The 72,089-nt window shown below is 39.8% G+C and overlaps 2 protein-coding genes across 2 annotated transcripts; both read right to left on the bottom strand.

The window, feature by feature from the left end:
* Positions 1–44,556: 44,556 nt before the first annotated feature.
* LOC129720020 (ras guanine nucleotide exchange factor R-like) lies at positions 44,557–46,897 on the bottom strand. The gene is made up of 2 exons (XM_055671429.1): positions 45,954–46,897; positions 44,557–45,911 (listed from the first exon to the last, which is right to left on the bottom strand). Exons 1-2 carry the CDS (start codon positions 46,895–46,897, stop codon positions 44,774–44,776), a joined length of 2,082 nt encoding a protein of 693 aa, XP_055527404.1. The 3' UTR covers positions 44,557–44,773.
* A 13,970-nt stretch (positions 46,898–60,867) lies between these two features.
* LOC129720019 (uncharacterized protein K02A2.6-like) lies at positions 60,868–61,746 on the bottom strand. Its single transcript, XM_055671428.1, has one exon. It carries the CDS (start codon positions 61,744–61,746, stop codon positions 60,868–60,870), a length of 879 nt encoding a protein of 292 aa, XP_055527403.1.
* Positions 61,747–72,089: the final 10,343 nt, after the last annotated feature.

Raw genomic sequence — 72,089 nt, 5'->3', positions numbered from 1 at the left:
CAGCTGCTAAATTTGGCTCTATTTACTTGGTTAGTTCTCGAGATGTGCAAAAATTTATATTTCATTTGTATGGAACCCCTCCCTTCCAGAAGAGGGAGGGGCGTCTAACTATTATGAACATATTCGCTACCCCTCAAAACATCCTCATACCAAATTTGGTTCGATTTGCTTGGTTATTTGTTGAGATGTGCAGAAATTTGTGTTTCATTTGTATGGGAAAATCACGAATCATCAATATCTCAGTAACTGCACAACCGATTTTAACAAAGCTGATGTCAAATGAACGGGCTAACTTCAGAACTCTTAACTTATTAATTTCATAATGGTTAAACATATGGTTCAAAAGTTATGTAAAAACCTAAATTAATCCACCTAGCGGTCAGACCCAGCCTTTCTCATCCAAACTTGGATTTGTAAAAATAGATCTACATGAACGCTTCAATCCAATACATGTATATTCACTCTTTAGGTTCTAAAATATTGATGTTGTAATCTAAACATATAAAATTGTAGTCCGGTCTGTCTGTCTGTTTGATCCATATAGGCTCGAAAACTACCGAGCCGATCGACGTGAAAATTTGTATGTAGGGGTTTTTGGTGCCGATAAAGGTTCCTATGGTAGTTTAAGACTCTTTAGGTTCTAAAATATTGATGTTGTAATCTAAAGATATAAAATGTAGTCCGGTCTGTCTGTCTGTTTGATCCATATAGGCTCGAAAACTACCGAGCCGATCGACGTGAATTTGTATGTAGGGGTTTTTGGGGCCGATAAAGGTTCCTATGATAGTTTAAGACCCCTCCCACTTCTGGAAGGGAGGGGTCCCATACAAATGAAACATAAATTTCTGCACAAATCAAGAACAAACCAAGCAAATGAAACCGAATTTGGCATGTGGATGTTTTAAGGGGTAGCGAATATGTTCATAATAGTTAGACGCCCCTCCCTCTTCTGGAAGGGAGGGGTTCCATACAAATGAAATATAAATTTTTGCACATTTCTCGAGAGCTAACCAACTAAATGGAACCATATTTGGCAGGTGAATGTTTTTAGAGGTAACAGTTATGTTCCATAATCGACCTCAGACAACATTTTGGATTGTTATATGGCAAATTCCGGTTTCAAAAAAACAGCCAAAAATGACCAAATCCACCCAATATGAGTGTTTCTTCTACAAGTATGACGATCAAAATTCAGAAATTGTCTCCAAATGTCGCGGCAAACGACCAAATACCACCCAGTAACATTTCAGATCGATCGGTGAAACGCCCGATTTGTCCCCGATTTTAAAAGTTTCCATACGAGTTTATATGAGAAAATCCACTTCTCTATACTTATTCTATAAAGATGTCAAGTTGACTCTTAAAAAAATATCAATACATGATATTTGTAGGAAATTTTCCTGGGAAAAACTCTTCTGAAGACCTTAAGGCGCTACGATGCTTGTAGAAACAGCTATTCACCCCGAACTGATTGAATGTCTGACGGACGGCTCACCATTGAAATATTCCAGCAACACTGCTACAGCATGCTGCTATTGCAAACTTGCTTAAGTTTGAGAAATAATTTCGCGTGGAATAAATTTTCAAAGTGTTATTTTTAGCCTAAAAGATAAATTTTAGCGATATCATTCCTTATCACTTGGTTGAATTTGCAACAGCAGCATGCTGCAGCAGTATTGCTAGTGAAATTCAATGATGAGCCGTTCGTCAGATATTTGATCAGTCTGGGGAGAATATCTTTTTTCACAAGCAAGGTAGCGCCTTGCGGTCTTTAGAAGAGTTTTTCCCAGGAAAATGTCCTATAAATATCATGTATTGATATATTTTTAGGAGCCAACTGGACATCTCTATAGAAAAAGTTTTGAAAAAGTAGATTTTCCCATATAAAATCGTATGGAAGCTTTAAAAATCGGGCGCAAATCGATCGTTTCAACGATCGATCTGAAAAGTTACATAGTTGTTATAGGACCTGTCAGAGCGGTACCATGCTCTGGAAGGTGGGACTCGGGGGCTTGCTAACTTTCTTGCGGCATGACACCACATGTCCTGACACGTCAGGAAAGGGAACGGGTGCCGCTCAAGCCAAGCCGTCAGGAGAATAAATGTTCTGTTCGGGCATTTGCGGATTTAAATTAACTCTCTTATCCTAAAAAGGACGATTTTGGCCCGCAAGTCCGTCCACAGCAAACACTTTCTCGTCAGTGGATTGTACTCAACAGCTACTTCCAGGCGTCCTCAGAGGATGTTGAAAAAAACACTAGCACACTTGTATTTAACTTTCCATTTAATAGCTTTTCCTCTTGATATTGACCGATTAAAGAATGAAATAAAATTGAACTGACGTGCAACTGCGTGCACCGCTTTTATAGCGTCGCGCAAACGCTTCTTCTTCTTTTTCTTCCTTGCTCTCGCTGCTCGTTTCATTCGCGATGGGTTTTGTTCTTGATGGTTCGATTCTCGATGATTCGAGATACAAGGCGGAGTTACCGATGCTTGCTGGCTGCTGCTGATGTTGTTATTTTTCGCGTTCGGGCGCGAACATTCTCCCCCGGGCTGAGAAGCATTCTCAGAACCTTGCTTCAACAGCTGCCTGTTGTCCTGGATGGGCAGCACTGCGATCCTCGTTGTTGGACGTTTATATATTGTGTCACCAACCAGAACGTCGATCGTACGAACTAGTTCGTCAGATCCGGGATAGGTTCGCACAATCTTCCCCAATTTCCAGCTCATTGGTGGCAAGTTTTGGTCTTCCAGAAGCACAATCATTCCAGGCTGAACATTGCGCTTCCGTATCTGGTCCTTGGTTCGTTGTTGTAAAGTTTGCAGGTAATTGTTCCTCCACTTTCTCCAAAACTCGTCCCGAAGTCGTTGCAGAAACTCCCAACGATTAAGTCGATTGACGTTGGTGTTTTCATAACTCGGCCGTTATTGGACGCCCGATCAAAAAATGGCCAGGGGAGAGCACCATGGGATCACCGGGATCGGGTGAGGTAGAGTAGAGCGGTCGAGAGTTTAAAATAGCCTCAATCTGTGTAGGGACTGTCGCATATTCCTCAAATGTCAAGCGAGCATCCTTCAGCGTGCGTTTCAAGTGATATTTTGCGCTTTTAACGGCCGCCTCCCACAGACCACCAATGTGTGGTGCCTCAGGTGGAATAAAGGACCAGATGATTTCCTTTGGCTGACAAAAACCTTCTATTTGATCAAACGCAGTTTGAGACCGGAACAGTTTAAACAGCTCATTCAGTTCCGCCTTGGCGCCTCAAAAATTTGATCCATTATCAGAGTGCATTTCTCGTGGTACACCCCTACGACTCGTGAACCGTTTCAATGCGCCAATGAACGCGGAGGTGGTCATGTCTGACACTAATTCCAAGTGCACAGCTCGGGTAACCATACACACAAATACAGCAATGTATGCCTTCTCTACAACCGGTCTTCGTTGGCCTTGCTTCACATAAACAGGACCCGCGTAATCCACACTAGTCACTTCGAAAGTATGAGCGGGTGTCACGCGGAATAATGGCAAATTTCCCATTTGCTGACTTTCCTTCACTGGGTTCACACGAAAGCAAGTAACACAGCTCCTGGTAATTTTCCTGACAGCTGATTTGCCATTTATCGGCCAGAACCATCCTCGAAGAATCGCTAGTAAACTAGATGGCCCAACATGCAGGTTCTCCTGATGCTATGCTCGCATCAAAAGGTCGACAATCGAATGACTTGGCAAAATATACGGATGTTTGGCCATGGTTGATATAGGTGAATTGTCCAGCCTTCCACCTACTTTTAGCAGTCCGTCCTGGTACACGGGATGCAGAAATGCAAGTCTCTTGCATGGCTGCTTATTCTTTATGCGGTTTATCTCGTCAGCCAAACGTTCATGTTGAATCACCTTGACGATCACAATCAACGATTCGCGTAATTTGGGTACAGTCAAGTGGCGTTTCAGTTAACGGAGCTCAGGGTCCTTGATTCTGCAATTAGAGATAAAACACAGGACATATGCGATCATCCTCTGCAGTTTCCGAAATGAGCTGAACTTAGAGAATACAGGAAGATTATCAGCGTTATAGGTGACAGCAGACACATAGGCGGTCAAATTCAGCTCGGATAAATCTTCATCGGGTAGTCGAACAGGTGGTTGAGTTTTAAAATAGATTAATCGCAAGAAAGGCGGACCCTTCCACCACAACTCGTTAGAAATCAGAGAGCTTGGAAGCGATCCTCTCGACACAATATCGGCGGGGTTTTCCTTGGTGGAAATATACTTCCAGGTGAAGTCCTTGGTTTTAGTGATGATCTCAGCAACTCGGTTTCGAACAAACACTTGAAGAGATGTCAGTGGCTTGCATAGCCAAAAGTACGATCTGGCTGTCAGACCAGAGGACAACGTCATCGAATTTCAGCTTCAAAGACTGCATCACCTTAACCACCAGTCGAGATAGCAGGCGAGCCGCCAACAATTCTTTCCGGGGAATACTCAATTCTGCTATTGGAGCGACCTTCGACTTACTTGTTAAAAGTCGCAGTTCGGCACGACTATCAGCAAAAATATTCCGCACGTATAGTACCGCTCCATACGCAGAAATCGATGCGTCTGAAAATCCATGAATCTCCTTGGCAACTATGTTTCGAAAAATAACAAGTCGAGGGATCGTCATCTAACTCAACTGTGGCAGTGCATCACGAAGCATCAACCAGGAAACTAGTAATTCTCCGTCAAGATTCTCGTCCCAGGAAAGGCCAGCAGTCCACAGTTTCTGCATTAGTATTTTCGCCACTACTAGGACGGGAGAGGCCAAGCCCAATGGATCAAAAAGCCTTCCAATCTCCGAAAATACCTTTCGCTTTGTGAACGTTTCATGTACCTCGGCAGGGGTCTTCGTGATGAAAAAGAATTCATCGGAATGCGGACTCCAGGTGAGCCCTAAGGTTTTGATCACTTCACTTTTAGTTGTACCATCCAGTTGCACCAATTTCTCTCGATTCTCTTCCGGAATTTGGGTTAACACTTCTGGACGATTTGAGCTCCACTTGTGAACAGGAAATCCACCAAACTGGAGTAATTCTTGTAGTTGGTGCTGAGCTTCTATGGCCTCTTCCACTCTCTCGGCTCCGGAAAGGATGTCATCGACATAACAATCTTCGAGAATGATTCTAGACGCAAACGGAAATCGGTCATCCTCATCGTAGCACAATTGATGAAGGCATCTGGTGGCGAGGAATGGGGCCGAAGCTGTCCCGTACGTAACTGTTAGCAGCTCCAGAACACGAAGACATTCAGTGGGGTTCTTCCGCCAGAAAATTCGTTGAAATGGTGTGTGACACAAAGCAACTCGTATCTACCGATACATTTTAGCTATATCAGCGGTAAATACAACGGCGTGTATGCGAAAACGAAGAAGAATGGTGAACAAATCACTCTGGACAACACCTCCGACGTGAAGTACCTCGTTTAGGGACTTGGCAGATGAGCTTGGCTTGGCAGAGGCATTGTACACGACCCTAATCGGCGTCGTTGAACTGGTTGGTCGTAGTACGGAGTGATGTGGAATGTAGTAACGTCCCTGGTTAGGATCATCGTCAGCTTCATTGATTTCGCGGCAATGACCCAATGCCTCGTACTCATCAATAAATTCAGATTATAACTTTTTTAAAGTGGGATCTCTCTTGAATCGCCGCTCGAGTATCAGGAAACGACGAAGAGCAACGGATCGGTTGTCCTGAAGCATAGAAACGTCCTCTAGGAATGGAAGCATTACCATGTACCTTCCAGTTGACGTCCGACTGTGGGTGGAACGAAAGATCTCCTCGCATACATCTGTTTCGGTTTCCTTCTTAACGGATGGCGAAATATCTTCAACTTCCCAGAAACGATTAATCGTTTCAGTAAGAGTATCAAACGAGGCAGGATAAGCCACTACTGCGTTGGCGACTTCGGTGTTTATTTCGCCCGAAACAACCCAACCCAGGTGGGTCTCGTGCAGGTCAGGAAGTCCATTAGCTAGATGAATTTGACCAGACTTCAACAATGAGAAGAACTTCGAAGCACCGATTAACATGTCGATTTTTTCAGGTACATGGAAGGTAGGATCTGCCAATTGCACTCCGGCAGGAATTGGCCACGACGAAATATCAACCTTTTTGGCAGGGATTATACTGGTCACTTTCGGTACTATAAGGCATTCCAAGTCGGTGGAGAAATTGGAACACCTCGACTGGATACTCACGTTCAGCTTCTCCCTTGCATAAATCCTGGCACCTCCTATACCGGTAATGGGCACGTTCACCGGTTCACGAGAAATCATCAAACGGTTGGCGAGGGCTTCGGACACAAAGAAACTTGGAACCACTGTCCAACATTGCCCGACAAGCAATTAGTTGACCGTTGGTATTTTCAAGGTTCACAACAGCAGTCAAAAGCATCACGGTCTTTGCACCTTTCGAATGATTGCAGGAACACGAGGAATTGGCGCTCGTTGATGATTGAACCTTGGAAACTGCATTGGTTTCAGCGACGACGCTGGTCGATTCTTTATCTAGAGGGACTTCAGTCTCAGATGGTTTTGCGAATGACATACCGTGAATTAGGGTGTGGTGGCGTTTATGGCATTGCGAACAGTTGAAACAAATTTTTAACTGTTTCACTTTTGTTATGCCGAACGCAAGACCCGCAACGCCCGAACGGCACAGGCATTTTAGCAAAACCGGGACACTCGTGATGGCGATGGGCTTCGCCACAGGTCTTGCATTGAATGTCGCAATTAGCGGACGTGGCAGTGTGAGCCTTCTGACTTGCAAGTTTGATTGATTTGGGTTGAGGTTCTTTCGTCGGGGCAGGGTGGCGTGAGTTGTTGAAACGCTCCAAAATTTGGCACTCACCCTTTAAAAACTTTATTGTTTCCTCATACTGTGGTACCTCACCATGGGCTTGGTTCCGTTCCCACAGCTGCAGGGTGTGGTCATCCAATCGGGATGTTAGTAGCTATGTAATGATGACATTAGACAGTTTATCCACTGCCAAGCCCTGATACTGCAATGCTGCGACATGCCGCTCACATGTCTTCGTCAACTCCAACAGTTCCTTGAAGTTACCTTTGGACATCGGTTTCCGTTGGATCAATCCATCGACGATCACTCGTTTGTTTTCGAATTGCTCTCGTAGTTGGTTCCAGACTTGGAAGAAGTTGTTATCTTGTATCATCTTCGCATTAATGAGGCCAGCTGCATCACTCACCAGTGCTTTGTCGAGGTAATGCAGCTTAACGGCGTCAGAGTCACCACTTTTTACGACCAAGTCGTCAAACATGGCCTTAAATTTCGACCAATTTTCAACGTGGCCATCGAAGGATGGTATCGGTGCTCTCAAAGGATGGTTCTGCACGACCACTGGTGTTGTTCCACTGGGTCCAGCGACCGCAGGAGGAACCTTGGTAAATTGCTCCGACAGGCGCTCGAGCCGGTCTAGCGTTTCCGTGTGAAGAACATCAAACTCATTCAACTTTTCGTCTTGCTCTTCCATTTTGTCCGATGGAATGTTGGCTATCACTTCACGGTGGGCTTCGGTGTACTCCGTGTAATGCATCTCTAGCTTCTTGGCGTACACTTTCAGCAACGTAGCACTTATTAGCGACGGATCATCTTCCGCTCTCTCGAGGTTATTGTTTATTTTTGTTACTCTGCCCTTAATCTGCCCACGCTGATGGAACAGCATTTGCAGTGCATCGGCATCAGCCGCGTTGTTTTTCTTGGGCGTGTGGATCACCATCGTGACGGTTTTACACTTTTTTTCACTTTTTAACTTCAATGTCTTTAGTTCTTACTAACTTGTATACGGTTTGCTCAAATTCACTTATATTTTTCCCTGCTAGTTTTCTTCCGACATCCTCCGAAAACTGCTCCCGGAATCGCACAACGTGGCTCCAATCCGGTTCGAAGGACCAATGTCAGAGCGGTACCATGCTCTGGAAGGTGGGACTCGGGGGGCTTGCTAACTTTCTTGCGGCATGACACAACATGTCCTGACACGTCAGGAAAGGGAACGGGTGCCGCTCAAGCCAAGCCGTCAGGAGAATAAATGTTCTGTTCGGGCATTTGAGGATTTAAATTACCTCTCTTATCCTAAAAAGGACGATTTTGGCCCGCAACTCCGTCCACAGCAAACACTTTCTCGTCAGTGGATTGTACTCAACAGCTACTTCCAGGCGTCCTCAGAGGATGTTGAAAAAAACACTGGCACACTTGTATTTAACTTTCCATTTAATGCTCTTCCTCTTGATATTGACCGATTAAAGAATGAAATAAAATTGATCTGACGTGCAACTGCGTGCACCGCTTTTTTAGCGTCGCGCAAACGCTTCTTCTTCTTTTTCTTCCTTGCTCTCGCTGCTCGTTTCATTCGCGATGGGTTTTGTTCTTGATGGTTCGATTCTCGATGATACGAGATACAAGGCGGAGTTTACGATGCTTGCTGGCTGCTGCTGATGTTGTTATTTTTCGCGTTCGGGCGCGAACAGGACCCATAAGAAACACGAAAAGTGCATGGGAGTGAAAAAATAACATCGCTTTTTTCCCATATAACCGTTTCGTAGTCTAATGAGTATCTCTGGAACCAGAATGATGCAATGAGCTAACAATCGACCTCAGGTACCATTTTGAATTGCTAAATGGCAACTTCTAGAAAACAGTCGAAAATGACTGATTAATACTCAATATGGATATTTCCGTAATCGAGATGATGCATAGAAACCAAACATTGACCCTGGACACAATTTTGAATTTAAATACGACCACTTTTAGTTTCTGGAAACCAAAAATAACCAAATATCTCTCAATATGCGTATTTTCGGTATAGATTGATGCCAGAGAATCTGCTGAAAATGACCGAATACCACCCAAAATGAGTATAATCAGAATTAGGACGATGTACAGAAGCCAAAAGTCCAGGATGTTGTCATTTCGATAAAACCAATCATTTCAAACGATTTGTTATTTGAATTTGATCATATTCTATGGCCGATTCGTCGTGCATTTGCAGACTTTAAACACATCGCAAGGAATCAATGAATTTGGAACGTTCAAATAGTAAGATACCACATTTAAATTATGTTGAGGGCACATATAACGATCAAAGCAGGTATAGTTTTAAATAGTATTTGAATTTCTCTTCTTTTCATAACTTTTGAGCCACATATCAAATTGTTATGAAGTTTGTTATTTGTAAGTTTGCGAGATGACTCGTTCGTATGACACTAGTTATGTTCAAATAAGTCATGTCATCTTTGAGATAATAGACTTTCGTATTTTTGATAACAATTTAATACATAACGGCGGCTCAAGTTCGATTATAATCAAATGAAATGGGAACGTATGGGGCTGTCATACTTTGAAACCACGTGTTCAATCATAATTCATCAGTTAACCCTTAACTAGCCCGCTCATCTAATAATAACATTGATCAAATCGGTTGTGTAGTTTCTGAGATAATGAAGTTTCGTGATTTTCACATTTCGGTACATTACAGACGAAGTTACAGTCCGATTACAGTAAAATTCAAAAGGGTGTTATGGGGCAGCTAGACTTTTCATTTTACACTAATTTTGTGGAAATCGGGTCAGCCATCTCTAGAAAAGTGAGTGAGTTCAGGTAGTCTTCGGAATATGTTCCTCTTCATAGATGGATTTCACATTTTTAAACATAACAGGCAAAGTAATAGTCCGATTGCAAAACAAATCAATATGGTCTTATGAGGCAACTAGACCTTTCATTTGACACTGATTTTTTGAAAACCGGTTCAGCCATCTCTGAGAAACTTGAGTGAGATTATACAGTCTTCAGAATACGTTTCTTTTCATAACTTTTGAACCACAAGCTCAATCTTCATGAAATTCAAAAGTTAGAGGTATTTCCGGGTGCCCGTTCGTTTGAAATTAATTTTGTTTGAATCGGTTGTGTAGTTTTTGAGATAATGATGTTTCATGATTTTTACATTTTGATACATAACCTCTAAACTAAAAATCCGATTACAATAAAATTTAATAGAGTTTTATGGGACAACAAGACCTTTCATTTGCAATTAATTTCATGAAAATCGGTCCAGCCATCTCTGAGAAAAGTGAGTGAGAATGAAAATCTGCACATACATACACACATACAGAAAATGCTCAGCTCGTCGAGCTGAGTCGAGTGATATATGCCATTCGGCCCTTTGGAGCACTTTTATACTTTCGGTTTTGCAAGTGATTGCTATACCTTTCTAGGAGAAAGGCAAAAATGTTTTCCAGAGGCTCACTCACTCACTCACAAATCGACTGGACCGATTTTTACAAAACTAGTCTCGAATGTAAGGCCTAGTTGTCCCATGGGTTGCTATTGAATTTCATAGTAATCGGTTTGTAACTTTGTCCGTTATTTATAAAAATGTCTAATTATGTTATAAGAGCAAAGCATATATCAAAAACCTAAAATAATCCACCTAGCGCTCAGACCCAGCCTTTCTCATTCAAACTTTTATTTGTAAAAAAAGATTCACATGAACGCTTCAATCCAATAAATGTATATTCACTCTTTAGGTTCTAAAATATTGATGTTGTAATCTATACATATAAAAATGCAGTCCGGTCTATCTGATGCATACATGTAGGCTCGAAAACTACCGAACCGATCGACGTAAAAATTTGTATGTAGGGGTTTTTGGTGCCAATGAAGGGTCCTATGATAGTTTGAGACCCCTCCCTCTTCTGGAAGGGAGCGGATCCATACAAATGAAACACAAATTTCGCACAGGTCAAGAACCAATCAAGAAAACACAACGAAATTCGGTATGTGAATGTGAGGTAACAAATATGTCCATAATGGTTTGATGCCCCTACCTCATCTGGAAGCACAATTTCTGCACAAATTTCTGCACATCTTGCGAACTAATCAACTAAATGGAACCATATTTGGCAGGTGAATGTTTTGCGTGGTAACAAATCCATAATCGACCTCAGGCAACATTTTGGATTGTAAGATGGCAACTTTCGGTTTCTGGAAAACAGCCAAAAATGGCCGATTTCCACCCAATATAATAATAACCGGATCTAGAATGATACACAGGAGCTAAAATCGACCACAGATACCTTTGAATTCTAAGATGGCGACTTCCGGTTTCTGAAAAACAGTTGTAAATGGCCAAATACCACCCAATATAAGTGTCCCTTAACCAGTATGACGTTCAAAATCCAGAAATTGTCTCCAAATGCCATTATGAAATCCAAAATGGACTCCCGGTTTCGGAAAAACAGCGGCAAACGACCAAAGACCGCCCAATACGGGTATTTCCGGAACGGTAATGATGCACTGGAGCCACAAATCGACTTTAGACAGCATTTTAAATTGTAAGATGGCAATATCCGGTTTCTGGAAAACAGCCTGAAATAGACAATTCCCATTAAATATGAGTATCTCCGGAACCAGAAAGAAGCACAGAAGCTAAAAATTGATCACAGACACAATCTTGAATTTTAAGATGGTGACTTCCGGTGTCTGGCAAACAGCCGGAAATGAGTAAATACCATTCAATATGAATGTTTTCGGTACCAGAATTACGCCCAGATGACAAAAATTGACCAAATACCACCCAATATGGGTTTTTTCGATGTCAGATTGATGCCAGAATATCTGCTGAGAATGACCGTATACCACCCAATATGAATAAATTCAGTATTAAGGCGATGTACAGAAGCCAAAAGTTAAAGATGTTGTCATTTCGATAAAACCAAACATTTCAAACGATTTGTTACTTGACTTTGATCATATCCTATGGCCGATTCGTCGTGCATTTGCAGACTTTAAACACATCGCAAGGAATCGGTGAATTTGGAACGTTCAAATAGTACGATACCATATTAAAATTATGTTGAGGCCACATATATCGATCAAAGCAGGTATAGTTTTAAATTGTCTTTGAATTTCTTTTCTTTCCAACAACTTTGAGGCACATATCAAATTGTTATGAAGTATGTTATTTGTAAGTTTGAGAGATGACTCATTCGTATAACATTATTTATGTTCAAATAAGTCATGTAATCTTTGAGATAATAGACTCTCGTTGTTTTTAAAAAATTTAATACATAACGGTTGCTTAAGTTCGATTATAATCAAATGAAATGGGAACGTATAGAGCAGCCAAACTTTGGAACCACGTGTTCAATCATAATTCATCATTTAACCATTAACTAGCCCGCTAATCAGATAATTTATATTGATCAAATCGGTTCTGTAGTTTCTGAGATAATGAAGTTTCGTGATTTTCATATTTCGGTACATTACAGACGAAATTACTGTCCGATTACAGTAAAATTCAAAAGGGTGTTATGAGACAGCTAGACCTTTTGTTTGACACTAATTTTGTGCAAATCGGTTCAGCCATCACTAAGAAATATGAGTGAGTTCAAGTAGTCTTCGGAATATGTTCCTTTTCATAGCTGGATTTCACATTTTTAAACATAACAGGCAAAGTAATAGTCCGATTGCAGAACAAATCATTAGGGTCTCATGGGGCAACTAGACATTCCATTTGACACTGATTTTCTGAAAATCGGTCCAGCCATCTCTGAGAAACATGAGTGAGATGAAGTGGTCTTCAAAACACGTTTCTTTTCATAACTTTTGAACCACAAGTTTAATCTTAATGAAATTCAAAAGTTAAGGGTATTTCAAATAGCCCGTTCATTTGAAATCAATTTTGTTCAAATCGGTTGTGTAGTTTTCGAGATAATGATGTTTCATGATTTTTAGATGTTGATACATAACCTCTAAACTAAAAATCCGTTTTTTTCTTCTAATGTATGCCTGAAGGGCACTGGGTACTGAAATGCCTCTGCGACATTCTTGCTGATTGTCTTTTGTGGCGGGCCCCGATTGCTGTGCACAGGTTACGGATTGCTCGTACTCATTGATGGAGTAGAGCTGTTTTATTGTAAACCTGTACCCCAATTAGGTACAACATAGTTGATGAAACTAATCACCTGCTTGGGATTAGAACTCTACACTTGGTATGGAGTTAAAAGGTAACTTCCTAAGAAGTTGTACCTAGAGGAAGCAAGAGCTTCGCAAGAGCAAAGCGAATGCTCTGAACTCTCTGGTTCAGATTTGCAGAATCGGCAGGTGTCGTTCAACACTACACCGATTTTCTTTAAATGATAAAAAGCGGGCCAGTGTCCGGTAAGGAGTCCCGTAATTATCCGTAGGTCACTACGATTTAGACTAAGTAGCTTTCTGTCGGTTCCAGGGTTCGGATAGATAAACTGTTTAGCTTGTCTACAACCCTGTACCTGATGCCATTGGGATGCTATTTCTGGCCTTTCCCAAGTTAGTAGTTCGCTTTTGATAGCGGAATTGGACGTACCCAGAAACGGCGCGGGGCCAATAAACCGCTGAGCTGATTCCTGTCTTGCTAGGTAGTCAGCTTGTTCATTACCCTCGACTCCGCAATGTCCGGGCACCCAAAACAGAAAAACTGAGTTCTGCCGGGAGAGTTCCCGTAGAGTTTCAATGCATACCCAAACAAGTTTGGAAGCGCATTTGACGGACTTAAGTGCTAGTAGTGCTGCTTGATTGTCCGAGAATATACCGATTTTCGCATGTCTGTAGTTGCGTTTCAGACATATTTTTGCGCAGATATATATGGCATATACCTCTGCTTGAAAAACGGTGGGCCATTTTCCTAGGGAAAACGTTTCCCTGATACCGGGTCCGTATATACCAGATCCCGTTAGGGATCCCATTTTCGAGCCATCCGTATAAAAACTGACGATGCCAGGTGGAAGATTAGGCCCTCCATTGTTCCACATAGAGAGGTTTGTTTCAATCACTCTATATGGAATATCCATGTTGGTCCTAACGTCCATCCAGTCGGAGACTGTGGTTAATAGCGGAGTTAGTTTGAACTCCCTAAGTTTGCGAAGGTGGCCGATTTGGTCCCCTTCAAGTATAGTTTTCCACCTTTGCAGCCTTTTATACCAAGATCTGCTTCCTTTTTCACATGAAGATGTAGAGGTAGTAGGCAAAGCATAGCTTCCATGGCTGCAGTTAGAGTTGTTCGCATAGCGCTGGTAACCGAAAGACATGCAAGTCTTTGAACTTTTTTGAGTTAGGCTTGCGCAGTCACTTCGGTCACCTTAGGCCACCACACTAGGGAAGCATAGGTGATTCTTGGTCGGGCAATGGTCTTGCAATACCAGAGTGCCAAGTCTGGTTTCAGTCCCCAGGTTTTACCGAACAGAGTTCTGCAGGCCCAGATCGCTGAGGTCGCTTTCCTAGCGGCATGATCCAGTTGTGCAGACCAGTTCAGTTTCTTGTCCAGAATAATTCCGAGGTACTTGACTTCATTGCTGAAGCCCAGTCTAACTCCATTCAGTATTGGAGGAGTGATGGAGATCTTCCTTCGTCTGCCGAATGGAATTAGGACTGTTTTTAAGGGGTTTATGTTTAGACCCTCCTGTAAACACCATGACATGGTGGTATTCAGAGCCGTTTGCATTTGGCTCGACAGAGTTGCGTCATCTTTACCTCTGACGATGAGGACGATGTCATCGGCGTATCCAATGACCTCGTAACCAAGCTGTGAAAGCTTGTTGAGAAGTGCGTCGACAACTAGTGACCATAACAAGGGGGAGAGAACTCCTCCTTGCGGGCATCCCTTGATCACTGACATTGTTACAGACGAACCCCCCAAGGTTGCTGTGATCACTCTGCTGGAGAGCATTGCGTGTATCCAGCTCCTTGAAGTGTGGTCGATTCCCTTTTTTGAGAGAGCCGTATTAATTGATGCAAAGGACGTGTTATCGAAGGCCCCTTCAATATCAAGAAAGGCACATAGCGCCGTTTCATGATAACTCAGGGACTTTTCAATCAACGTCACTAAGCTGTCAAGAGCAGTTTCTGTTGACTTGCCGCTTTGATAGGCATGTTGGTTCCTATTCAGCGGGGAGTCTTTAAGAAACTCATCACGGATATATTTATCCATTATTTTCTCCATTAACTTGAGAAGTGATGAAGTCAGGCTTATGGGTCTGAAAGTTTTAGGTAGGGTTTTGTCCTTTCTTCCAACTTTGGGGATAAACACTACCTTCACCTTCAGCCAGTTATCCGGAATATGGCCCAGGATAAAGCTGGCTCTGAAGAGGTTGATGAGTTCGGACATGATAACTGCGGCCGGTTTTTGTAGAAAGATGGGTAGTATGCCGTCTGGACCTGGAGACTTCATAGGGTCGAATGAGCTTAGAGCCCAACCTATTGAAGCTTCCGTGAACAGTCGACGGGCCAGCAGGATGGACTCCCGAGACGCCATATGTCTCGAATTGTCCTGCCGCGACCCATCACTATACAGTTCTTCGGTCTCTGTCGATCCAGGAAAGTGGGTGTTCTAAGAACCTCCAGCGTTTCCTTGGTAGTGACAGTAAGGCATCCATCCACTTTCCTCACTTGTCCTAAACCGTTAGTATGGTCTTTGGACATCGCCTTTTGGAGCCGCGTAGCTTCCGGCAGAGATTGGATTCTTTCACAGAAACTAACTCTGGATTTCCGTTTAGCCCTGCGTAGCTCGGCGTTGTACTTAGTGAGAGACGCCCTGTAGTCGTCCCAGTTAGACGTGACTTTTGCCCTGTTGAACAACCGCCTAGTTTCCCGACGAAGGTCACTAAGTTGATCATTCCACCAGGGTACGTCACGGCATACTGACCGCTGTGTCAATGGACAGTTAGCGTCGAAAGCATCCATGATTCTGTTTTGTAGATCATTTGCTGCCGAATTCAGGTCAACTGAATTTCGAATGTTGCTGTAACTGAAAGTTCGTGAATCGATCAGGTTTTCCTTAAAGGATTCCCAATCTGTATTCCTAGGATTTCTGAACAGCTCTCTTTTCAGAGGGTTAGCCTCTATATTAAAAACGATGTGTCTGTGGTCCGACAAACTAGGTTCATCGGAGACATGCCAATTTTTAATCTTTTTAGAAATAGAGGCGCTACACAGAGTGAGATCAAGGACCTCCTGTCTGATAGCGTTAATAAACGTGGGGTTATTCCCTACATTACATACATTGACATCGTTAGAAGTAAGGTATTCAAGTAGGTACTCTCCCCTAGTGTTGGTGTCCGAGCTGCCCCAGATCGTGTGGTGGGCGTTGGCATCGCAGCCGATCAGAAACGGCTTGTTGATGGCCTTGCTTGTACCGCACGAGCGCAGCAACTTCGGGTGGCGGTATATCACCTTGGTCGCCCGAGAAGTAAGCCGACGCGACAACCATTTCCTGCTTTCCTCTGGTTGTCGGTATTTCAACCGTGACGGCAACGACGTCGCGTTGGATAAATTCTGTGATAGGTAAAAAATTTAGTTCTCTATTTAGTAGAATTGCAGTCCTTGGTTTGGACTGCGTATCACAGTAGATTAACCTACCGTTAGGAGCGTTAAGTCCGAGAACTTTGGATTCGTTGATCCACGGCTCCTGGATAAATGCAGCCGCTAGCTGCTCTTTGGCGAATCTCCTGCAAAGAACACCCGAGGCGCCTTTTGCGTGATGGAGATTCGCTTGCACGCAGCGAAGGCTGCTCACTTTGCAGTGAAGTTGCCGTCTTTGTCCGGATCAGAAGATGATCCGGGTATTGGCTGACGGCTGCTAACAGCGGTTTGGCTGGTTGATGGAAGTTGCTCTTCCTCACTGCTCGGCTTCGGTTGCAGCAGTCGATTGGCAACAGAAGGTCGTCGCGCACACTAAGGTGGTTTTTGACTCCGGGGCGTGCGACTGTTCGGTGGTTGATGCTTCACACTCTTGCGAGTCTTCGGCGGAACCGTCCGAGCAGCCACGGGGTTGCGTTGTTTGGGTGGTGACAGGGCACTCACGGGGGAGCATCCTGCGCGTACCTTCCCAACCACAGGGTTGCGTTTGGGTGGTTGTGGGGCACTCCCGGAGGAATTTCCCACGCGAACCTTTAGCCCATTCGCAGCATCGCTTTTCCTGGGTGGTGGCTGAGTACTCCCGGAGGAGTTACCCGCACGTACCTTCCCTGACATTGCGACGGAGTCTTTCCTGCCTGTGACGTTCGGCCTTCCGCTTACCTTTCGGATGCGTGCTTTGCCGAAACCGTAGTGCAGTTCATTATTTCTATTCTCAACGAGTTTGGCCGATTCTTCGTCAATATCCAGAACTAGTTCGACCAAGGTCTTTACCAATTTGCGGTTACAGACTCGCCACATTTTGGTAGAGAGATGGTCGTTCTGATTCTGGAGTGAACGAAGAATCTTCTCGTCCGGAGAGTTCGCACTGTCCGCGAAGTAACCGACATATAGTCTGGCCTTCGGCAGATTCTTCATGTGGTATACACGAAGTTGTGCTCCCTCCCATGGTACGAGAGAAGGTACCTCCCTTTCCAACCACTGCACTGTGTCGTTGTCGGTACAGGCAAGTTGCAGGAAGCCATTCTTTAGATGGCAACCGTCAAACTTGGGCTTGGTGGTTGAATTATCCTAGTTCGCAATGTGATCGAGGATGGAGGTCCGGACAGCCTGAAGCTGGTCCGTTGTGAGCAGTGAGCTGGGGTGGGTAGCAGAAGTAACCGCAAGGCTTATAGCTCCCACCATGTCCCTATATGTGGCCGTCGGGAGCGGCTTCGAACCCGATGACCCCAAACCAGTGCCGTTCCGCAGTTTTTTAGGCTGTGGACACTTAGTACTGGTATTTGGGACACCAAGTCGTCCGACCGCTGTCGCTTGACGGCGACTTGGTTCGAATGAGCAGGCTGCTCTGTCAGAAGGAGGGCCAGCTTCCTGGCTTCTTCGTACGAGAGACCGGAGCGAAGATTTTTGCTCAGTCGCCGCCTTCGCGCATTTGAAAGTCGCTTGATAAGGGGTACCGATGATTCGGGTTTCCCTTCGTCATCGGGCCTTGTCTGTGGACCGAGAACAAAGTCCATTTGACTTTCGTCATTCCCTTGTGGAGAAAGTAGGATTAAGGATGAAGCAGAGGGTCCTCCGTCCAGCGATTCGCTGTCGAGGTTGAAATCATCCGCATGCTCCATCTCCTCCGTTCTGCCCGGTGCGTTTGTTTTTATTGGACTACGCTCCGATGAGTCCATGGGTTTCGGCAAAGAATGGCTGCCGGTGGCCGAATTTTGTGAAGTTTTGTCGTTCATAAAATTCCCACGAGTCGCTGGGTAAAGAAGAGGCCGCTGCATCAGTGACCAGCGTGATGCAGTAAGGGCTAATTACTGTGAAGGGTGCCCTGGTACTCCACAGGCTCCGTTAGAGGCTGGGTATTTCTTAAACCCCCCCCCAACCACGTCATCCATCGGCACGGGTCGCATAACACCTTAGCTTAGGGGTTTTAACCATTGGATTTTACGCAACAGCCATGGTTAAGAGCTGTTGCAACCATTCTCCTTTACAGGGGCTTCCGATTAGAATGAAATTAAATAGAGTCTTATGGGACAACAAGACCTTTCATTTGCAATTAATTTCAGAAAATCGGTCCAGTCATCTCTGAGAAAAGTAAGAAATATGAGTGAGTTCAAGTAGTCTTCGGAATATGTTCCTTTTCATAGCTGGATTTCACATTTTTAAACCTAACAGGCAAATTAATAGTCCGATTGCAAAACAAATCATTAGGGTCTTATGGGGCAACTAGACTTTCCATTTGACACTGATTTCATGAAAATCGGTCCAGCCATCTCTGGGAAACATGAGTGGGATTAAGTGGTCTTCAAAACACATTTCTTTTCATAACTTTTGAACCACAAGTTCAATCTTCATGAATTTCAAAAGTTAAGGGTATTTCAAATAGCAATTTTGTTCAATTCGGTTGTGTAGTTTTCGAGATAATGATGTTTCATGATTTTTACATTTTGATACATAACCTCTAAACTAAAAATCCGATTAGAATGAAATTCAATAGAGTCTAATGGGACAACAAGACCTTTCATTTGCAATCAATAACATGAAACTCGGTCCAGCCATCTCTGAGAAAAGTGCGTGAGAATAAAAATCTGCACATACACACACACATACAGAAAATGCTCAGCTCGTCGAGCTGAGTCGAGTGATATATGCCATTCGGCCTTTTGGAGCATCTTTATACTTTCGGTTTTGCAAGTGATTCCTTGCACACACACACACACACATACACATTCACACACACATACAGAAAATGCTCAGCTCGTCGAGCTGAGTCGAGTGATATATGCCATTCGGCCCTTTGGAGCACTTATATAACTTCGGTTTTGCAAGTGATTGCTATACCTTTCTATGAGAAAGGCAAAAAACTAGCCCGCTCATTTGATAATAATATTGATCAATTCGGTTGTGTAATTTCTGAGATAATGAAGTTTCGTGATTTTCACATTACAGACGAAGTTACAGTTCGATTACAGTAAAATTCAATAGGGTGTTATGAGGCAGCAATAGGGTGTTATGAGAGAAAAGTGAGTGAGTCTAAGTAGTCTTCGGAATATGTTCCTTTTCATAGCTGGATTTCACATTTTTAAACATAACAGGAAAAGTAATTGTCCGATTGCAAAACAAATCAATAGGGTCCTATGAGGCAACTAGACCTTTCATTTGACACTAATTTTATGAAAATCGATCCAGCCATCTTTGAGAAACATGAGTGAGATTAAATAGTCTTCAGAACACGTTTCTTTTCGTAACTTTTGAACCACAAGTTCAATCTTCATAAAATTCAAAAGTTGAGGGTTTTTAAGGTAGCCCGTTCATTTGAAACAAATTTTGTTCAAATCGGTTGTGTGGTTTTAGAGATAATGATGTTTCATGATTTTTACATTTTGATACATAACCTCTAAACTAAAAATCCGATTACAATAAAATTTAATAGGGTCTTATGGGACAACCAGATTTTTCATTTGCAATTAATTTCATGAAAATCGGTCCAGCCATCTCTGAGAAAAAATAGTGAGAATAAAAATCTGCACATACACACACACACACACACACACACATACAGAAAATGCTCAGCTCGTCGAGCTGAGTAGAGTGATATATGCCATTCGGCCCTTTGGAGCACTTATATAACTTCGGTTTTGCAAGTGATTGCTATACCTTCCTAGGAGAAAGGCAAAAACCTAAATTAATTCACCTAGCGGTCAGACTCAGCCTTTCTCATTTAATCTTATTATTTGTAAAAATAGATTTACATGAATACTTAAAACCGGCAAAGGTATATTCACTCTTTGGGTTCTAAAATATTGATGTTGTAATTGAAGCATAAAATGTGAAATTTGAAGGAATGTTAGTGCTCAAAGGGTTAAATACCATTTTGGTCGAGAAAAATGAGGGAAGTTTGAATTTATTTTTAAGTGCATAGCTCCATTTTAATTGCATCAAAGTGGTATTTTTCTGAAAGTACAGTTTATTAACAACTAACAAAATACGCTTGATTTTGAGATATACCAATTATTACTGGAGTAATGGCCGATTCCCCGAAACGATTTTTTTCGCAGAGGCTTGCGGTGATCCTGATAGCGACTCAGCGGGTCAAGTGAATTCAAAAAACCTAAATTAATCCACCTAGCGGTCAGACCCAGCCTTCCCATTCAAACTTTTATTTGTAAAAATAGATTTACATGAACGCTTCAATCCAATGAATGTATGTCACTCTTTAGATTCTAAAATATTGATGTTGTAATCTATACATATAAAAATGTAGTCCGGTCTGTCTGTCTGTTTGATCCATATAGGATCGAAAACTACCGAACCGATCGACGTGAAAATTTGAATGTAGGGGTTTTTGGTCCCGATAAAGGTTCCTATGATAGTTTGAGACCCCTCCCTCTTCTGGAAAGGAGGGGTCCAATACAAATGAAACATACATTTCTGCACAACTCAAGAACAAAACCAAGCAAATGAAACCGAATTTGGCATGTGAATGTTTTAAAGGGTAATAAATATATCAATAATGGTTCGACGCCCCTCCCTCTTATGGAAGCACATGTTTCTGCACAAATTTCTGCACATCTCGCGAACTAATCAACTAAATGGAACCATATTTGGCAGGTGAATGTTTGTAGTGGTAACAAATATGTTCCATAATCGACCTCAGGCAACATTTTGGATATTGTTTTTGGCACATTTTGCATGTGTAGGATGAGTACAACGATACACCGTGCCCCAGTGCTGAGTCGAGAAAATTTCCAGTTCAAAATGACCCTCGACATCGCTAACCACAGAGCCACGGGGACCACAAGAAAGATACACAGGAGCTAAATTCGACCACAGATACTATTTTGAATTCTAATATGGCGACTTCCGGCTACGGAAAAACAGCTGCAACGACCAAATACCACCCAATATGGGTATTTTCAGAATCGTAATGATGCACTGGAGCCACAAATCGACTTCAGACACCATTATGAATTGTAGGATGGCAACTTGTGGTTTCTGGAAAACAGCCAAAAATGGCCGATTTCCGTCTAACATGAGTATCTCCGGATCTAGAATGATACACAGCAGCTGAAATCGAAAATGATCAAATTACACCCAATATGGGTGTTTTTTCAACCAAAATGACGCTCAGAGGCCAGAAATTATCTTAAATACCATTTTGAAATCCAAGATAGCAACTTCCGGTTTGTGAAAAACAGCCTAAAATAACCAAATACCATCCAATATGAGCATCCCTAGATTCAGAATGATGCAATGAGCTAACAATTGACCTCAGGCACCATTTTGAATCGCTAAATGGCAACTTATAGGAAACAGTCGAAAATGACCTAATAATACTCAATATGGATATTTCCGTAATCGAGAGGATACATAGAAACCAAACATTGACCCTTGACACCATTTGGAATTTAAAGACGACCACTTTTAGTTTCTGGAAAACAACCAAAATAACTAAATACCTCCCAATATGAGTATTTCCGGTGTCATATTGATGCCAGAAAATTTGCTGAAAATGACCGAATACCACCCAAGATGAATATATTTAGAAGTAAGGTGATGTACAGAAGCCAAAAGTCGAGGCTGCTGTCATTTCGATAAAACCAATCATTTCAAACGATTTGTTATTTGACTTTGATCATATCCTAAGACCGATTCGTCGTGCATTCTCAGACTTCAAACACATCGCGCGGAATCATTGAATTTGGAACTTTCACATAGTACGATACCACATATAATTTATGTTGAGGCTATATATATCGATCAAAGCAGGTATTGTTTCAAATAGTCTTTGAATTTCGTTTCTTTCCATAACTTTTGTGCCACTTATCAAATTGTTATGAAGTTTGTTATTTGTAAGTTTGAGAGATGACTCGTACATATGACACTAGTTATGTTCAAATAAGTCATGTAATCTTTGAGATAATAGACTTTCGTTGTTATATTAACAATTTAATACATAACGGTTGCTTAAGTTCGATTATAATGAAATGAAATGGGAACGTATAGGGTAGCCAAACTTCGAAACCACGTGTTCAATCATAATTCATTAGTTAACCCTTAACTAGCCCGCTCATCTGCTAATAATATTGATCAAATCGGTTTTGTAGTTACTGAGATAATGAAGTTTCGTGATTTTCACATTTCGGTACATTACAGACAAAGTTACAGTCCGATTGCAGTAAAATTCAATGACATGTAATGAGGCAGCTAGACTTATTAGTTGATGCTAGTTTTGTGGAAATCGGGTCAGCCATCTCTGAGAAAAGTGAGTGAGTTCAAGTAGTCTTCGGAATATGTTCCTCTTCATAGCTGGATTTCACATTTTTAAACATAACAGGCAAAGTAATAGTCTGATTGCAAAACAAATCAATAGGGTCTTATGAGGCAACTAGACGTTCCATTTGACACTGATTTTATGAAAATCGGTTCAGCCAACTCTGAGAAACATGAGTGAGATTAAGTAGTCTTCAAAACACGTTTTGCCTTTCTCCTAGAAAGGTATAGCAATCACTGGAAAAACCGGAGGTATAAAAGTGATCCCAATGGCCGAATGTCATATACCACTCGACTTCTTTCGACGAACTGAGCATTTTCTGTATGTATGTATGTATGTGTGTATGTGTGTATGTGTGTGTGTATGTGCAACTTTTTTTCTCACTCACTTTTCTCAGAGATGGCTGGACCGATTTTCATAAAATTAATTGCAAATGAAAGGTCTAGTTGCGCCATAGGTTGCTATTGAATTTCATTGTAATCGGATTTTTAGTTTCGAGGTTATGTATCAAAATGTAAAAATCACGAAACATCAATATCTCGGAAACCACACAACCGATTTCAATAAAACTGATTTCAAATGATTGGGCTGTCCCCAGAACCCTTAACTTTTGAATTTCGTTATGATTTAACATATGGTTCAAAAGTTATGTAAAGAAAAGTTATCCTGTGGTTGTTTAAACTCACTCATTTTTCTCAGAGATGGCTGAACCGATTTTTACAAAATTAGTGTCGAATGAAAGGTCTAGTTGCCTCATAGGTTGCTTTTGAATTTCATTGCAATCGGATTATAACTGTGTCCGTTGTTCATGAAAATGTGAAATCACATAATGAAAGTAAACATATTGACTTTCTCCTAACGATCACTGGCTAATTAGCAAAGCGTTGGTGCTACATTCTGATTCGGAACTTGACCTTTTGTTTACTATGCACAGACTTCGCAGCCAACTGTTGAGTGTACAGGACAATTGCGGGGCAAGCGCTACGATCCTACTGACACTAACAGTCTCTCCTGAGCCGAGACTCGATCTCACTGGCTAATTAAAAGGTACAAAAATGATTGAAATGGCCGAATGTCATATACTACTCAACTTAGTTCGACGAATCGAGCATTTTCTGCAGATACGCATGTATAGGTGTATATGTTTGTGTGTGGGTGTGTACGTGTTTGTGTGCACCTTTCTTTCGCACTCACTTTTCTCAGAGATGGTCTGACCGATTGTTTCTATCTTGGTGTCAAATGAAGGGTCTATTTGCCGCTTAGGTTGCTATTGAATTTCATTGTAATCACACTTTTAGTTTTGGCGCTGCGTCAGAATGTGAAGAACGCTCTTATATCTCAGAAGCTATGAACATAGTTGAATTCAAATTATTGGGCTTTCAAACCCTCAAACAATGAATTTCATAATGTGTTAACGTGTGGTTTGAAAGTTATAGAAAGGAACGAAACCCGTAGACTGTTTAAAACTATAGTTACGATTAAAATATGTGGCCTCAACATCATTTAAATTTAATATTGTACTATTTCAATGTTTGCGGCCTTGCTCGGGATTGAAGTTGAAATTAAAAGTCATTTCTATCATTTCACTTTTTGCCTTTCTCCTAGAAAGGTATAGCAATCACTGCAAAAACTAAAGGTATAAAAGTGCTCAAAAAGGCCGAATGTCTTATACCACTCGACTCAGTTCGACGAGCTGAGCATTTTCTGCATGTGTGTGTGTAACGCTCTCCCAATCTCACTCGATTTTCTCAGAGATAGCTGAACCGATTTCAATGAAATTAATTGCAAATGAAAGGTCTAGTTGCCTCATTAGACCTTATTGAATTTTATTGTAATCTGATTTCTAGAAGTTATGTATCAAAATGTAAAAATCACGAAACATCAATATCTCAGAAACTACACAACCGATTTGAACAAAACTGGTTTCAAATGAACGGGCTACCTAAAAAACTCTTAACTTTTGAATTTTATGAAGATTGAACATATGGTTCAGAAGTTACAGAAAGAAACGTGTTCTGGAGACTGTTTAATCTCACTCATGTTTCTCAGAGATGGCTGGACCGATTTTCATAAAATCAGTGTCATATGGAAAGTCTTGTTGTCCCATAAGACTCTGATGATTATTTTTGCGAACGGATCATTACTTTTCCTGTTATGTTTAAAAATGTGAAAACCAGCTATAAAAAGAAACATATTCTGATGACTACTTGGGCTCACTCACTTTTCTCAGAGATGGTTGACCCGATTTTCACAGAATTAGTATCAAATGAAAGGTCTAGCTGCCTCATAACACCGTATTGAATTTGGAATTTTGATTTGAACAATATTGAAATCGAATGAACGGGATAATTAAGGGTTGACTGATGAACTATGATTGAACACGTGGTTTCAAAGTTTGGCTCCCCCATACGTTTCCTTTTCATTTGATTGTAATCAAGCTTAAGCAACCGTTATGTTTTAATTTGTGAAACAACGAAAGTCTATTATCTCAAGTATTATATGACTTATTTGAACATAACTAGTGTCATACAAACGAGTCATCTCTCAAACTTACAAATAACAAACTTCATAAAAATTTGATATACTGTTCAAAAGTTTTGTAAAGAAAAGAAATTCAAAGACTGTTCAACACTATAGCTGCTTTGATCAATATATATGGCCTCAACATGATTTAAATGTGGCATTGTACTATTTGAACGTTCCCGGTATCGCTCGTGATTAAATTGTTCGAAATTAAGAGTCATTTCTTATATTTCGCTATTTCTTAAGCACTAACATTACATCAAATTTCATATTTTATACTTTAATTAAAACATCAATATTTTAGAACCCAAAGAGTGAATATACCTTTTTGGATTGAGCATTCATGTAAATCTATTGTTACAAATAATAAATTTGAATGAGAAAGGCTGAGTCTGAACGCTAGGTGCATTAAATTAGGTTTTTGTCATAACTTCTGAACCACAAGTTCAATCTTTATGAAATTCAAAAGTTAAGGGTATTTCAAAAAGCCCGTTCATTGGAAATCAATTTTGTTCAAATCGGTTGTGTAGTTTTCGAGATAATGATGTTTCATGATTTTTACATTTTGATACATAACCTCTAAACAAAAAATCCGATTACAAAAAAAATCAATAGGGTCTTATGGGACAATAAGACCTTTCATTTGAAATTAATTTCATGAAAATCTGTCCTGCCATCTCTAAGAAAAGTCAGTGAGAATAAAAATCTGCACATACACACACACATACAGAAAATGCTCAGCTCGTCGAGCTGAGTCGAGTGATATATGCCATTCGGCCCTTTGGAGCACTTTTATACTTTCGGTTTTGCAAGTGATTGCTATACCTTTCTTGGAGAAAGGCAAAACTTATATAGCGCTAAAAATTTCATTAAAAATATTTTTGCGGGAAAATGTAACTGTATGCTTCAAAAAGCGATCGTTCAAGGACCTGCGAATTTTATCACGAAAATTTAAAAAACCTAAATAAATCCACCTAGCGGTTAGACCCAGCCTTTCTCATTGAAACTTTTATTTGTAAAAATAGATTTACATGAACGCTTCAAATCAGTAAATTTTTTCACTTCAGTTTCAAATTCACTCTTTAGGTCCTAAAAAATTGATGCTGTAATCTATACATATAAAAATGCAGTCCGATCTGTCTGTCTGTTTGATCCACATAGGCTTGAAAACTACCGAACCGATCGACGTGAAAATTTGTATGTAGGGGTTGCTGGTGCCGATAAAGGTTCTTATGATAGTTTGAGACCCCTCCCTCTTCTGAAAGGAAGGAATCCCATACAAATGAAACATAAATTTCCGCCTAACTTAAGAACAAACCAAGCAAGTGAAACCGAATATGGCATGCAGATGTTTTAAGGGGTAAAACATATGTCCATAATAGTTCGACGCCCCTCCCTTTTCTGGAAGGGAGGGGTTCCATACAAATGAAACACAAATTACTGCACATCTCGAGAACTAATCAACTAAATGGAACCAAATTTGGCAGGTAAATTTTTTAAGTGGTTAAAAATATGTCCGTACTGTTTTGACACCCCTCCTTCTTTTTGAATGGCGGGTGCCATACAAGTAAAACACAAATTTCTGCATATCTCGAAAACTAACCGAGAAAATGGAACCAAATTTAGCAAGTGAATGTTTTTGGAGGTAACAAATATGTGCATAATGGTTTATACCTCTCCATTTTCTGGAAGGGAGGGGTTGCATACAAATGCAACACAAATTGCTGCACATCTCGAGAGTTAACCAACTAAATGGCAGGTAAATGTTTCTAGAAGTAACAAATATGTGCATAATGGTTTGACACCCCTCCCTCTTCTATGAGTTAGGGGTCCCATACAAATGAAACACAAATTTCGCACAGCTCAATAACCAATCAAGAAAATACAAATCTGTCCATAGTGGTGCACAAATTTCTGCACATCTCGCGAACTAATCAACAAAATGGAACCATATTTGACAGATGAATGTTTTAGTGGTAACAAATATGTTCCATAATCGACCTAAGGCAACTTTTTTTTTCTGAAAAACAACAGAAAATGACCAAATACCACCCAATATGAGTGTTTCTTTAACCAGTATGACGTTCAATCCAGAAATTGTCTCCAAATGCCATTATGTAATCCAAAATGGCAACTTCCGGTTTCGGAAAAACAGCGGAAAACGACCAAATACCACCCAATATGGGTATTTCCGAAATCGGAATGATGCACTGGAACTACAAATCTACTTCAGACAACATTTTGAATTGTAAGATTGCAACTTCCAGTTTCTGAAAAACAGCCTGAAATGGACGATTCCCATTAAATATGAGTATCTGCGGTACCAGAAAGATGCACAGAAGCTAAAAATTTATCACAGACACAATCGTGAATTTAAAGATGGTGGCTTCCGATGTCTGGCAAACATCCGGAAATGACCAAATAGCACTCAATATGAATGTTTTCGGAACCAGAATACCTCCCAGATGATAGAAATTGATTTCGTAGGCAATTTAAAAGTCCAAAATCACGACTTTCGGTTTCTGAAAAACAGCCCAAAGTGACAAAATACCACCCAACATGAGAATCTCCGGAGCCAGAATGTTGCAAGAAGCTAAAAATTGACCTCAGACACCATCATGAGTTGCAGGATGGCATTTTCTGGTTTCTGGTTGAATAAACACCCATGTTATTCGATCATTTTCGGCTGTTTCCCAGGAACCGGAGGTCGCCAACCTAGAATCCAAAATTGGGTCTGTGGTCGATTTCAGCTGCTGTGTATCATTCTAGATCCGGAGATACTCATGTTAGACGGAAATCGGCCATTTTTGGCAAAAAAAAACAGCCAAAAATGGCCGAGTTTAAGTAGTCTTCGGAATATGTTCCTTTTCATAGCTGAATTTCACATTTTTAAACATAACAGGCAAAGTAACAGTCCGATTGCAAAACAAATCAAGAGGGTCTTATGGAGCAACTACACCTTTCATTTGACACTGATTTTATGAAGATCGGTCCAGCCATCTCTGAGAAACATGAGTGAGATTGAACAGTCTTCAGAACACGTTTCTTTTCACAACTTTTGAACCATATGTCCAATCTTTATGAAATTCAAAAATTGAGGGTTTTTCAGGTAGCCCGTTCATTTAAAACTAATTTTGTTCAAATCGATTGTGTAGTTTTCGAGATAATGATGTTTCATGATTTTTACATTTTGATACATAACCTCTAAACTAAAAATCCGATTATAATGAAATTTGATAGGGTCTTATGAGGCAACTTGACCTTTCATTTGCAATTAATTCCATGAAAATCGGTTCAGCCATCTCTGAGAAAAGTGCGTGAGAATAAAAATCTGCACATACAAACACACATACACACACACATACACACACACATACATACAGAAAATGCTCAGCTCGTCGAGCTGAGTCGAGTGATATATGCCTTTCGGCCCTTTGGAGCACTTTTATACTTTCGGTTTTGCAAGTGATTGCTATACCTCTCTAGGAGAAAGGAAAAAAACCTAAATTAATCCACCTAGCGGTTAGACTCAGCCTTTCTCATTCAAACTTATTAAAATAGATTTACATGAATACCTAAAACCAATAAAGGTATATTCACTCTTTGGGTTCTAAAATATTGATGTTGTAATTGAAGTATAAAATATGAAATTTGACGTAATATTAGTGCTAAAGAAATAGCGAAATAAAGGAAATGACTCTTAATTTCGAACAATTTAATCATGAGCGTTACCGGGAACGTTTAAATAGTACGATACCACATTTAAATCATATTGAGGCCATATATTCTGATAAAAGCAGGTATAATGATGAATAGTCTTTGATATTCTTTTCTTTCCAAAACTTTCGAACAGCATATCAATTTGTTATAAAGTTTGTTATTTGTAAGTTTGAGAGATGACTCGTTTGTATGACACTAGTTATGTTCAAATAAGTCGTTTAATACTCTAGATAATAGACTTTCGTTGTTTTACAAATTAAAACATAACGGTTGCTGAAGTTTAATTACAATCAAATGAAAAGGAAATGTATAGGGCAGCCAAACTTTGAAACCACTTGATCAATCATAATTCATCAGTTAACCCTTAACTAGCCCGTCCATCTGATATCAATATTGTTCAAATCGGTTGTGTAGTTTCTAAGATAATAAAGTTTCGTGATTTTCACATTTAGATACATTACAGACGAAGTTACAGTCCGATTACAGCAAACCTCAATAGGGTGTTATGAGGCAGCTAGACCTTTCATTTGTTACTAATTTTGTGGAAATCGGGTCAATCATCTCTGAGAAAAATGAGTGAGTCCAAGTAGTCTTCGGAATATGTTTCTTTTTATAGCTGGATTTCACATTTTTAAACATAACAGGCAAAGTAATAATCCGTTTGCAAAAAAAAACAACAGGGTCTTATGGGGCAACAGGACCTTCCATATGACACTGATTTTATGAAAATCGGTTTTGCCATCTCTGAGAAACATGAGTGAGATTAAACAGTCTACAGAACACGTTTCTTTCCATAACTTCTGAACCACAAGTTCAATCTTCATAAAATTCAAAAATTAAGGGTTTTTTAGATAGCCCGTTTATTTGAAACCAATTTTGTTCAAATAGATTGTGTAGTTTCTGGGATATTGATGTTTCGTGATTTTCACATTTCGATACATAACCTCTAAACTAGAAATCAGATTACATTAAAATTCAATAGGGTCTTATGGGGCAACTAGACTTTTCATTTGCAATTAATTTCATTGAAATCAGTTCAGTCATCTCAGAAAATCGAGTGGGATTGGGAGAGCATTACACACACATATACACCCACACACACACGCACACACACACATACACACACTCACATACACACACATACAGAAAATGCTCAGCTCGTCGAACTGAGTCGAGTGATATACGACATTCGGCCCTTTTGAGTACTTTTATACCTTTAGTTTTTGTAGTGATTGCTATACCTTCCTAGGAGAAAGGCCAAAAGTGAAATGATAGAAATGACTTTTAATTTCAATTTCAATCCAGAGCAAGGCCGCAAACATTGAAATAGTACAATATCAATTTTTTGCCTTTCTCCTAGAAAGGTATTGCAATCACTGGAAAAACCAATGGTACAAAAGTGGTCCCAATGGCCGAATGGCATTTTCTGTATGTGAGCATTTTCTTTATGTATGTATGTATGTACGTGTGTATGTATGTATGTGTGTGTGTGTGCAACTTTTTTTTCTCATTCACTTATCTCAGAGAAGGCTGGACCGATTTTCATAAAATTAATTGCAAATGAAAGGTCTAGTTGCGTCATAGGTTGCTATTGAATTTCATTGTAATCGGATTTTTAGTTTAGAGGTTATGTATCAAAATGTAAAAATCACGAAGCATCAATATCTAAGAAACCACACAACCGATTTCAATAAAACTGGTTCAAATGATCGGACTGTCTCCAGACCCCTAACTTTTGAATTTCGTTATGATTGAGCATATGGTTCAGAAGTTATGTAGAGAAAAGTTATTCTGAGATTGTTTAAACTCACTCATTTTTCTCAGAGATGGCTGAGCCGATTTTTACAAAATTAGTGTCAAATGAAAGGTCTAGTTGCCATATAAAACCCTATTGAATTTCATTGTAATCTGATTTCTAGTTTAGAGGTTATGTATCAAAATGTAAAAATCACGAAACACCAATATCTCAGAAACTACACAACCGATTTGAACAAAATTGGTTTCAAATGAACGGGCTAATGAACTCTTAACTTTTGAATTTTATGTAGATTGAACATATGGTTCAGAAGTTACAGAAAGAAATGGTTCTGGAGACTGTTTAAAATGTTTTTAGAGATGGCTGGACCGATTTTCATAAAATCAGTGTCATATGGAAAGTCTTGTTGCCCCATAAGACCCTAATGATTTTTTTTGCGAACGGATTATTACTTTTCAGGTTATGTTTAAAAATGTGAAATCCAGCTATATAAAGAATCATATTCCGAAGACTACTTAGACTCACAAACTTTTCTCAGAGAAGGTTGACCTGATTTTCACATAATCAGTGTCAAATTAAAGGTCTAGCTGCCTCATAACACCCTATTGAGGTTTGCTGTAATCGGACTGTAACTTCGTCTGTAATGTATCGAAATGTGAAAATCACGAAACTTCATTATCTTAGAAACTACACAACCGATTTGAACAATATTGATTTCAGATGAACGGGCTAGTTAAGGGTTAACTGATGAATTATGAATTATGAAGACTATTCAACACTATACCTGCTTTGATCAATATATATGGCCTCAGCATGATATAAATGTGGTATCGTACTATCTGAACGTTCCCGGTATCGCTCTTGATTAAATTGTTTGAAATTAAGAGTCATTTTTTTTATTTCGCTATTTCTTAAGCACTAACATTACGTCAAATTTCATATTTTATATTTTAATAACAACATCAATGTTTTGGAACCCAAAGAGTGAATATACCTTTATTGGATTTAGGCATTCATGTAAATCTATTTTTACAAATAATAAGTTTGAATGAAGAGGCTGAGTTTGACCGCTAGGTGGATTAATTTAGGTTTTTTTAATTTTGAGGCCACATATTTTTTTGCCTTTCTCCTAGAAAGGTATAGCAATCACTTGCAAAACCGAAAGTATAAAAGTGCTCCAAAGGGCCGAATGGCATATATCACTCGACTCAGCTCGACGAGCTGAGCATTTTATGTATGTGTGTGTGTGTGTGTATGTGTGTGTGTATGTGTGTGTGTATGTGTGTGTGTATGTGCAGATTTTTATTCTCACTCACTTTTCTCAGAGATGGCTGGACCGATTTTCATGAAATTAATTGCAAATGAAAGGTCTGATTGCCCCATGAAACTGTGTCAAATTTTATTGTGATCGGATTTTTAGTTTAGAGGTTATGTATCAAAATGTAAAAATCAAGAAACATCATTTTCTCGAAAACTACACAACCGATTTGAACAAAATTGGTTTCAAATGAACGGGATACATGAAAAACCACTAACTTTTGAATTTCATTAAGATTGAACTTGTGGTTCAAAAGTTACGTATTGAAACGAGTTTTGAAGACTGTTTAATCTTACTCATGTTTCTCAGAGTTGGCTGAACCGATTTTCATAAAATTAGTGTCAAATGGAAGGTCTAGTTGACCCATAAGACCCTGTTGGTTTGTTTTGCAATCGGACTATTACTTTGCCTGTTATGTTTGAAAATGTGAAATCCAGCTATGAAAAGGAACATATTCCGAAGACTACTTGGACTCGCTCACGTTTCTCAGAGATGGCTGGCCCGATTTCCACAAAATCAGTGTTAAATTCAAAGTCTAGCTGCTTCATAATACCCTATTGAATTTTACTGTAATCGGACTGTAACTTCGTTTGTAATGTACCGAAATGTGAAAATCACGAAACATCATTATCTCAGAAACTACACAACCGATTTGATTAATATTATTATCAGATGAGCGGGCTAGTTAAGGGTTAACTGATGAATTATGATTGAACACGTGGTTTCAAATTTTGGCTGCCCTATACGTTCTCATATTATTTCATTTCATTATAATCGAACTTAAGCAACCGTTATGTATTAAATTGTTAATAAAAAAACGAAACTCTATTATCTCAAAGATTACATGACTTATTTGAACATACTAGTGCCATACGAACGAGTCATCTCTCAAACTTACAAATAACAAACTTCATAACAATTTGATATGTGGCTCAAAAGTTATGGAAAGACAAGAAATTCAAAGACTATTGAAAGCTATACCTGGTTTGATCGATATATGTGGCCTCAACATAATTTAAATGTGGTATCGTACTATTTGAACTTTTCAAATTCATTGATTCCTTGCGATGTGTTTAAAGCCTGCAAATGCACGACGAATCGGCCATAGGATATGATCAAAGTCAAATAACAAATCGTTTGAAATGATTGGTTTTATCGAAATGACAGCATCTTCGACTTTTGGCTTCTGTACATCGCCTTAATTCTGAATATATTCATATTGGGTGGTATTCTGTCATTCTCAGCAGATTTTCTGGCATCAATCTAACACCGGAAATATCCATATTGGGAGGTATTTAGTTTGTTTTGGTTGTTTTCCAGAAACTAAAAGTGGTCGTTTTTAAATTCGAAATGGTGTCCAGGGTCAATGTTTGGTTTCTATGCATCATCTCGATTACGAAAATATCCATATTGAGTATTATTCGGTCATTTTCGACTGTTTCCTAGAAGCTGCCATTTGGCAATTCAAAATTGTGCCTGAGGTCAATTGTTAGCTCATTGCATCATTCTGGTTCCAGAGATACTCATATTGGATGGTATTTGGTTATTTTAGGCTGTTTTTCATAAACCGGAAGTCGCCATTTTGGATTTCTAAATGGTATTTAAGATAATTTCTGGCCTCTGAGCGTCATTCTGGTTGAAGAAACACCCATATTGGGTGTTATTCGATTGTTTTCGGCTGTTTTCCAGGAACTGAAAGTCGCCAACCTAGAATCCAAAATGGGGTTTGTGGTCGATTTCAGCTGCTGTGTATCATTCTAGATCCGGAGATATTCATGCTAGACGGAAATCGGCCATTTTTGTTTGTTTTCCAGAAACCACAAGTTGCCATCCTATATTTCATAATGGTGTCTGAGGTCAACTCTTGGCTCCTTGCAACATTCTGACTCCAGAGATATTCATATTGGGTGTTATTTGGTCACTTTGGGCTGTTTTTTAGAAACCGAAAGTCATCATTTTGGACTTTAAAATTGCCTGTGAAATCAATTTCTGTCATCTGGGCGTAATTCTGGTTCCGAAAACATTCATATTAAATGGTATTAGGTCGTTTCCGGCTGTTTGCCAGACACCGGAAGTCACCATCTTGAAATTCAAGATTGTGTCTGTAATCAATTTTTAGCTTCTGTGCATCTTTCTGGTTCCGGAGATACTCATATTTGATGGGAATCGTCCATTCCAGACTGCTTTTCAGAAACCGGAAGTTGCCATCTTACAATTCGTAATTTTGTCTGAAGGCGATTTGTGGCTCAAGTGCATCATTACGGTTCCGGAAATACCCATATTGGGTGGTATTTGGTCGTTTGCCGCTGTTTTTCCGAAACCGGAAGTCGCCATTTTGGATTTCATAATGGCATTTGAAGACGATTTCGATCGATTTTAGATCCTGTGTAGCATTCTAGATCCGGATATTATTATATTGGGTGGAAATCGGCCATTTCTGGCTGTTTTCCAGAAACCGGAATTTGCCATCTTACAATCCAAAATGTTGCCTGAGGTCGATTATGGAACAAATTTGTTACCACTAAAAACATTACCCTGCCCAATATGGTTCCATTTAGTTGGTTAGCTTTCGAGATGTGCAGAAATTTGTGTTTCATTTGTATGGAACCCCTCCCTTCCAGAAAAGGGAGGGGTCTCGAACTATCATAGGAACCTTTATCGGCACCAAAAACCCCTACACACAAATTTTCACGTCGATCGGTTCGGTAGTTTTCGAGCCTATATGGATCAGACAGACAGACAGACAGACAGACAGACAAACAGACCGAACTGCATATTTACATGTAAAGATTATAACATCAATATTTTAGAACCTAAAGAGTGAATATACATTTATTGGATTGAAGCGTTCATGTGAATCTATTTAAGCAAATAAAAGTTTGAATGAGAAAGGTCTGGGTCTGACCGCTAGGTGGATTAATTTAGGTGTTATTTTTTAGGCCACATATTTTAATCGTAGCTATAGTTTCAAACAGTCTGCGGGCTACGTTTCTTTTTATAACTCTCAAACCACATGTTTAAACATTATTAAGTTCATTGTTTAAGGGTTTAAATGCCCATTAATTTGAATTCAATTATGTTCATAGCTTTTGACATATAAGAGCGATTTTCACATTCTGCCGCAGCGCCAAAACTAAAAGTTTGATTACAATGAAATTCAATAGCAACCTAAGCGAGTCTCATTTGACACCAAGATAGAAAGAATCGGTCAGACCAGCTCTGAGAAAAGTGAGTGCGAAAAAAAAAGGTGCACATACATGCAGAAAATGCTCGATCCCAAGCAGCAGAAAATATCATTATAATTTCACAACCAGATATTGGAAATACACCTCATTTTGATCTTAATATGGTTTTCATAGTTGGTAAAATTACAAAATATAATACCAAAATATTGTTGCTTCAAGACTTTATGAATAACAAAGCTTGATATTTCAATAACAAATCAAGAATTTGCCTTAAAAATCACGAAAATAACTGATTCAGATATTTTCAACTTATTGAACACTGAACGCATAACTGATACATTACAAATAATCAATATCGAACAATTTTCACTTAAAAACTTACTTTTCATCAGATATTTTAAAATCATCTCAAACATCTCATTGAAGGCATAGCGAGTTATGATATCAAAATTTTATGATATTTTCATATGCACGTTTGAAACGTGAATATCTTTCGAATAACACGATAAGTCCTCATAACTAAATATGTTATTGATGAGTTATGATTTTGTTATCCTCTCCTGGCCGGGATTCGTCGAACTGAGTCGAGTAGTAGTATGATATACGGCCATTTGGATCACTTTTCTACCTTTTAATTAGCCAGTGATCGTTAGGACAAAGTCAATATGCTTTCTTTCATTATGTGATTTCACATTTTTATGAACAACGGAAAAAGTTACAATCCGATTACAATGAAATTCAATAGCAACCTATGGGGCAACTAGACCTTTCATTCGACACTAATTTTGTGAAAATCGGTTCAGCCATTTCTGAGAAAAATGAGTGAGTTTAAACAACCGCAGGATAACTTTTCTTTACATAACTTTTGAACCATATGTTCAATCATAACGAAATTCAAGATTTAAGAGTTTTGGAGACAGCCCGATCATTTGAAACCAGCTTTATTGAAATCGGTTATGTGGTTTCTGAGATATTGATGTTTCGTGATTTTTACATTTTGATACATAACCTCGAAACTAAAAATCCGATTACAATGAAATTCAATAGCAACCTATGGCGCAACTAGACCTTTCATTTGCAATTAATTTTATGTAAATCGGTCCAGCCATCTCTGAGAAAAGTGGATGAGAAAAAAAAGTTGCACATACACACACACACATACACACATACATACAGAAAATGCTCAGTTCGTCGAAATGGGTCGAGTGGTATATGACATTCGGCCATTGGGACCACTTTTATACCTTTGGTTTTTCCAGTGATTGCTACACCTTTCTAGGAGAAAGGCAAAACCTAAATTAATCCACCTAGCGGTCAGACCCAGCCTTTCTCATTGAAACTTTTATTTGTAAAAATAGATTTACATGAACGCTTCAATCCAATAAATGTATATTCACTCTTTGGGTTCTAAAATATTGATGTTGTAATCTATACATATAAAATTGTAGTCTGGTCTATCTGTCTGTTTGATCCATATAGGTTCGAAAACTACCGAACCGATCGACGTGAAAATTTGTATGAAGAAGTTTTTGGTCCCGATAAAGGTTCCTATGATAGTTTGAGACCCCTCCCTTTTCTGGAAGGAAGGGGTCCAATACAAATGAAACATACATTTCTGCACAACTCAAGAACAAACCAAGCAAATGAACTCGAATTTGGCATGTGGATGTTTTAAAGGGTAACAAATATGTTCATATTGGTTTGACGCCCCTCCCTCTTCCAGAAGCACATGTTTCTGCACAAATTTCTGCACATCTCGCGAACTAATCAACTAAATGGAACCATATTTGGCAGGTAAATGTTTTTAGTGGTAACAAATATGTTCCATAATCGACCTCAGGCAACATTTTGAATTGTAAGATGGCAACTTCCGGTTTCTGGGAAACAGCCAAAAATGGCCGATTTCCACCCAATATAATAATATCTGGATAAAGAATAAGAAGGAGGAGCTAAATTCGACCACAGATACCATTTTGAATTCTGAGATGGCGACTTTCGGTTTCGAAAAAACAGCGGCAAACTACCAAATATCACCCAATATGGGTATTTCTGGAATCTTAATGATGCACTGGAGCCACAAATCGACTACAAACACCATCATGAATTGTAGGATGGCAACTTGTGGTTTCTGGAAAACAGCCAAAAATGGCCGATTTCCGTCTAACATGAGTATCTCCGGATCTAGAATAATACACAGCAGCTGAAATCGATCACAGACCCCATTTTGGACCTCAGGTTGGCTACTTCCGGTTCCTGGGAAACAGCCGAAAATAATCGAATTACACCCAATATGGGTGTTTCTTCAACCAGAATGTCACTCAGAGGCCAGAAATAATCTTAAATACCGTTTTGAAAACCAAGATGGCGACTTCCGGTTTGTGAAAAACAGCCTAAAATATCCAAATACCATCCAATATGAGTATCTCTGGAACCAGAATAATGCAATGAGCTAACAGTTGACCTCAGACACCATTTTGAATCGCTAAATGGCAACTTATAGGAAATAGTCGAAAATGACCAAATAATACTCAATATGGATGTTTCCTTAATCGAGAGGATACATAGAAACCAAACATTGACCCTTGACACCATTTTGAATTTAAAGACGACCACTTTTAGTTTCTGGCAAACAACCAAAATAACTAAATACCTCCCAATATGAGTATTTCCGGTGTCAAATTGATGCCAGAAAATTTGCTGAAAATGACCGAATACCACCCAATATGAATATATTCAGAATTAGGGCGATGTACAGAATCCAAAAGTCGAGGATGTTGTCATTTCGATAAAACCATCATTTCAAACGATTTTTTATTAAAATTTGATCATATCCTATGGCCGATCCGTCGTGCATTTTAGACTTTAAACACATCGCAAGGAATCAATGAATTTGGAACGTTCAAATCGTACGATACCACATTTAATTTATGTTGAGGCCACATATATCGGCAAAACCAGGTATAGTTATAACTAGTCTATCAAATTGTTATGAAATTTGTTATTTTTAAGTTCGAGAGATGACTCGTTCGTATGACACTAGTTATGTTCAAATAAGTCATGCAATCTTTGAGATAATAGACTTTCGTTGTTTTATTAACAATTTAATACATAACGGTTGCTTAAGTTCGATTATAATGAAATGAAATGAGAACGTATTGGGCAGCCAAACTTTGAAACCACGTGTTCAATCATAATTCATTAGTTTACCCTTAACTAGTCCGCTCATCTGATAATAATATTGATCAAATCGGTTGAGTAGTTACTGAGATATGAGAGCGATTTTCACATTCTGACGCAGCGCCAAAACTAAAAGTTTGATTACAATGAAATTCAATAGCAACCTAAGCGAGTCTCATTTGACACCAAGATAGAAAGAATCGGTCAGACCATCTCTGAGAAAAGTGAGTGCGAAAAAAAGGTGCACATACATGCAGAAAATGCTCGATCCCAAGCAGCAGAAAATATCATTATAATTTCACAACCAGATATTGGAAATACACCTCATTTTGATCTTAATATGGTTTTCATAGTTGGTAAAATTACAAAATATAATACCAAAATATTGTTGCTTCAAGACTTTATGAATAACAAAGCTTGATATTTCAATAACAAATCAAGAATTTGCCTTAAAAATCACGAAAATAACTGATTCAGATATTTTCAACTTATTGAACACTGAACGCATAACTGATACATTACAAATAATCAATATCGAACAATTTTCACTTAAAACTTACTTTTCATCAGATATTTTAAAATCATCTCAAACATCTCATTGAAGGCATAGCGAGTTATGATATCAAAATTTTATGATATTTTGATATGCACGTTAGAAACGTGAATATCTTTCGAATAACACGATAAGTCCTCATAACTAAATATGTTATTGATGAGTTATGATTTTGTTATCCTCTCCTGGCCGGGATTCGTCGAACTGAGTCGAGTAGTATTATGATATTCGGCCATTTGGATCACTTTTCTACCTTTTAATTAGCCAGTGATCGTTAGGACAAAGTCAATATGCTTTCTTTCATTATGTGATTTCACATTTTTATGAACAACGGAAAAAGTTACAATCCGATTACAATGAAATTCAATAGCAATCTATGGGGCAACTAGACCTTTCATTTGACCCTAATTTTGTGAAAATCGGTTCAGCCATCTCTGAGAAAAATGAGTGAGTTTAAACAACCGCAGGATAACTTTTCTTTACATAACTTTTGAACCATATGTTCAATCATAACGAAATACAAGATTTAAGAGTTTTGGGGACAGCCCGATCATTTGAAACCAGCTTTATTGAAATCGGTTATGTGGTTTCTGAGATATTGATGTTTCGTGATTTTTACATTTTGATACATAACCTCGAAACTAAAAATCCGATTACAATGAAATTCAATAGCAACCTATGGCGCAACTAGACCTTTCATTTGCAATTAATTTTATGAAAATCGGTCCAGCCATCTCTGAGAAAAGTGGATGAGAAAAAAAAGTTGCACATACACACACACACATACACACATACATACAGAAAATGCTCAGTTCGTCGAAATGGGTCGAGTGGTATATGACATTCGGCCATTGGGACCACTTTTATACCTTTGGTTTTTCCAGTGATTGCTACACCTTTCTAGGAGAAAGGCAAAACCTAAATTAATCCACCTAGCGGTCAGACCCAGCCTTTCTCATTGAAACTTTTATTTGTAAAAATAGATTTACATGAACGCTTCAATCCAATAAATGTATATTCACTCTTTGGGTTCTAAAATATTGATGTTGTAATCTATACATATAAAATTGTAGTCTGGTAAAATTGTAGTCTGTAGCGATTTTTCTCAAGCTGTGAGAAATCGTTCCGTTTACCTGGAATCCGCTATCAATACGCAACACATACCAAATGCTAAGGACGAGTCTTTAACGGTATATCCATTGAGCTCAAATGAAAGATTATACAATTGTTAGGTGCGACAAATGTAAAGTTTACGGAAGTGAGGGAAGGCTTAAGATAAAGACTGGTGTCATGATTTACTTATGTCTATTGGCCATACGTACAGTTTGTGAACCTATCTTGCTACTCTCTTACACACTAGTAACGGTGGGGGCCCCGTGACTCTGCATTCCGCATCAGCGGCCGGCTCTACCGCCCTGGAGGACCACTCGCGCGTTGCCTAACGCGCGATGACTCGCGTCTGCTTTCTAGTTGACCGCCTACAAATAAAAGGCCCTCTGACGAAGGCCTGTGTTTGCGGATGGGTGCTCAAACCAGATGCCCACACTGATGCGCCGAACTCTTTTTTGTTCCAGACCGGTGGACGGAAGGACACTACCTCTAGTGTTGTGGTCCCAATCGCGTTGGACAACTTTGTTCTCGGACCGTAATAACAGGGTTAATCGAGATTGTCACGTGGTTCTAGTTCCGCAGTGCACTGTGCGCGGACGTTTTTGTTCTTTATTCGCGGTGAACCTTATCGGAGCGATCTGAATTTCCTGTGGCTGACTTATTTTGCCAATTTTGGGTCACTTGCAATCGGTCGACCGCCCGGTCACTATTGTTCGACTGTGCTGGGCTATTATACGTTCGCGATTGGTTCTACAGCCGATGAGTGCTGTTGTAGTGCGAGAGCGGAAGCAGTTCGGTACTTAGTTATTCTCATGTGTGAGAGATCGAGCTTTTTAGCTCTAGATTGGCTGCATTCTTAGTAATCCGATAGTTTCATTGGTGTGCACTCAAAAATTGTTGCGGTATTTTTGTCGGTATAATCTCGAAATGTAACACAACATCATACAAGTGGTGACGAAATTTTTGCGGAGGCTTGCATCCGCAAAAATTTCGTTTGCGTGCTGATGTAAGATGTTGAAAAGGCTGATCGGTACTAACTCTATACAATCTCGACCAAATGTTCCCCAGGCTGGACATCGATGATTGCGGCGTTTGTGCTTCACGGTATTTTAATCAATACAAATCTTATTAGCTAACGGCAATTGCTTCCTTACTACACCTGTTGGTGCCAGATATACAAAAGGGTTGTCCCCGCTGATGTAACTAAGCGGAATATTACTAATTCTAGCCTACTGTCTAAATCTACGGTTGATCGCATCTTCAACATCTGTGTACGTTTATTAGTTGGGCGCCAGAAATTGCACCGAGAAAATACATATTAGAGACGTAAACTTTACTAGAATTGAGTTTGAGCTGTGTATCATTACTATCTCCTAGTGTCATGTGACGTAGTATTGTTTATACTCAGTCCTTAAATGGTATGTTGAGTGTTTGCGTTACGGGTGTGTTCGCTGCAGTTTCGTGTACGCTCGGAAGATTATTGTTGTTATAGGGGGGTGTTTCGTGACTACTGTTGCTGATAGGGTTTCGATATGATTGTATGGGGCCTCTAATCAGTGAATAGCATTCGATTCAGGGGCGTAAACGCTCTTCGTCGACAGTTTAACTGCGTGCATAGCTGGTTGAGTAGTTGATCAATCTGGTTTGATGTCCTTTAAGTGATAGACTCCGATTCTCGAAGTTTTAATCTCTTCCAATAGGTAGTTGTTGCAGCCTTGGACTTGTCGTACAATGCATGGTATGAATTTTGCTCCTAACTTCTTCGTGCGGTGCTCCGCTGCCTGGGATAATTGAAACGAACGTCTCCAGACAACATCCCCTACGTTGAAGCTTCTGTTTCGCGCTCTTAGATCGTATCGCTTTTTGCTATGTTCGTGAGCTGCCCTGATTTTGGCGATTACAAATTGTTGAATGTTCTGTACTGTCTTAATTCGCGCCTTTTGTTCCTCCTCGGGGTTTTGCAAAGCGTTAAGCTGGGCCAGTGGATATTGGTCCGTAAACAGGATGTGGTCGCGACCGAAATTACAATAGTACGGGCTGCATCCCAGCGTCTCGTGTTTTGCCGTGTTAATAGCACAAACTACCTGCTGAATATGTAGGTCCCAGTCTCTTTGGTCCTCATCTAAGAGCGATCTAACACACGTAATCAGCGTGCGATTCGTTCTCTCTGCAGCATTACACATCGGTGTGTAAAATGCTGTTCTCATGTGGATAATGTTGTACCTCTTTAGCAGTGACTGAAATACATGAGAGAGGAACTGTGAGCCTGAATCGGAGACTATGATCCTTGGCGTTGAGAAGCGATGAAATACGTACTGTTCCAGGAAAGTAGACATCTGCTGTGCATTCGCTGAGCGAAAAGGCTCCGTGATGACAAACTTAGTCACCCAATCGACGATGACCAGGAGAACGGTATTTCCCCTTTTCGAGCGAGTCAGAGGGCCGATGTAATCAATCGAGATCAGTTCCCATGGTAGTTGTGCTGGTTTTGTGCTTCCTAAGGTTGGTGTTAGCGTGGCATTAGAAGCTTTGCTGGCTTTACATACCTCGCAAGATTGCACGTATTTACGCACGTCTTTCGCCATCTGAGGCCAGTAACAATCTCGCTGTATGCGATCGAGTGTGCGTTCTGCACCAAGATGCGCCGCTGTCGGGATGTCATGATTGCGATGCATTATGTCTCGCCGTTGATGCGTTGGGATCACTTTTTTCCATCGATGACATTTACCTCCCGATTCGTCTTTTGCCGTGCAGTTTTTATAGAGTTGCTCTCTTATCACCTTGAAATCTGGAAAACTATCGGGGTTCGCCTTGACATCTTCCGCCAGTTTATTATACCATACTTCTGAATGGGCTGGAATTGATAAATCGATCATATCTATTATCTCCACTCGACTCAGACAATCCGGTACGACGTTTGAACTTCCTTTGCGATATTTTATGTCGAATGAATAAGCGTTCAAGCGAAGAATCCATCTAGCTAGAAGCGGCGTAGGATTTTTCATGGTTTTCAAATACGTTAGACTCGAGTGGTCGCAGTAAACAGTGAAGTGCGTGCCCTCTAAGTATCCTCGAAACTTTTCGATTGATCGAATGACTGCGAGACACTCTCGTTGCGTTACCGAATATTTTCGTTCGGACGAAGAGAGCTTCTGTGAAAAGTAGCAGATTACTTTCTCATCTCCTTCGACGTCTTGGGTGAGTACGCCTCCAATTGCAACGTCACTTGCGTCGCACGCAATCGCGAAGGGTTTCGAATAGTCCGGGGTCGCCAGGACCGGCGCCGAGATGAGATGGCTCTTTAGTGTCTGAAATGCTTTTTCGCATTCTTGTGTCCATCGGAATTTGATCTTGGCTTTCGTGAGTTCTGTGAGTGGTGCTGCGATTCGCGAGAAGTTCTTAATGAAACGGCGGTACCAGCCACACATGCCGATAAAACGTTGGACTTCTTTCTTTGTTGTAGGGGACGGAAACTTGCTGATTGCTTCTATCTTCTCCTCGTCCACGTGCCAACCTGTCTCGTCCAGAACGTAACCCAAATATTTCAGGCTTTTTCTGCCGAACACGGATTTTTCCGCATTGATTGTCAGCCCTGCCCTCTCCAACCGTTTTGCAATTTCCTCCAGAAGATCCAAATGTTCCTGTAGTGTTTTGGTAGCAAGCACCAGGTCGTCAAGGTACACGAAAACCTTCGGTTCGAGGTCAATGAAAAGGTGACTCATGACCCGCGAAAGAGCTTGACTGGCCGTTGATAGTCCAAATGGGACCACGGTGAATTGAAAATGTCCACGTTGCGGAATTGTGAAAGCGGTTTTCTGTTTAGATCCTTCTTCTAACGGTATTTGCCAAAACGCAGACTCCAAATCAATCGAGGATAGAAAGGTCGATCCACTTAGATTATTCATAATAGAGGCTATATGTGGAATCGGATAAGCCTCCTGCACAATGACTGAATTTAATTTTCTTGCGTCTAAGCATAGTCGCATGGAGCCATCCTTTTTCTTGACTGCCACTGTAGCACTATTCCACGGACAGCAAATCGCATTTTCGATGACGCCTAACTCTAACATCCTGTCCACTTCTTTGTTCAAATTGTCCAACACGAATTTGGACATCGGGTAATGTTTCTGCTTGAACGGGGTCGCGCTTCCTGTGTCAATTTTGTGGTAGTACAGGCTCGTCCTTCCTAATTTGCCTTTTCGCTGTGAAGTCGGAAACTTCTGAATTACTTCCTTTAACCGCTGCTTTTCATGCTCTGACAAGGACTCTTTGATCGATTGCTCGGAATTTAAGTTTGCCGTAACACCGCACACGGTTGCTTTTACGCCGAAGTGCGACCAGAAGTCCATCCCTAAAATGCAGATGGAAGGCATCGTTTCCACAAAAAGCACGGGTAGAACACGGCTCCTGTTGTTGTAGAAAATGGGCACTTGGGCGAAAAACGATACTGAGTGGGCTGAGTCGTCTGCTGTTTTTACTTCCCCCTTGACGGGAAATTGCTTCAATCCTAATTCGTCTGCTATTTTGCACATTGCACCTCCCATCAGACTGCAGGTAGCGCCGCTGTCCAGGAGCCCACGTATCTGTCGACCTAAGATGCTGATGAATGCGTATGGACGGTTGTCGCTGTTGTGCGGATTTATTACGATCGATTCTACTTTACTGAAAGCAGGTATACTTAAGAGTGAAGGGATGTCGGTTTGAATGGAAGAGACCCCGCCCTTCATTGAGGGTTCTCCCAACTGCGGTTTCCCGGATGCTGCGGACCATTTGTCGAATCTAGCTGTCTCCATCTCGAGATACATGCTTCGCAATTGCGAGTAGTGCAACCTTTTCTTCCACAACTGTAGCAGAAAAGGTAGTGTTTCGGGTTGGGACAATTTGGATAAGTGTGACCAGGTTTTTCACACTGCCAACATATGATGCTTGGTGTCCATTCCCTTGTACGTTGCTCTCCACTAGTTGGTGGATGTGGATTCATTGCGGGCCTTTCTCTAGAGTTATTCTGTAAACGCAGTGCGTTCACTTCCTCCACATTGTTAGAATCTACCTCATTACGTAGAGCAATATCGTGTTGAAGCATTTCGCGTTCTAGAATGTCCTGCGGGTTCAAATTTTCTTCTAGTTCCGAGCTGAGTTCCATTGAGTTGATTTGTGCTGTGTAATGCGGTTGCCGGTTGAACGATGGCCGGTTAGGAATGTCCACCCTGTTTGTCCCCGGACGCTGTTCTGGTTTGTTCCAAAGTGAACGATAAGTTGTAGCAGATCTACCTCGCATGGAGTAAGATCGCGACACTTCGAAGTCTTTACAGACTGTGACTAATTCTCTAACTGTGCTAACTCTGGAGGCTGCTGCTATAGGGGTGTAGTCTGAATTTAGGTGAGATTTTACGATAAATAGTCTTTCTGTCTCTGAAATTGCTGGCTCTACAATTTCGAAGGCGGCTACCAGGTCCCTGTAAAACGTGGTGAATGATTCGTTTGGGCCTTGGAATCGCAGATATAAGTCTTGCTTGATGATCTCGGAATAATTTGGTGGTAGAAATTCCTGTTTAATTTCCGATTTGAACACCTCCCAATTGGTTAGGTGCAAGTAAGATCGTGTGTACCATTGAAGAGCTCTCCCCTTCAGCAAATGCTTGATAGAACGCAGGAGGGTTTGCTCCTCAATTCCTTCGGTGTCCGCGTATGTGTTTACTTGGTTTAGGAATTCGCCCAATTGTATGATATTGGGTTGACCCGCATATTCGAAAGGCCATTTGTGTACTGGTTGTGTAAACCTATCCGAACTTTGTGCTTGTCCACTAGAGCGTGGTGTGTTTGGTCTATGTTGTGTTCGCAAGAAACGCATAAAATCATTCCTTAGATCATGAGGTAGCTGATCAACTCCTGGAATTGAATGCAATAGCCCTGGTTCCTGTTGCCTATTCAAATCTAACGAAGGATTCGCTGTATCGCCTAGCTGACTGAAATTTTGCTGCTGTTGTTGTAGATGTCCCATCTGGTTTTCCAGCTGTTGCCGCTTTGCTCTTTCTTGTTGCAAAAGATGCTGCAGCTCCTGTTGCTGCAGTTGCAACTGTTGTACTTGCTGTTGATGCATCTGCTCCTGTTGATTCTGCCACTGTTCCCACTGATGACTATCGTGCTGTTGTTGCTGTTGCCGTGAGAGCAACTGTTGCTCTTGTTGCAATTGCAACTGCAATTGGTGCAGTTTTCGCCTTTCGTCTTCGAGTTGATGCTGAAGCTGTTGGTTTGCCTCACGCTGTTGCTGCATCAGAATTTGTTCTGCCGTTTGCTGCTGCGGTGGCTCCTGATTTTGAATCTGTTCCTGCGTTTGTTGGGATTCCTTCATACTTGATTGCAGTTGAGGATTCTCCAGTTTTTGTAACGTTTCCGCGTCCCCCGCAACGTCACCCGCATCGCCTTTTACCTCTGAGTTTGTGGTTGGCTGATTCATCAAAAAGTCTTGAATTCTTGCTAACGTTTGCTTGATTTTAGCCAACGATTTGTTTGCATTTGCTACGATCAAGCTATCGGTAATTAGGGAGAGACGAAGCTGATAGTGCATTAATCTCGATCGGCACATCTTCAATTGTTCTGCATTGTTTTGCCTGATGGCCATTTCGACGTTTAACAGAATATTTTGTAACCTTGCTTGGCATTGGTAAATATTATCTACGTCGGACATAATGTGACTAGAGGTTGTCGGCAAGGAAACCGACTTGTTTTTCAAAACTTGACGCAGCCGTGTTAGTTTTCCTAATTTGTCCTGTCCTTTTGTCTCCTTTAATCCTCGTATCCTCCACTCAAAGTCCAGCTCATCGTCTGCCAAGTGCTCGAGCTCCATGGCTAACTAGCGATTGCTATTTCGAGTCTTTACTCACTAATCACTTCCTCGATCACTTGCTACCCTCTAACGCATTTACCGTTATGTCATATAGTCTTCAACTTATGTGGGTTTTTAGGTTGGGCGCCAATGTAGCGATTTTTCTCAAGCTGTGAGAAATCGTTCCGTTTACCTGGAATCCGCTATCAATACGCAACACATACCAAATGCTAAGGACGAGTCTTTAACGGTATATCCATTGAGCTCAAATGAAAGATTATACAATTGTTAGGTGCGACAAATGTAAAGTTTACGGAAGTGAGGGAAGGCTTAAGATAAAGACTGGTGTCATGATTTACTTATGTCTATTGGCCATACGTACAGTTTGTGAACCTATCTTGCTACTCTCTTACACACTAGTAACGGTGGGGGCCCCGTGACTCTGCATTCCGCATCAGCGGCCGGCTCTACCGCCCTGGAGGACCACTCGCGCGTTGCCTAACGCGCGATGACTCGCGTCTGCTTTCTAGTTGACCGCCTACAAATAAAAGGCCCTCTGACGAAGGCCTGTGTTTGCGGATGGGTGCTCAAACCAGATGCCCACACTGATGCGCCGAACTCTTTTTTGTTCCAGACCGGTGGACGGAAGGACACTACCTCTAGTGTTGTGGTCCCAATCGCGTTGGACAACTTTGTTCTCGGACCGTAATAACAGGGTTAATCGAGATTGTCACGTGGTTCTAGTTCCGCAGTGCACTGTGCGCGGACGTTTTTGTTCTTTATTCGCGGTGAACCTTATCGGAGCGATCTGAATTTCCTGTGGCTGACTTATTTTGCCAATTTTGGGTCACTTGCAATCGGTCGACCGCCCGGTCACTATTGTTCGACTGTGCTGGGCTATTATACGTTCGCGATTGGTTCTACAGCCGATGAGTGCTGTTGTAGTGCGAGAGCGGAAGCAGTTCGGTACTTAGTTATTCTCATGTGTGAGAGATCGAGCTTTTTAGCTCTAGATTGGCTGCATTCTTAGTAATCCGATAGTTTCATTGGTGTGCACTCAAAAATTGTTGCGGTATTTTTGTCGGTATAATCTCGAAATGTAACAATCTGTCTGTTTGATCCATATAGGTTCGAAAACTACCGAACCGATCGACGTGAAAATTTGTATGAAGAAGTTTTTTCCCGATAAAGGTTCCTATGATAGTTTGAGACCCCTCCTTTTTCTGGAAGGAAGGGGTCCAATACAAATGAAACATACATTTCTGCACAACTCAAGAACAAACCAAGCAAATGAAACCGAATTTGGCATGTGGATGTTTTAAAGGGTAACAAATATGTTCATATTGGTTTGACGCCCCTCCCTCTTCCAGAAGCATATGTTTCTGCACATCTCGCGAACTAATCAACTAAATGGAACCATATTTGGCAGGTAAATGTTTTTAGTGGTAACAAATATGTTCCATAATCGACCTCAGGCAACATTTTGGATTGTAAGATGGCAACTTCCGGTTTCTGGGAAACAGCCAATTATGGCCGATTTCCACCCAATATAATAATATCTGGATAAAAATAAGAAGGAGGAGCTAAATTCGACCAGAGATACAATTTTGAATTCTAAGATGGCGACTTTCGGTTTCGAAAAATCAGCGGCAAACTACCAAATATCACCCAATATGGGTATTTCTGGAACTTTAATGATGCACTGGAGCCACAAATCGACTACAAACACCATCATGAATTGTAGGATGGCAACTTGTGGTTTCTGGAAAACAGCCAAAAATGGCCGATTTCCGTCTAACATGAGTATCTCCGGATCTAGAATAATACACAGCAGCTGAAATCGATCACAGACCCCATTTTGGACCTCAGGTTGGCTACTTCCGGTTCCTGGGAAACAGCCGAAAATAATCGAATTACACCCAATATGGGTGTTTCTTCAACCAGAATGTCACTCAGAGGCCAGAAATAATCTTAAATACCGTTTTGAAAACCAAGATGGCGACTTCCGGTTTGTGAAAAACAGCCTAAAATAACCAAATACCATCCAATATGAGTATCTCTGGAACCAGAATAATGCAATGAGCTAACAGTTGACCTCAGGCACCATTTTGAATCGCTAAATGGCAACTTATAGGAAATAGTCGAAAATGACCAAATAATACTCAATATGGATGTTTCCTTAATCGAGAGGATACATAGAAACCAAACATTGACCCTTGACACCATTTTGAATTTAAAGACGACCACTTTTAGTTTCTGGAAAACAACCAAAATAACTAAATACCTCCCAATACGGGTATTTCCGGTGTCAAATTGATGCCAGAAAATTTGCTGAAAATGACCGAATACCACCCAATATGAATATATTCAGAATTAGGGCGATGTACAGAATCCAAAAGTCGAGGATGTTGTCATTTCAATAAAACCATCATTTCAAACGATTTGTTATTGGAATTTGATCATATCCTATGGCCGATCCGTCGTGCATTTTAGACTTCAAACACATCGCAAGGAATCAATGAATTTGGAACGTTCAAATCGTACGATACCACATTTGATTTATGTTGAGGCCACATATATCAGCAAAACCAGGTATAGTTTTAACTAGTCTATCAAATTGTTATGAAATTTGTTATTTGTAAGTTCGAGAGATGACTCGTTCGTATGACACTAGTTATGTTCAAATAAGTCATGCAATCTTTGAGATAATAGACTTTCGTTGTTTTATTAACAATTTAATACATAACGGTTGCTTAAGTTCGATTATAATGAAATGAAATGAGAACGTATTGGGCAGCCAAACTTTGAAACCACGTGTTCAATCATAATTCATTAGTTTACCCTTAACTAGCCCGCTCATCTGATAATAATATTGATCAAATCGGTTGAGTAGTTACTGAGATATGAGAGCGATTTTCACATTCTGACGCAGCGCCAAAACTAAAAGTTTGATTACAATGAAATTTAATAGCAACCTAAGCGAGTCTCATTTGACACCAAGATAGAAAGAATCGGTCAGACCATCTCTGAGAAAAGTGAGTGCGAAAAAAAGGTGCACATACATGCAGAAAATGCTCGATCCCAAGCAGCAGAAAATATCATTATAATTTCACAACCAGATATTGGAAATACACCTCATTTTGATCTCAATATGGTTTTCATAGTTGGTAAAATTACAAAATATAATACCAAAATATTGTTGCTTCAAGACTTTATGAATAACAAAGCTTGATATTTCAATAACAAATCAAGAATTTGCCTTAAAAATCACGAAAATAACTGATTCAGATATTTTCAACTTATTGAACACTGAACGCATAACTGATACATTATAAATAATCAATATCGAACAATTTTCACTTAAAAACTTACTTTTCATCAGATATTTTAAAATCATCTCAAACATCTCATTGAAGGCATAGCGAGTTATGATATCAAAATTTTATGATATTTTGATATGCACGTTAGAAACGTGAATATCTTTCGAATAACACGATAAGTCCTCATAACTAAATATGTTATTGATGAGTTATGATTTTGTTATCCTCTCCTGGCCGGGATTCGTCGAACTGAGTCGAGTAGTAGTATGATATACGGCCATTTGGATCACTTTTCTACCTTTTAATTAGCCAGTGATCGTTAGGACAAAGTCAATATGCTTTCTTTCATTATGTGATTTCACATTTTTATGAACAACGGAAAAAGTTACAATCCGATTACAATGAAATTCAATAGCAATCTATGGGGCAACTAGACCTTTCATTTGACCCTAATTTTGTGAAAATCGGTTCAGCCATCTCTGAGAAAAATGAGTGAGTTTAAACAACCGCAGGATAACTTTTCTTTACATAACTTTTGAACCATATGTTCAATCATAACGAAATACAAGATTTAAGAGTTTTGGGGACAGCCCGATCATTTGAAACCAGCTTTATTGAAATCGGTTATGTGGTTTCTGAGATATTGATGTTTCGTGATTTTTACATTTTGATACATAACCTCGAAACTAAAAATCCGATTACAATGAAATTCAATAGCAACCTATGGCGCAACTAGACCTTTCATTTGCAATTAATTTTATGAAAATCGGTCCAGCCATCTCTGAGAAAAGTGGATGAGAAAAAAAAGTTGCACATACACACACACACATACACACATACATACAGAAAATGCTCAGTTCGTCGAAATGGGTCGAGTGGTATATGACATTCGGCCATTGGGACCACTTTTATACCTTTGGTTTTTCCAGTGATTGCTACACCTTTCTAGGAGAAAGGCAAAACCTAAATTAATCCACCTAGCGGTCAGACCCAGCCTTTCTCATTGAAACTTTTATTTGTAAAAATAGATTTACATGAACGCTTCAATCCAATAAATGTATATTCACTCTTTGGGTTCTAAAATATTGATGTTGTAATCTATACATATAAAATTGTAGTCTGGTCTATCTGTCTGTTTGATCCATATAGGTTCGAAAACTACCGAACCGATCGACGTGAAAATTTGTATGAAGAAGTTTTTGGTCCCGATAAAGGTTCCTATGATAGTTTGAGACCCCTCCTTTTTCTGGAAGGAAGGGGTCCAATACAAATGAAACATACATTTCTGCACAACTCAAGAACAAACCAAGCAAATGAAACCGAATTTGGCATGTGGATGTTTTAAAGGGTAACAAATATGTTCATATTGGTTTGACGCCCCTCCCTCTTCCAGAAGCATATGTTTCTGCACATCTCGCGAACTTATCAACTAAATGGAACCATATTTGGCAGGTAAATGTTTTTAGTGGTAACAAATATGTTCCATAATCGACCTCAGGCAACATTTTGGATTGTAAGATGGCGACTTCCGGTTTCTGGGAAACAGCCAATTATGGCCGATTTCCACCCAATATAATAATATCTGGATAAAAATAAGAAGGAGGAGCTAAATTCGACCAGAGATACAATTTTGAATTCTAAGATGGCGACTTTCGGTTTCGAAAAATCAGCGGCAAACTACCAAATATCACCCAATATGGGTATTTCTGGAACTTTAATGATGTACTGGAGCCACAAATCGACTACAAACACCATCATGAATTGTAGGATGGCAACTTGTGGTTTCTGGAAAACAGCCAAAAATGGCCGATTTCCGTCTAACATGAGTATCTCCGGATCTAGAATAATACACAGCAGCTGAAATCGATCACAGACCCCATTTTGGACCTCAGGTTGGCTACTTCCGGTTCCTGGGAAACAGCCGAAAATAATCGAATTACACCCAATATGGGTGTTTCTTCAACCAGAATGTCACTCAGAGGCCAGAAATAATCTTAAATACCGTTTTGAAAACCAAGATGGCGACTTCCGGTTTGTGAAAAACAGCCTAAAATAACCAAATACCATCCAATATGAGTATCTCTGGAACCAGAATAATGCAATGAGCTAACAGTTGACCTCAGGCACCATTTTGAATCGCTAAATGGCAACTTATAGGAAATAGTCGAAAATGACCAAATAATACTCAATATGGATGTTTCCTTAATCGAGAGGATACATAGAAACCAAACATTGACCCTTGACACCATTTTGAATTTAAAGACGACCACTTTTAGTTTCTGGAAAACAACCAAAATAACTAAATACCTCCCAATACGGGTATTTCCGGTGTCAAATTGATGCCAGAAAATTTGCTGAAAATGACCGAATACCACCCAATATGAATATATTCAGAATTAGGGCGATGTACAGAATCCAAAAGTCGAGGATGTTGTCATTTCAATAAAACCATCATTTCAAACGATTTGTTATTGGAATTTGATCATATCCTATGGCCGATCCGTCGTGCATTTTAGACTTCAAACACATCGCAAGGAATCAATGAATTTGGAACGTTCAAATCGTACGATACCACATTTGATTTATGTTGAGGCCACATATATCAGCAAAACCAGGTATAGTTTTAACTAGTCTATCAAATTGTTATGAAATTTGTTATTTGTAAGTTCGAGAGATGACTCGTTCGTATGACACTAGTTATGTTCAAATAAGTCATGCAATCTTTGAGATAATAGACTTTCGTTGTTTTATTAACAATTTAATACATAACGGTTGCTTAAGTTCGATTATAATGAAATGAAATGAGAACGTATTGGGCAGCCAAACTTTGAAACCACGTGTTCAATCATAATTCATTAGTTTACCCTTAACTAGCCCGCTCATCTGATAATAATATTGATCAAATCGGTTGAGTAGTTACTGAGATAATGAAGTTTCGTGATTTTCACATTTAGATACATTACAGACGAAGTTATAGTTCGATAACAGTAAAATTTGATAGGGTGTTATGAGGCACCTAGACCGTTCATTTGACACTAATTTTGTGGAAATCGGGTCAGCCATCTCTGAGAAAAGTGAGTGAGTCCTAGTAGTCTTCGGAATATTTTTCTTCTCATAGATGGATTTCACATTTTTAAACATAACAGGCAAAGTATTAATCCGATTGCAAAACAAATCAATAGAGTCTTATGGGGCAACTAGGCCTTCTATCTGACACTGATATTATGAAAATCGGTCCAGCCATCTCTGAGAAACATGAGTGAGATTAAACAGTCTTCACAACACGTTTTGCCTTTCTCATAGAAAGGTATAGCAATCACTTGCAAAACCTTAAGTATAAAAGTGCTCCAAATGGCCGAATGGCATTTATCACTCGACTCAGCTCGACGAGCTGAGCATTTTCTGTATGTGTGTGTGTGTGTGTGTGTGTGTGTGTATGTGCAGATTTTTATTCTCGCTCTTTTTTCTCAGAGATGGCTGGACCGATTTTCATGTTATTAATTGCAAATGAAAGGTCTCATTGTCCTATAAGACCCTACTAAATTTCATTGTAATCAGATTTTTAGTTTAGAAGTTATGTATCAAAATGTAAAAATCATGAAACATCATTATTTCGAAAACTGCACAACCGATTTGAACAAAATTGATTTCAAATAAACGGGTTACCTAAAATACCCTTAACTTTTGAATTTCATAAAGATTGAACTTGTGGTTCAAAAGTTATGACAAGAAACGTGTTTTGAAGACTACTTAATCTCACTCATGTTTCTCAGAGATGGCTGGACCGACTTTCATAAAATGTCAAATGAAAGGTCTAGTTGACCCATAAGACTCTATTGATTTGTTTTGCAATCAGACTATTACTTTGCCTGTTATGTTCAAAAATGTGAAATCCAGCTATGGAAAGTAACATATTTCGAGGACTACTTGAACTCATTCACTTTTCTCAGAGATGGCTGACCCGATTTCCACAAAATTAGTGTCAACTAATAAGTCTAGCTGCCTCGTAACATCCTATTGATTTCGACTGTAATCGGACTGTAAGTTCGTCTGTGAAGTACCAAAATGTGATAATCACGATACTTCATTATCTCAGAAACTACACAACCGATTTGATCAATATTATTATCAGATGAGCGGGCTAGTTGAGGGTTAACTGATGAATTATGATTGAACACGTGGTTTCAAAGTTTGGCTGCTCTATACGTTCCCATTTCATTTGATTATAATTCAACTTAAGCCACCGTTATGTATTAAATTGTTAATAAAACAACGAAAGTCTATTATTTCAAAGATTACATGACTTATTTGAACATAACTAGTGTCATACAAACGAGTCATCTCTCAAACTTACAAATAACAAACTTCATAACAATTTGATATGTGGCTCAAAAGATATGGAAAGATAAGAAAATCAAAGGCTATTTAAAACTATGCCTGCTGTGATTGATATATGGGGTCTCCACATAATTTTAATGTGGTTTCGTACTATTTGAACGTTCCAAATTCATTGATTCCTTGCGACGTGTTTAAAGTCTGCAAATGCACGACGAATCGATCAAAGTCAAATAACAAATCGTTTGAAATGATTGGTTTTATCGAAATGACAACATCCTCGACTTTTGGATTCTGTACATCGCCTTAATTCTGAATATATTCATATTGGGTGGTATTCGGTCATTTTCAACAAATTTTCTGGCATCAATCTGACACCGGGAACACTCATATTGGGAGGTATTTAGTTTTTTTGGTTGTTTTCCAAACTAAAACAAACTAAAAGTGGTCGTCTTTAAATTCAAAATGGTGTCAAGGGTCAATGTTTGGTTTCTATGCATCATCTCGATTACGGAAATATCCATGTTGGGTATTATTTGGTCATTTTCGACTGTTTCCTATAAGTTGCCATTTAGCGATTCAAAATGGAGCCTGAGGTCAATTGTTATCTCATTGCATCATTCTGGTTCCAGAGATACTCATATTGGATGGTATTTGGTTATTTTAGGCTGTTTTTCGCAAACCAGAAGTCGCCATCTTGGATTTCAAAATGGTATTCAAGATAATTTCTGGCCTCTGAGCGTCATTCTGGTTGAAGAAACACCCATATTGGGTGTAATGCAATCATTCTCCGCTGTTTCCCAGGAACCGGAAGTCGCCAACCTAGAATCCAAAATGGAGTCTTTGAACGATTTCAGCTGCTGTGTATCATTTTAGATTCGGAGATACTCACGTTATACGGAAATCGGCCATTTTTGGCTGTTTTCCAGAAACCACAATTTGCCAACCTACAATTCATAATGGTGTCTGAAGTCGATTCCGAAAATACCCATATTGGGTGGTAGTTGGTCGTTTGCCGCTGTTTTTCCGAAACTGGAAGTCGCCATCTTAGAATTCAAAATGGTTTCTGTGGTCGAATTTAGCTCCTGTGTATCTTTCTCTATCCGGATATTATTATATTGGGTGGAAATCGGCCATTTTTGGCTGTTTTCCAGAAACCGGAAGTTGCTATCTTACAATTCAAAATGTTGCCTGAGGTCGATTATGGAACATATTTGTTACCACTAAAAACATTTACCTGCCAAATATGGTTCCATTTATTTGATTAGTTCGCGAGATGTGCAGAAATTTGTGCAAAAACATGTGCTTCCATAAGAGGGAGGGGCTTCGAACTATTATGGACATATTTATTACCCTTTGAAACATCCACATGCCAAATTCGGTTTTATTTGCTTGGTTTGTTCTTGAGTTGTGCAGAAATGTATGTTTCATTTGTATTGGACCCCTCCTTTCCAGAACAGGGAGGGGTTTCAAACTATCATAGGAACCTTAATCGGGACCAAAAACCCCTACATACAAATTTTCACGTCGATCGGTTCGGTAGTTTTCGAGCCTATATGGATCAAACAGACAGACAGACCGGACTGCATTTTTATATGTATAGATGACAGCATCATAATTTTAGAACCTAAAGAGTGAATATACATTTATTGGATTGAAGCGTTCATGTGAATCTATTTTTACAAATAAAAGTTTGAATGAGAAAGGCTGGGTCTGACCGCTAGGTGGATTAATGTAGGTTTTTTTTCATAACTTTTGAACCACCTGTTCAATCTTCATAAAATTGAAAACATAAGGGTTTTCTGGAGAGCCCGTTCATTTTAAACCAATTTTGTTCAAATCGGTTGTGTAGTTTGCGAGATAATAATGTTTCATGATTTTTACATTTTGATACATAACCTCCAAACTAAAAATCCAATTACAATAAAAGTGAATGGGGTCTTATGGGACAACAAGACCTTTCATTTGCAATTAATTTCATGCGAATCAGTCCAGCCATCTCTGAGAAATATACACAAATGGAAAGAAACGCAATTCAAAGACTATTTAAAACTAAATCTGCTATGATCAATATATGTATGCAAATGTGATTTTATACTATTCAAACGTTCCTGGTATTGCATGTGGTTAAATTGTTCGAAATTAAGAGTCATTTTATTTTGCTATTCCTTAAGCACTAACTTTACGTCGAATTTCATATTTTATACTTCAATTACAACATCAATATTTTAGAACCCAAAGAAAGAATATTCCTTTTTTGGATTGAAATGCGTTCATGCAAATCAATTTTACAAATGATAAGTTGAATGAGAAATGCTGGGTCTGACCGCTAGGTGGATTAATTTAGTTTTTTTTTGAAAGACACTACTATTATCTACAACTTTGCCGAAGACGTCACACCGCTCAAACGAACCGTGTTGGCTCTAAAAATATTTGTAATCATCAATACCTCTCCGAAATATCATTTTTCAATAGCTTTTCAAAAATAAGTTGTGTCTCAAAAAATTAAACCAATAGCACAAAATGACATCTTTTGCCTTTAAAAACGTCTATGCAAAGTTTCAGCCAATGGGCTCGTTCACGTTCTGATGATGTAAACTTGACAGAAAATGTATGTCGAACTGTCAAAACGACGCAAACCCAGAAACAACGAGTCAATTGTGTTGCGTATCTGATTGAGATCCCTATACTCTCATTCAGTGCTGATAAAAGTCATTTTCTCCAGCAAAATTCTTCGAAAATTACAGCCAATCATTTTCAATTTTCACTTCCAATGATCGCAGCACTTTTTTAGATATACTAGATTTTCTTCCTAGTAACGTGCTGTTATACTCAGATGAAATAGATCGCGCGCATCCTTCACGGTTACGGAATGAAATTTGACGACAAATCCAACCAAATGATCTTCACTTCAAAGCGAGAAAGAAAAACAAACAGTCCATTCAACCAAAATGAACATCACCGAAACACTTTTTCACTGAAACTGACCGATGCCTTGACAATCTTCGTTAACTGGAAACTGATTTTGTTGTCTTGCTTCCATCGCATGAAATATAATGAGGTGTTTTGACAGTTCACTTCCATGCAAAAAGCGAGAAGGGAGAACTCTGAAAGGATTGTAAAAAAATAACGTTTATGGATGTTTTTTTCCCTCAAGAGTGTCAACAAATATCAACCCTGCTCTCATTATCACTGAATAACATCGTTACAGTCTATTGTCCGATTATATAAGCCAGAGCACTGTGTGTTCGTTCAAGTGTTGGCAAAGGAGATTATTGTGGTAAACAAAACGAATAACGCCGATACAAATATTCATTTTCATTTTATGTCACCCCACCCCCCTTCAAAAATGTTAAAATTGGAAGGGGAAGAAAAAAAAGTTCAAACCGTTTTGATAATATTAATGACTTTTCGACAGCGTATATGCTTAATTTAGCAACAAACGAGTACAGTGACAGTGAAAGTGTCATCAAGAGGCAAGCCGAATGAATTATAATAATAATAATGAGGTATTTTTCAACACACTTTAGTATACAAGTTACAAACGTTGTAACTTGCACACAATTTTGTATGAAAGCTATTCCTTTTTGCCTTTCTCCTAGAAAGGTATAGCACCAAATAGCAAAACCGAAAGTATAAAAGTGCTCCAAAGGGCCGAATGGCATATATCATTCGATTCAACTCAACAAGCTGAGCATTTTCTGTATGTGTGTGTATGTGTGTGTGTATGTGCAGATTTTTATTCTCACTCACTTTTCTCAGAGATGGCTGGACCGATTTTCATGAAATTAATTGCAAATGAAAGGTCTAGTTGCCCCATAAGACCCTGTTCGATTTCATTGTAATCGGATCTTTAGTTTAGAAGTTATGTATAAAAATGTAAAAAATCATGAAACATCATTATCTCGAAAATTACACAACTGATTTGAACAAAACGGATTTCAAATGAACGGGCTACCTGAAATACCCTTAATTTTTGAATTTTATAAAGATTGAAGTTGTGGTTCAAAAGTTATGACAAGAAACGTGTTCTGAAGACTGTTCAATCTCACTCATGTTTCTCAGAGATGGCTGAACCGATTTTCATAAAATCAGTGTCAAATGGAAGGTCTAGCTGCCTCTTAAGACCTTATTGATTTGTTTTGAAATCAGACTATTACTTTGCCTATTATGTTTAAAAATGTGAAATCCAACTATGAAAAGGAATATATTCCGAAGACTACTTGAACTCACTAACTTTTCTCAGAGATGGATGACCCGATTTCCACAAAATTAGTGTCAACTAATAAGTCTAGCTGCCTCGTTACACCCTATTGAAATTTACTGTAATCGGACTGTAACTTCGTCAGTTCGCTTATTTTTCGCCCTCTTTACTTCACATACTGTCTGCTTAATGAACCTGGATATAAGCATGCATGTAAATCTACTTTAACAAATAATAAATTTGAATGAGAAAGGCTGAGTCTGACCGCTATGTGGATTTATTTTGGTTTTTTCAGAATAAAATAATAATTTGTTTTTAGAGTGTATATTTTTGCCTTTCTATAGCAATCACTTGCAAAACTGAAGATATAAAAGTGCTCCAAAGGGCCGAATGATATATATCACTCGACTCAGCTCGACAAGCTGAGAATTTTCTGTATGTGTATGTGTATGTGCAGATTTTCATTCTCACTCACTTTTCTCAGAGATGGCTGAACCGATTCCCATGAAATTAATTGCAAATGAAAGTTCTTGTTGTCCCATAAGACCCTATTCAATTTAATTGTAATCTAATTTTTAGCTTAGTATCAAAATGTAAAAATCATGAAGCATCATTTTCTCAGAAACTACACAACCGATTTGAACAAAATTAGTTTTAAATGAACGGGCGACCTAAAAAAACCCTTAACTTTTGAATCTTTTGAAGATTGAACTTGTGGTTCTAAAGTTATGGATAGGAACGTTTTCTGGAGACTGTTAAATCTCACTCATGTTTCTCAGAGATGGCTGAACCGATTTTCATAAAATCAGTGTCAAATGGAAGGTATAGTTGCCTCATAAGACCCTATTGATTTGTTTTGCAATCGGACTATTACATTGCCTGTTATGTTTGAATATGTGAAATCCAGCTATGAAAAGGAACATATTTCGAAGACTACTTGGACTCACTTACTTTTCTCAGAGATGGCTGACCCGATTTCCACAAAATTAATGTCAAATGAAAAGTCTAGCTGCCTCATAACACACTATTGAATTTAACTGTAATCGAACTGTAACTTCATCTGTAATGTACCGAAATGTGAAAATCACGAAACTTCATTATCTCAGAAACTACACAACCGATTTGATCAATATTATTATCAGATGAGCGGGCTAGTTAAGGGTTAACTGATAAAAAATGATTGAACACGTGATTTCAAAGTTTAGCTGCCCTATACGTTCCCATTTCATTTGATTATAATCGAACTTAGGCAACCTTTGTGTATTAAATTGTTAAAAAACACAACGAAAGTCCATTATCTCAAAGATTACATGACTTATTTGAACATAACTAGTGTGATACGAACGAGCCATCTCTCAAACTTACAAATAACAAACTTCATAAAAATTTGATATGTGCCTTAAAAGGTTGTCATATTTAAAAATTGCCGACTAGCCCAAAACAAAATTCAGATAACGTATTTTCTTACAACAACGTTATTTTCTTACAATAACATTTGCTCACATGAGCCTAGTGCTCCTGACCACCCTTATCTAGCTGGTGTGCCCTTAAGTCTTTCCCACATTCTTAAGCTAACCTTACTTGATATTCACTCCGGCCTCCCGCAAACCTGCACCGTTAAAAATCACTGCCCTGCTGTGCAGCCTGCATGCCGTGGTAGCTGTGTCGTCCTTTTGTCGCAGGTTTGAACGCGCGGCCCAGCACCACTTCGATCGGTCCTTGATGGCATCCGAAGAACACAAACCCCGGCCTCGCATGCGCACCTTTTCCACTGCGTTGTCCAGCACAGCGGCCTCGAAATACGTGACTGCCGGTACCGGCACGAGTCCACTGTAAAACGCCCTCACCGTGTGAAGACCGTCCGGGACCTTGAATGATAGTCGGGAAAAAGAACCCTATGGCATCGGAAGTTAGCCTCGGCTCACGTTTTTCATCACCATCACACTCACCCTTAGCGGGGTCTGATTCCGTCTTGATGATGTTCTTTCGAGCTGTAGGTTTTCACGGTTCACAGTGATGTTTTTCTGAGCTGTAGATTTTTACGGTTCACGGTGATGTTCTGCTGAGCTGGAGGTAGTTCACGCTGCTTGACAGTGACCGCCGTGTTCCTCTTCTAATTGCTGTTTCGTGGTCTACACGAGGCGAAAGTTTTCTAGTGCCGGCAACTGCTCTCGTGTTACGCTTCGGACTGTCTTCGCGAAAGTCATCATGACGTTTCGATGATGAGATGCTGTCAAGCAAATTAATCCGACGACGTGGTCCTTAACGTGGTATTTTCCAATCTTCCCCGAAGGTACATCCTCCAGTTCATACAGGTTGGTACCAAGTACTTTTTTCACGATTGCGGGAACGAACTTCAGATTCAACTTCTGATTAATGTGGTCTACTTTGGATGATAGTCCGAAAGCCCTGCGCCACACCGTGTCACCGACGTTAAACGTTACGGATCTTGTGCGCATGTTGTATCGCTGTTTGGTCTTTTCGTGTGATTGCTTGATCCGCTTCACAACGAATTCGTGTATACGTTTTAGATTCGATAAACGGAGATCTTGTGCTAGTTTCGGGTCTTGGGGAGCATTGAGGTGCTGTTGATTGTAGAGATCGGTATGAAGGATCAGATCTTTACCGAAGTTCGCAAAGTGTGGACTGACACCTGTGGATTCATGTTTCGCGCTGTTAACTGCGGCTACGATTGACGGCAAGTTTTCATCCCATGCTCGATGATCCTCGTTCAGCAGTGCTCTGATGCAGGTTATTGAAACTCTATTGACACGCTCTGCATTGTTTACCATTGGACAATAATATGCTGTAGTCATGTGCTCTATGTTGTACCGCGAAAGAAGTGATCGGAAAGCTAACGATGTAAACTGTTCGCCATTGTCTGTGAGTACAATCCTTGGTCGTGAAAATCGTAAGAAAACCTCCTTCTCCAGAAAGTTTACCAAAGTTTCGGAGTCTGCACTGCGCATCGGATGAACATACTTGGTGATCCAATCCACAACGACTAACATTACAGTGTTGCCTTTTCCCGATTTCGTCAGCGGTCCAACAAAGTCTATCGAGATTAACTCTCAAGGACATCTAGCCGGCTTCAATTTTCCCATGTCTGGCATCAAGCGTCGATTAGGCGCTTTACAAGCCTTGCATGTCCTGCCGTTGCGCACAAAACGACCTATGTCCTCCTGCATCTTCGGTCAGTAGAAATTCGTTTGTATTTTCTGTAGCGTTTTTTGAAATCCTAAATATGCACCTGATGTTAAATCGTGGAATTTGCTCATGATTTGAGCTCTCTCGGCTTTGGGAACTATTTTCTTCCACTTGTGCGTGGTGTTTCCCAACTCATCTTTGGCACGACAGTTTTTGTACAGTTAGCCTGACACCATACGAAAGTCTGGAAACATGTCCGGTTGTTTTGTTGTGCTCGCCGCTAGTCGCTTGTCATCTGTCATCGCATGTGTCTGCTGAAAATGTTGCACTTCTTTTCTGTTTTGCGGTGTTGGAAAACTCACGACGCAGCTAATCTTTTCGTCATCCACTTTCCACCCGTCTTTGTTCAAAATATATCCAAGGTACTTCATCTCCTGGCGGCAAAATTTGGATTTTTCAGTCGAAACCGTTAAGTTTGCCTGTTGCAGACGCTCTGCTACTTTCTGCAACATCCTTAAATGTTCTTCAAACGTTCTCGAACAGATTATCACGTCGTCCAGATAGTGGAATACCTGTGGTTCTAAATCCGCAAAGAGATGTGTCATTAAACGCACCAGGGCTTGACTAGTTGTGCATAACCCAAATGGTACCACTTTGAATTGAATGTGCCCCCGGCCTGGAACTGTAAACGCTGTCATTGGTCGAGACTTCACTTCCAACGGTAGCTGCCAAAAGGCGTCTTTTAGATCGATGGAGGATATGAAGTGACATCCACTGAGATTGCTGACAATTGATGCAATTTGGGGAATTGGGTGCCCTTCGTTGACCATGATGGAGTTCAAATGACGAGCATCTAAGCAGACTCTATATTGCCCAGTTTTCTTCTTAACCGCAACGAGAGGGTTGTTCCACGGCGAAAACAGCGCTTCCTCGATGACGTCTAGAGATAATATTCGATCCACTTCTTTGTTGACCTCGTCTAACACATACTTGGACATGTGGTAACATCGTTGTTTCCGTGGCTTGGCATCTCCGATGTCGATCTGATGAGTGTACTTGTTGGTACGCCCAATTTTTCCTTCTTTGCTGATTGGAAACATGGCTACCACTGCGTCCAGCTCGCGTTGCTGCCTCTGAGTTAGTGTGCGCATCGGTTCTGCGGAATTATTTTCTTCGTTTGGGGACAATTCGATTGAATTACACACGGCTTGTACCCCGAACATGTTCCAAAAGTTCATGCCGAGAATTATGCAGTCTGGTAGGGATGGGACTAGAAGCATTGGGACGGTCTCGTTTCGGCCATTGTATGCCACAGGTAAGTTTACAAACTCGGTTATTTTATGTTTAGTTCCATCAGCTGTTTTTATGCCACCATGGATGAGACCTGTTTTCAGTTGTAGTTTGTCGACAATCTCCACTTTTTCTCCTCCCATCAGTGAACAGTTTGCGCCACTGTCTAGCAAACCCTTCAGTTGTAGGCTGAGAACAGAAATCATCGCATGTGGACGGTTGTCTTCATCAGTGTTGATGATTATTGAGTTAATGTGCTTTAGTTCCGGGAATCTCAAGGGATTGTAGAAGTTTCGCGAGGATGCAGGTCCCTCAGCCAATGCTCCCTCGCCTGCTCGTTTCCCTGAGTTGAGGAACAAGTAGGACAACTGCGAAGTGAATATCCCTTTTCACCGCAACGGTAGCAGAACATTACCGCTTGGGGCTTTGGGCAATCCATGAATCGATGACCCTCCTCATCGCAATTCCAACATTGCAATATGATTCACGGTGGTTGGTTCGAAGTTTCTTTATTTTGTGGCGTAAATTGATGGTGTTTTTGTAACTGTTGTGTTGCAGTTTCTATTTCTCGCGTTGATTGTTGCTGTTGCTGTGCAAACTGCTGACGACGAAACCTTGATCTGTGTTGCGATGTTGGTCTCGCTTTTCAAAACGTACTCTGAGTGCGTTCACTTGGTGACAGTGGTTTTCCAACTGGTGCGACCACGTCTGCTCGTCTGCGATATCAGACTGTCTAGAACCATTTTCTAAATTGTTGCTCACAAAGTCCTGTGAATCATCTGTGGCCTCTATAGCATGCACCCTACCGAACCGCGGGGCCGGACCATACACTCGCTCCTTTTGTGGAATGGTCGGCGTGGCGAAGTTCGGTTCAAGCAGAGCATAATGCGGAATCGGTGTCCTGCGATGGCGATTAAGTAGCACTTTCGTTTCATCGTACTCGTTGCAGACCTCTGCCATTTCTGGGAGCGTTCGAGCTCGCGCTGATGCAACAATTGATGCATACTCCGTGTTCATATTTCACTTGACCATGAAAAACTTTTCTTCCGGTGACATTGGGGGATGTATAAACCGAAAGAGAGTGCAAATGTCACGATAGATTTTCGCGAAAGACTCATTTGCTCCTTGGTAACGAGAGTTGGCTTCGTTGCGCAGAATCTGTGCAAAGCTACTGGGTGGAAATTCCCGCCGAATCTGCTCCTTGAAGTCTCTCCAGGATCTCAGGGATCCTTCCGTGAAAGCCCTTCCGTACCAATCGAGTGCATCATCCTGCAGAAGGTGCTTGATTGATTTCAACAGCAGCTCATCTGCTACACCGATCGAGAAACGTGTTCAACGACGTCGTGTCTTTTTCTCCTCTGAATTTAAAGGGCCAATTGTGAATAGCTTTTGGATTCCTAGGCACTGCTTGTTGATGGCGATCTCGTCGTAGAAAATAATTCAGCAACTCGTCGCGAAGACGATTAAACTCAAGTCGTCTCTTCTATCTCCAATATGTTGTGCGTTTTCCTGGTAATCATGCTCCTCCGACGAAACAAATCCTACCGAGCCGCTTCTCCGTCCGTTTCTCCTGTTTGTCAGCGTTTCTCGATATACCGGTGGTGGGCTTTCAGAAATTCCGAAACCCGAGTTGAAATTCTGTTCGAGCGACGCATCCGCCAGTCGATTGTGAGCATCTAACCTGGGATTCCAAAGCGGTGGCTGCGTGGTGGGTGTTCGCCCTCGCCCGCGGCTTCTTGTCAGCGGCGACGATGATGTCGGTAGACCTGTGATTTCGTCTTCTTTTCTTGTAGGACCCGTCGTGCTAGCTGTACTGTCCTGCTGTCAACTGTTCCCTTCAACACGCCCAACCTTTGCGATGGCCCCTGCCGATTTTGCATTGGTTGCTCCTTGTGGTGAGCCTACCAGCTGCTGCTGCCGTGCGCTATCATGTTTTCGCGGCAGTGGTCTTGTCTCACTTGTTTCGTTTGCTTGCACTGAACGTCCACTGTTATTAGCTGACTGCACTAAATTTGACAGATTTAACGCTTCATAAACACTGCTCAAGGCCGAATGAACTACGAACTGAACTCTGACATAATCCTCTTGTAGCGCAACCGTGGGAGGATGATGCGCGTAAGCCGATTGCGGTAATGACGCAATCGTGATTTGGCATGCTCTAGAAACCCGATGTCGTGTTTCAATATTGCCGTATCGATCGGTGTTAATAAAAGTTTGATCCGCGATTGACAGGTATCAATGTTGGTAGAATCGTGCATCACATGTGTTGAGCTCGTATAAATCTGATCGCGAATCTTATCTTCCTCGAACGCTTTTTGCAACCGTGAGCATTTGACTCTTCGAGTCGTTTGCCCTAAATCCGTTATGTTACGTAAAGCTAACTCATAATTGAGTTCTTCTTCACTCAAATGTAATGGGTCAATCTCCATCTTCAAATGCATCTTCTAAAGCCAAATTATCTACTATTAAATACAAAATAACCTTTGCCAAACTGGGTTTACAAAATTATATTGGTTCCTAAATTCGAACCAATGTAATATTTAAAAATTGCCGACTAGCCCAAAACAAAATTCAGATAACATATGGTACATATTTAATTTCTTACAATGACATTTTCTCACGTGAGCCGAGTGCTCCTTGCCACCCTAATCTAGCTGGTGTGCCCTTAAGTCTTTCCCACATTCTTAAGCCAACCTTACTTGATATTCACTCCGGCCTCCCGCAAACCTGCACCGTTAAAAATCACTGCCCTGCTGTGCAGCCTGCATGCCGTGGTAGCTGTGTCGTCCTTTTATCGCAGGTTTGAACGCGCGGCCCAGCACCACTTCGATCGGTCCTTGATGGCATCCGAAGAACACAAACCCCGGCCTCGCATGCGCACCTTTTCCACTGCGTTGTCCAGCACAGCAACCTCGAAATGCGTGACTGCCGGTACCGGCACGAGTCCACTGTAAAACGCCCTCACCGTGTGAAGACCGTCCTCCCTTCAATGAAAGTCGGGAAAAAGAACCCTATGGCATCGGGAGTTAAACTCGGCTCACGTTTTTCATCACCATCACACTCACCCTTAGCGGGGTCTGATTCCATCTTGATGATGTTCTTTCGAGCTGTAGAGTTTCACGATTCACAGTGATGTTTTTCTGAGCTGTAGATTTTTACGGTTCACGGTGATGTTCTTCTGAGCTGGAGGTAGTTCACGCTGCTTGACAGTGACCGCCGTGTTCCTCTTCTAATTGCTGTTTCGTGGTCTACACGAAGCGAAAGTTTTCTAGTGCCGGCAACTGCTCTCGTGTTTCGCTTCAGACTGTCTTCGCAGAAATCATCATGACGTTTCGATGATGAGATGTTGTCAAGCAAATTAATCCGACGGCAGAAAGTTTCAATACAAAGGGCCTTTATTTTCGGTTTGCGGGGGGGGGGAGGTAGTTCACTAGCTTATTATACACCGAATGACATTTAGATTCTTTTTTCGGTTTATGTACACTAAATATTTTTTCTACGCTACAAGCTATGGACAGAAAAGAAATTCAAAGACCATTCAAAACTATACCTGCTTTGATCGATATATGAGTCTTCAACATAATTTTAATGTGGTGTCGTACTATTTGAACGTTCCAAATTTATTGATTCCTTGCGATGTGTTTAAAGTCTGCAAATGCACGACGAATCGGCCATAGGATATGATCAAAATCAAATAACAAATCGTTTGAAATGATTGGTTTTATCGAAATGACAACATCCTTGTCTTTTTGCTTCTGTACATCGCCTTAATTCTGAATATATTCATATTGGGTGGTATTCTGTCATTTTCAGCAGATTTTCTGGCATCAATCTGACGCGGGAAATACCCATATTGAGAGGTATTAAGGTTGTTTTCCAGAAACTAAAGGTGGTCGTCTTTAAGTTCAAAATGGTGTCCAGGGTCAATGTATGGTTTCTATGCATCATCTCAATTACGGAAATATCCGTATTGATTATTATTCGGTCATTTTAGACTTTTACTAGAAGTTGCCATGAAGCAATTCAAAATGGTGCCTGAGGTCGATTGTTAGCTCATTGCATAATTCTGGTTCCAGAGATACTCATATTGGATGGTATTTGGTTATTTTAGGCTGTTTTTCACAAACCGTAAGTCGCCGTCTTGATTTTCAAAATGGTATTTAGGATAATTCCTGGCCTCTGAGCGTCATTTTGGCTGAAGAAACACGCATAGTGGGTGTTATTAGATCATTTTCGGCTGTTCCCCAGGAACCGCAAGTCGCCAACCTAGAGTCCAAAATGGGGTCTGTGGTCGATTTCAGCTGCTGTAAATCATTCTAGATCCGGAGATACTCATGTTAGACGGAAATCGGCCATTTTTGGCTGTTTTCCAGAAACCAGAAGTTGCCATCCTACAAATCATAATGGTGCCTGAAGTAAATTTTTAGCTTCTTGCAACATTCTGGCTCCGGAGATACTCATATTGGGTGGTGTTTGGTCACTTTGGGCTGTTTTTCAGAAACCGAAAGTCGTCATTTTAGACTTTAAAATTGCCTGTGAAATCAATTTCTGTTATCTGGGCGTAATTCTGGTTCCGAAAACATTCATAATGAATGGTATTTGCTCATTTCCGGCTGTTTGCCAGACACCGGAAGTCACATTCTTAAAATTCAAGATTGTGTCTGTGATCGCTTTTTAGCTTCTGTGCATCTTTCTGGTTCCGGAGATACTCATATATAATGAGAATCGCCCATTTCAGGCTGTTTTCCAGAAACCGGAAGTTGTCATCTTACAATTCAAGATGTTGTCTGAAGTCGATTTGTGGCTCCAGTGCACCATTAGTATTCCGGAAATACCCATATTAGGTGGCATTTAGTCGTTTGCCGCTGTTTTTCCGAAACCAGAAGTCGCTATTTTGGATTTCATAATGGCATTTTGAGACAATTTCTGGATTTTGAACGTCGTACTGGTTAAAGAAACACTCATATTGGGTGGTATTCGGTCATTTTCAGCTGAAACCGGATGTTGCAATCTTAAAATTCAAAATGTTGCCTGAGGTCGGTTATGGAACATATTTGTTACCACTAAAAACATTCACCTGCCACATTTGGTTCCATTTAGTTGGTTAGTTCTCGAGAAGTGCATTTGTATGGCACCCCTCCCTTCCAAAAGAAGAAAGGGTGTCAAAACATTATGGACATATTTTTAACCACAAGATACATTTTCGTACCAAATTCGGTTCCATTTAGTTGGTTAGTTCTCTAGATATGCAGAAATTTGTGTTTCATTTGTATGGAACCCCTTCCTTCCAGAAAAGGGTGGGGCGTTCAACTATTATGGACATATTTGTTACTCTTCAAAACATCCAAATGCCAAATTCGGTTTCACTTGCTTGGTTTGTTTTTGAATTGTGCAGAAATTTATGTTTCATTTGTATGGTAACTCTTCAGAAAAGGGAAGGGTCTCAAACTATCATAGGAAGCTTTATCGGCACCAAAAAACCCTACATACAAATTTTCACGTCGAGCGGTTCGGTAGTTTTCGAGCCTATATGAATCAGACATACAGACAAACAGAGATGACTGCATTTTTATACAGTCATGGAGAAAATAATAAATACAGACTTTATATGCAAGTTTAAACCAATTTCTCAGACAAAATAACGCTCTGAAAACGTTATTACTAATATTCTTTTTTAGATTGGCAATAATGCGTTACGCACGTTACATCTGTTACACGCGTTTCAATTTCTGTCAGTGTATTTTAACCATCATAACGTAAACGTACGTATTTGAGGTGGCAAATAACATAAATACAGTGCAGGTTGATGATTCTTTTCATTTATTTTCGCAGCTGGATCACTAAAAGTCAATAATTCCGTAAGTGCAGGGTTATGTGTTAGATTGTTTTAAACAAGTGTGGTTCATTTTACGACTTAAATTTAACAGAGATATGGGTCGGAAGCAGCACTGTACTCAGGCAGAAAAGGCAAGAATTAAAGTTTTGAAAGACGATGCAGATCTTATCGGCAGATAGCAAAAAAGTTAAGGCGGTCAGTGGGCATGATACAGAATGCTTTGAAACAGTCATTCAAGATAGAAACCAGAGGAAGGAGGTTAGCGACAACTACAAGAGAAGATAACCTCATTGTTCGAGAAGTAAGAAAAGATCCGTTTGAAACCAGTTCTTCCATAAAAACCCGTCTGCAGCTGAAAGCTAGTACTCGAACGATAAGAGAACGTCTTATTCAGGCAAAATTAATAGGCAAGGTACCAAGAAAAGTACTTTTACTTCACCAGCGACACGTTTCCCAAGTAACAAAACTGGTTTTATAAAAGTTTTATAGCGCTGTTTTGGCTGTATTGAGCGCTATAAAACTTTGATAAAACCAATATTGTTACTAGGGTTTGGCAAGAACCGAGTTTGCTAAAAAATATTTAGACTGGGGTCCAACTGAATGGCACACCGTGTTATGGTCGGATGAGTCAAAATTTAACCTTTTTGGTTCAGATGGTCGGCAGCTGGTGAGAAGATAAACACTGCCTTTGATCCACGATTCACTAAGAAAACATTAAAATTTGGGGGTGGTCATATAATGGTGTGGGGCTGCTTTTCTGATGCTGGTGTAGGATTCACTTGATAACTGGGACGATGAATTCTAACGACTATATAGATATTTTGCGTAATGTCATGCTTCCGTATGCCGAAGAAAACATGCCACTTCGTTGAATTTTGATGCAGGATAACGATCCTAAACATACGGCATTGAAAACTCGAAATTGGTTCTCAAACGAGAATGTAACATTATTGGATTGGCCAGCGCAGTCCCCAGATTGAGTCCCATAGAAAATCTATGGAAGATTGTGAATGTCGAGGTTTCAAAGCACCATCCGAAGAGTAAAACAGACTTATGGAACGTCGTACAGGCAGCGTGGTATGCTATTCCAGCTTCTACTTGTGAAAAACTGGTTGCAAGCTTACCAAGAAGATTAAATATGGTTTTGAGAAACAAAGGATATGCCACAAAATATTAAAAGGTTGTAACGTGAAAAGTCATTTTCTTATGTTGTGTAGATAAATAAAGTTTGGCTGATATGTTTTGAATTTATATTTTAATAGTGTATTTATTTATTTTTGCCAACTGAAAAACAAATTTTTTTCGCAAAAAACTTTCGGAATCCCCGAAACAGAAAAATTCCAGTTACACCTCTTTTGCTCTTTTAAATAGAGTGCCTGCAGATCGTAATGACGTAACCTGACAGCAAACAAAAATTAAAAATGCATGCGCAAATATGGAAAATTAACCAACACTGCAAGTGTATTTATTATTTTCTTTATGACTGTATGTATAGATTACAACATAAATGTTTTAGAATCTAAGGAGTGAAAATACATTTATTGGATTGAAGCGTTCATGTAAATTTATTATCACAAATAATAAGGTTGAAAAATAAAGGCTGGGTCTGACCGCTAGGTGGATTGATTTAGGTTTTTTTCCATACGATGATTGGCACCCTAATCATCATATATATATATATATATATATATATATATATATATATATATATATATATATATATATATATATATATATATATATATATATATATATATATATATATATATATATATATATATATATATATATATATATATATATATATATATATATATATATATATATATATATATATATATATATATATATATTTATATATATATATATATATATATATATATATATATATATATATATATATATATATATATATATATATATATATATATATATATATATATATATATATATATATATAAACATACATACTAAATTACTGTCCGATTACAGCAAAATTCAATAGGGTGTAATGAGGCAGCTAGACCTTTCATTTGACACTTATTATGTGGAAATCGGTTCAACCATTTCTGAGAAAAGTGAGTGAGTTCAAGTAGTCTTCAGAATATGTTCCTTTCCATTGCTGGAGTTCACATTTTTTTAAATAACAGGAAAAGTAATAATCCGTTTGCAAAAAAAATGAATAGGGTCTTATGGGGCAATTAGACCTTCCGTATGACACTGATTTTATGAAAATAGGTCCAGCCATCTGTGAGAAACATGAGTGAGATTAAATAGTCTCCAGAACACGTTTTTTAAATAACTTCTGAGCCACAAGTTCAATTTTCATAAAATTCAAAAGTTAAGTGTTTTTAGGTAACCTTGTTTATTTGAAATTAATTTTGTTCAAATCGGTTGTGCAGGTTCTGAGATATTGATGTTTCGTGATTTTCACATTTTGATACATAACCTCTAAACTAAAAATCTGATTACAATAAAATTCAATAGGGTATTAGGGGGCAGCTAGACCTTTCATTTGCAATTCATTTCATTGAAATCGGTACAGCCATCTCTGAGAAAATCGAGTGAGCTTGGGAGAGCGTTGCACACACACACATACACACACATACACACACACACACACTCATACAGAAAATGCTCAGCTCGTCGAACTGAGTCGAGTGATATACGACATTCGGTCCTTTTGAGCACTTTTATACGTTTAGTTTTTGCAGTGATTGCTATACCTTTCTAGGAGAAAGGCAAAAACGTTGCACGTATGCGAGTGTTACTGTACGATTATCATTGAATGGCACTCTCGCTATACCAGTACCGGTGTGACGTCACACCCCGCGCGGAAATACCTAATGTTCCGTCATGTAGGACATATTGGTACATATTTTTCGATGAAAACAGGTAGAGAGTAAACCGGATCACGGCCGTCTGCTGTCCTCCCCTAAAACAAGATCATTTGTAATGAAAGCAGGAGAGATCTTGAAGAAAGACCGCGAACGATTCTGCTATGCAAACGTTGGCGAAACTCTGGCTTCCGCGATGAATAGCCAGTAAAGCCACCAAGGCGTTACATAACTCGGTAATAAA

Source organism: Wyeomyia smithii, chromosome 2 (genome assembly GCF_029784165.1).
Source record: "Wyeomyia smithii strain HCP4-BCI-WySm-NY-G18 chromosome 2, ASM2978416v1, whole genome shotgun sequence".
NCBI classification, from domain to species: domain Eukaryota; kingdom Metazoa; phylum Arthropoda; class Insecta; order Diptera; family Culicidae; genus Wyeomyia; species Wyeomyia smithii.
Note: the sequence above shows the minus strand (reverse complement) of the source record. Positions and strands in the feature narration are given on the sequence as shown.

What these genes read in the sequence shown, in the direction of transcription:
- LOC129720020 (XM_055671429.1), bottom strand. Translation starts at nt 46,897, where the DNA reads ATGGAGCTCGAGCACTTGGCAGACGATGAGCTGGACTTTGAGTGGAGG. An exon ending in CAACAGGAACCAGGGCTATT is followed by an intron (nt 45,912 to 45,953) that starts GCATTCAATTCC and finishes TCATGATCTAAG; the next exon opens with GAATGATTTTATGCGTTTCT.
- LOC129720019 (XM_055671428.1), bottom strand. Translation starts at nt 61,746, where the DNA reads ATGTTAGTCGTTGTGGATTGGATCACCAAGTATGTTCATCCGATGCGC.